We start from the raw sequence: 72,089 nt of genomic DNA, 5'->3' as shown, positions 1-72,089 counted from the left end.
GGACATCCTTCTTCAGGACCATCACAACGCCCCAGGCTGCATCATCTGCCACATGAGGAGCGATCAACACCCCTACTGCTAGGAGCCCACTGCAGAAGGAGAGACAGAGGTCAACTCAGCGACACTTGCACCGGTGCCAGCAGCAGGCATGTGAACCTCCGCCACCACTGTCGTAGTCGACACCGCAGCCCCAGGAGCCACCTCATCAACACCTGCAGACCCGCAAGTATCAAAGTCACCCACATCGGCACAGGCAGGAGAGGAACGCCGCGAGCGTTTGGGATCCAATCGTACGTCGTCAGAGCCGGAGGCAGAACCCGAAGCATGGGAAGCACAGGGAAGACGAACTTTCACACGGCGCAGGACGTCAGCAGCCGCAACGACATGGAGGACTGGTCCCAACACAGCAGGAAGCCTTGACTCTACAGCCTCGGCAAGCACAACCGGTGAAAGCGGCGGGGACGCAACGACAGGATCCGCAGGACAACACGGAGGAGCAGGTGCAGATGCAGAAGACGGAGAAGGAGACAGAGAGCAACTGGCAGATCCACAGCAGTAGTTTTAACACCCCCCCGCAGCAGTACACACAACCGAAGACTACACATCCACCACCGCACGAACCCCACCAGGAGCACAAGCCCCATCCGACACAGCGAGTGGAACAACAGCCATGGGCTCGTCCATAGGTACACCCACCGGGTCCTCATCCACAACCCGCGGCGGGAAATCATCGTCACGAAAAAGATATACCTGTGTAACGACATCCACCGAGCAGCCAGCAGCCAGGTGGCCTGACAACCAACAGCGGAAGCATGTGCGACGCTGTCGTACATAGTATACGCGAATATAATAGCCCATCAGTCTCACCAAAGATGGGCTGTCCACCCACAGCCGCATCCTCAGGGTGCGTATTCTAGTCCGGACATCCAGGAGTTTCCCGGAGGAAGTCATATTTAATCTCACACTCACGACAGCACTAAACTGCCCAAATACCTTCTCAGCAGCTCCTCTTGGAACTCAAGTGGCACACCATGAATACGGACGAAGGTGAGGGCACCATTTCAGTCGGAGATAACCACCGTACCAGTAGCGTTCGGCAGTTAAAACGACCGCGCCTCGCAGCGGCGTAAAAACACCCTGTAGTCGTCCGCGTTAGCAAACTTCACAACATCCTGATGAGAAGACACCAACCGCACGCCATATATCGCAGCCACATCCACACGCAGCATCTCACACATCACCAACTCTGTTGCAGGGTAGTCGGTCTTTCCAGTAAACTCCAGGCACACCGAATGAGCCCGCAAAATGGGGGGGAAGGGAGCTCCCCATCGCGCAGGCCACGTCAGCAAACCACCAGGGTCCACCAGGTACACCCGCCAAACAACCTCTGGCATTTTAACCTGTTGTAATGTTGAATGTAGTGAATAATTCATTGCGTGTCGGGAAGCGTGAGTCAAAACACACTGGACATATGGTCCGCTGCCAGTTTTACTCATGTGAAAGTCAGTTTTCAGTTAAGCTCACCTTATGTAAGCTGTGTTACCGATACCTTTCACCTGTGAGGGTATATTAAGTCAGTAGTCTTGTGTAACAGTCATGTTACTCTTAAGTCAAGTGTGCATTTGGCAGAAGACAGAGCTAGGCCAGGCCAGCCATCCCCAGCCTGTGTGGAGGCCTATGTTAGATCATATGTATTTAGTTAGTACGGCTTCATTTACTTAGATCTTGTCCCAGTAATAATCAGCAGATTTTTCTTAACCATTTCTAAGCAAATGAAGGTTAACTTTGAAGAGATAACTTAGTAAGGAAATTACTTGGCCTAGAGCGCTTGAAAACATTCCTCCGAAGGGTTGCATAAGGCAGAAGCGGGCTTTTTGGAGTCAGTTGTACTTTCGGAGCTACTGTGAGAGGATGGGCTGTTGATCTTTCTGTGGCCTTGGCCCTCATTAAGTTAAGTGTTTTGCCAGTTAGTTAGGATATAGGACTTTTTCAATATATTAATAAATAGTGAAGTATTTTGCCATTTAGTTAGAGTTCCCGGTTGAATGGGACATTCTTATTATTGTGTTTATCAGATAGATATCTTGTTGCACGAGACTCTGCCTCCATTCCTGAGCAGGTCCCGTGGTATTGTTTGAGTGTATGATTATGTTTAAGCTGATATTATATTACATGTCGAACTTGGGGATTATACTGGAGAAGTTTTGTTTAAGTCAGCGTTTTAATTAAACTTCCCGTTTTCTGTGTCAAGTACAGAGTTGAGAATATTCTGTGGGTAACTAACAAATTCTTGAACCTTTCCCGAACAAGTTCATTACATGAGCACGTCACACAATGTATACACTCAGTGCCATCACTTCTATATACACACTGCAGTAGGCCACTTCTCATTCCTCAATGTATATGCCAGAAGTTAGGAACTCAGTGTAACAGTGCTCAAAGATCTAGACAATCTTGGGACAATAGTGTGGAGGGAATCACATTCAAAGTGCCCGCCAGCGGGAATATCTCTCATGCTAGGTACTCCCGATTGGTGGATGGCAGCCCTGCTCAGTGACTGTGCGCATCTCCCCCCGAGCACGCCTGGAGGCAGAGAAGAACCGCACCTGTGAGCAGATACACCTGTTAGTGACACCTCCTGGACGGTGGTTATCCAGCACACGTATTGACCAGCTACCATTGGACCTCTCCCATCCTCGTCCCTGAGAAGCCATCGCATTTTTTCAGCCCGCCCCCCAGAAGACTTCAGCTCGAGGTGAGCAACTGTCTTCCCTGTTTTTACACACATTTCTATGCATGTCGGTTACCTCGTGGTCGGTCGTCCCATACCCTATGGGCGACCGCCTCCACACTGGCGCAGTGAGTAATCGGCCAACACGGTGATCAAGAGGACCTCGCCACGTTGTATGCATCATTATCCTTTTGAATTTGATTGAGACTTCGTATTCAACATCACAGTAACGACGTGTCGTCGGTCGCACCTTAGATTTTCTCCAGTTTGCTAGGACTTGATTTATGCTTTTCAGCTGCGTTGTCGGAGATATTGTGATCCTTGATTTCGGTATCTGTGCTGTATTCCCCATTTGTTGCATTTTTCTGTGATTTTATATTTTGTCATATCTGTGCTCCTGAACGCAGAGAAAAACTCCCATCCATCCATCAAGTTTCTCGACGTTAGATTCATTTTCAAATTTGTTTGCCCTATTTGCAGTATCAATTTTCTCCATTTTTGGCAATTTTCTCTATTTTTTTTGAATTTTCGCGAATATTCATTGTTCTCAAGACGACGCCATCACCCGGCTCAGCCGCGGCCATACTTGTTCCTACATGCTGCCGGCCCGCCCCACCTGTTAGCGTCCGACCCACCAGTTGGTGTCCGCCCCACCAGTTGGCGTTCCCACCTGCCACTAAGGTTGTATCCTGAGTTTTCTTTGCATTTGATATTTTTCTCGATATTCTACCTCAGAATTCCAAGTTTTCTTCAATTTTTGTTGTTTTATTAAGAAGAGAAGAGGTTACCAACTAACGGATTCAGCCCCGCCGTTCACGAGCGTATCCGGGCTCAGTGTTATTGTTTACTCACGGTCGTGGAGGACCGAGTGGCCTCAGCTATACAAAAGTGTTTGTTGCACCTCACTGTGCTGTATTATACATTGACTGCACGAACTTTCCTCATATATATATATATATATATATATATATATATATATATATATATATATATATATATATATATATATATACATATATATATATATATATATATATATACATATATATATATATATATATATATATATATATATATATATATATATATATATATATATATATATATATATATATATATATATATGACTCCAGGGAGACATATGTGTCAAGAAAGCTAGTGCTGGTGTACTTAGAACTGAGTAAAGGAAACCATATTTATACCCTGGATGCACCACTGAGTTTCTCCATTCACAAGAAATACATGTGTTGTTTATTTAATAGGTGCATGAACTTTGAGCTATATATTCATGGATAAATATAGATATGAGTGCATAAACCTAGTTTTAAGTGAAGTTAGTCAGGTTATCTTGAGATGATTTTGGGGCTTTAGTGTCCCCGCGGCCCGGTCCTCGACCAGGCCTTAACCCCCAGGAAGCAGCCCGTGACAGCTGACTAACTCCAAGGTACCTATTTACTGCCAGGTAACAGGAGCATCAGGGTGAAAGAAACTCTGCCCATTGTTTCTTAGATTCGCTTCTGCGAATAGCGAAGGTCGACGGCCTAGTGGAGGGGGATTTCAATTTTCATTGGGGTCTCGGCGTTTGCTCGCGCCTAGTCAATTGTTCATACATGGTCCCAAAGTGAGGAATGAGCTGCTTACTACACTGGTGTGTTAGCTAAGCAAGTCCTTTCTCAGGCGACCTAATTGAATATCACAACAGGAATAAAGGTTAAAGAATATAGAAAATTCTTAGAAATTTTCCGAGCTCAATTCCTTATACCAATTTCATTTATTCCCAATTATCTAAGTAAAAGTCTCACACTGTGAGTGGATGTTCTCTCTAAGTTTCATGTCATAAGCACTGTCAGACAGTGGATTTTCATGTTCACTCTGGTACTTGACTTGTGTCGGAAATTCCGACACTCCTAATCAATTGCTGTTATGATTAGGCAAATATTAACACTAGACAGCACCGCTCCTTTGCCAGGTAAGTCCACTACGGGCTCACCATAGCCCGTGCTACTTGCCCCGCTCCTGTGCCAGGTTAGTTACGGGCTCACTATAACCCGTGCTACTTGGACCTTGTTCCGAGTAGCTGGATCTATAACAACAACATTAACACTAACACTAAATAGCTTACCTGCCGAATAATGTAATTATTCGGCAGGTGAAGTCTAAGGGAAAAAGAGAAATTTCAACATATACCTTGGTGCAACACGAGGCATACCACGTCGCAATTAATTCGAAGCCTGACCCACGAGTTTCAACTTACATGGCGGAGGCATGTCCATTGCCTATTACCAGGCTACATTTAATATAACAGCTAATCTGTACCTTACATTAACTAACCATTGTAGATTAACCATTATTAACAAATTTGAGGCAATCGATTAATTTTGATTAGGTGATTATTAAATAACCCCCAAGATGTGAGGTAAGTTCCTAGCAGGACAACTATAGAATCATACAGTCCACTAAAGTATCATAATGTCCGCTTAAATTAGAAAATATCATTATTAAATAAATAAAAAATAATTTAATGAAATAAATATTTAATAAATCAGTAAATAAACAAATAATTAATAAATCAGTAAATAAATAAATAAATTTCTGCTGGGAGATTTTTCCCCACAACTTGTATGCGTTCGTTGCCCACTTCAGTATATGCTGTTGTGGGTCGACTTCCTATTCCAGTTACTGTTACTGTTTCTGTGTCTACAGAGCTAGATGTGTACTTCTTGCTCAGCTCCTTGCTCCGAACAATCTTGTAAGCTACAGTCGTGCCTTTAGGGAAGGCCTGACAAATACACTTACTCTTTGGTGCTAGTGGAGCTCGTCCACACTGTTGTTCACCCACGCTTTGATCCTGGAATGAACTTACGAAGGTTTTTCCACTTAGTGTAGCTACCTGAATACCGCCGTAGCCGCCACGAAGGCGCTAAGAAGGAAAACATTCGTAGCTAAGAAGAAAAACCTTCGTAAGTACCTTCCTGAATCCGGCCCCAGGCTTTTGCTTCCTTTTTTTCGTTGTTTAGTTAACACCGTCACATGCCCATCACTGTGTGTTGGGATGAGAGTGTCACTGGTCATGTTGGTGGAGAGCCCTGATGGTCCAGCAGGTACCTCCTCCATACTTGGTTCTTCAGGCCACATTCTTTGAAGTAATTTCGTCTGATTCCCGGTTTTATTTATTTATTTATATTTTATATATACAAGAGTTCTTACATTCTTGTAAAGCCACTAGCATGCATAGCTTTTCGAGCAGGTCCTTAATCTGAATTTTTCTCCGGAATATGAACTGCCAAATTGTTTAACACAATCAGGTACCCATTCATTGCTGGGTGAACAGAGGCCTCAGTTAAGGATTGGTGCCCTATCAATCCTCCCCGGTCAGGATACGAACCGTGCTCTATCAATCCTCCCCGGCCAGGATACGAACCGTGCTCTATCAATCCTCCCCTGCCAGGATACGAACCGTGCTCTATCAATCCTCCCAGGCCAGGATATGAACCCAGTCCAAAGCGCCAGGCGAGTGTTTTACCACTGCAGTAGGGGGGGGGGGGGTTGCAGTCAATGGTTAATACAATTTGATGATGATTTAGCATGACAAATGGTAGAACAGTCAGCATGACTTTTTACTGTCATCAGTGCGAACAGTCAGACAGACCTAGACCTAGATTTGCGAAGCTTCATGTATTTCTTTGCAAGTAAGTGTGCAGCAAATGTTTTTAAATATTGCCTAAAAACGTTTCTACGTCCAATTGAGAAAGATATACTTACGAAAATTTTAGCAACTTCACTTAAGTCTTGCTAGATGTCACTAGGGCTTTTCGTTTGGTCAATCAGAGAAGGTAACATTTTTCATCTTACAGCTGTAACCAATCATGACGCTGGCATATCAGAGCTTATCCGTGTTCACTTGCCACCTATTTACGTCGAATTTTCTCATAAAATCAGTATATTTTGAAGTAACACTGTTTTTTCAACTTCTACAGCCAGCACCGACATTGCAGTAAACAAATATGTTATATTTTTTGTTTACCTACGTTATTCTAAGAGATATTGTGTGGGTTTTCCTTGTCGCTCCCAAGATTTGAGAAGCGATGGTATTTATTTACATATATATTTACCTAAATATACCCAAAGACCACTAACTATCTAGTGGCCTCGACGAGGACAGAAAGCTTGTTAAAGGTCCCGCCAATTGTCCTAATTATATTTTTTAGCTAGATTTTGGCGGCATTTATGGCTTCAGCGGGAAGCGGTTCTATAGGTTTATAACCCCCTGGGCAAAAAAAAAAAAAAAAAAAATCTGTTTTCAGTCCTACTTGAGAGGACATAGTCTCCAACACTATATTTATCAGTGACTTCAGACCAAATGATATGAGGTACTTTGAGCTCTGTAATTACTTCATGCACTCAGGAATGCTGAGAGATATTATTGTGCTGTACCCAGATTTTGCTAGTGGGGGCTAATATTTATTATTACCAGTATTATTCTTATTAAATTATAAATGTTAATATTGGATCATTAAGATCTCATATTGATATATAATGCTAGTAAGGTTGACCAAACCACACACTTGAAGATGAAAAGACGACGACAATATTATTAATACTCTATTTTCTTTGAATCATTAAATTGTGCAGTATGTTCCAATTTTTAACTTCTTTGGATACACAGTAGAAATGATAGTTTTAAACAACTCATAAACATTTGTGGCATTATTTTTTTTTATTTAAATAACTGGATCAATATTTTTACAGCTGACAGGATTTGTTTTACTCACAGGTGCATTATCTGTTAAAAAAAATTAGGTTTATTGTTACACGCAATGCTGCTACATAGTCTTCCCAACTTGGTGCCTTCTTTTGATAATTACTTATTGTTACACAGCCAAATTGTGTAACAGGAAGAGGTTTTGGACCCCAGCACCCCCCCCTCTCTTTTTTAACAGGCCATAATAGTCCATATAGTTATAAATATAGGCCAAAGTATTCAATGACAAAAGTTTTTGCAGTTTTTACCCTTACATCATTTGTGAAGTTTTTATACCTAACATCATTTGTGCAGCATTTTTTTCTTTTATACCCTGATAGTATATCCAAATTATTTTATACCCATTTTTTGAGTTATACCCAGCATTCCTCAAATAAAATAAGCTGCTTCAGCTTATAAGGTAAATAAAATAAGCATTTCTCAAATAAGTAGCTGATCACCTCACTTCTACATAGCTTTCCCAGCTTGGTGCCTTCTTTTGATAATTACCTTCTTATTGTTACATACAGCCAATTTTTTTTTTTTTTTAGATATATACAAGAGTTATTACATTCTTGTACAGCCACTAGTACGCGTAGCGTTTCGGGCAGGTCCCTGGAATACGATCCCCGCCGCGAAGAATCGTTGTTACAACCAAGTACACATTTTACTGTTGCGTTAAACAGAGGCTACAGTTAAGGAATTGCGCCCAGTAAATCCTCCCCGGCCAGGATACGAACCCATGATATAGCGCTCGCGGAACGCCAGGCGAGTGTCTTACCACTACACCACGGAGACTGTAAATTGTGTAACAGGAAGAGGTCTTGAACTCCTGCTTCCCCCCTCTCTTTTTTAACAGGCCATGAAAGTCCATATAGTCAATTATAGGCCTAAGTATTCAATGACAAAAGTTTTTGAAGTTTTTACCCTTACCTAACATCATTTGTGCAGCATATTATTTTTTATGTCTCACCCAGATTTAATTTCAAAATAAAACCAAACAAAATAAATAAAAAATGGCTATGTATAGCTAAGGTACACTCCTAGTTATCCTTATTGCTAGGTGAACAGGGGCATTTGGTGATAGTAAATGCTCCCATCAGCCCAGGATCATCACCTTGTCTCATATTTCATGTTCACCAGTGTTTATTTACTTAATAATTCTAATATCAAAAAAGACATATTTACTACAAGTTTCATGCAGAGAATGCATATATAGCTAACACGAAGGACTCCTTCTTGGTGACTCACAAGCTAAAATGTTTGTTTATAATAAAATCGATCCTCCATGTTGTGTAGTAGAGAAAAATATAGTTATATCCAGTTTATGTAACGCTATGAGTGGTCGAGAGCGTCCTTAGCACGACGGAGCATACTTATGTAGATTTTCATACTTAAGCACATACTTGAATACCAACGTAGCTGCTACGAAGATGCTAAGAAGGAAAACGTGCGTAAGTACGTTCGTAACTGCTTCGTGAATCTGGCCCCTGCTCTGAGGGAAAGAGCGCTTTTAGCGGCTCCGAATAGAACTAACAGCTGAGGTTTGAATATGCCAGAGGAGAATAGTCCTTACAGTACAGTGTAATAAGGCCTTGGGCTGCCACCCAAAGTGACCACTGATCTCTAGGGTAAACATATGGTGAGGTGGGCCTGTGATTGGGTTGATCCACAACAGCCACACACACACACCGGTGTAACAGCTAGTGTGCTACAGTCAATTGTACAAATGCTTTGTGTTATAAATAAGGATAGGCTTCTGGAAGTCCTATAAAGTGCTCACTACACTGTTGCTATCTATAATCCCAGAGCTGCCTAAACATGCTGGCTCTGAGACTCTAGCTAAGCCTATTTAAGAGTTTTGCCACCTTCACACACAAGCTCCACATTTCCCTAAGAAACTCTATTAAGGCATTGCCGGCAAGGTTTACTTCGCTTGCTGGTGTGTGAGGGGACTCTATGGCGGGGGCACAGTGAGTGAGCATTATTGATAAGTGATCATATTCAGTGTCCGCGGATGCGGCCTGGCTAGTATACCAAGGAGTGCCTGACCTCATATCTGCTCTGTCCAGAGGCTGGGGAGAGATTGCATGGTGCTGTGTTTATGTCTCGAGCTGAATTTAATAAGACAGATTTGTAAACTTAGTTTAGGTTAACCCTCGAGTATTATTTCCAATATATCTGAGTTAGTAATATACGCTAGGGTGTAGGTGGTGGGTTGTCACTCAATAATGTTAAAGATATATGATTGGTTTAATGAATAATTTATTTGCACTGGTAGTTAGTGAAAAAGATGACAGCAGAGGGAGGGGAGCTGGACTTGCCTTCATTCCATAGTTATAAATGCCAGTGTATATATAAACTCATAAATTCATTTGCCTTTTAGGTTAAACCATTGTAGTAGAGTCAGGTACCCAAGAAGTGTTTTTCAGATATGCAGTGTCTCATTTAGCTAGGATTGTATATAATGTATGCTAGTAAAATTTAAGTATGCCACCGGTATATTTGTTTAATACCCAGGCTAAGTGGTTGGTGGTATTAATTATATTATTTATTTAATTAATAAGTTTTCTGGTGCATTAATGTCTTTTCGTTCCTGCAGATTGGAATTTGGATTTTGGCCGGCGCCGTAATCCACAACTTCTCAGTTTTTGGTATAAATCTTTAAATTTAATGAACTGTTAAACTATTGTTGGTAGTATTAATGTCTTTTTCTCAAATTTTTGGACAGCAGGAAGTCATAATTCTTTTTCAGTGCATACAAAATACCTTAGTCATAGTTTATGAGTGATTAGCAAGGCAGCCATCTTGTACGATGCTTGATGCGGTAATTTGAGCAGAGGCAGAGAGTGGAGTATGTGGTTCAACCATCTTTGTCGCTACCATGTGCCGTCTGTGTCATCATACTTTATGTTTATCTTGAGACAGCCAATCAGAAAAAAGCTGGCAGAAAAGTCTTCACTTCTATAGTCTAATTCCTGGACTAGGTCGATCAAGGAAGCCGGGGATCATGGAGGATCCACCTTGAAGCCTCACATGGGGCCTGGCAGCTGAGTGGGCAACTGTTACGGCCACTTGGGACCAGTAACTGGGTTCGTGATGTTATAACCTCTTTTAGTGTATCCGACTGTTACGATCCTGGGTTCTTAGTTGGAAACCAGAGGTCAATTTGAGTTCTAAGTAATTGTAGACATTAATTCATAGGATTGGATCATGTGAGAAGGATATTTAATTAACAATAACATTTACATTCATGGCTCCTTAAAACCTGGATATGCATTTGTTCCCGTGTTCCTTGCCAGACGTAAGACGAATCTTGTTACTCACAGAGCATTCAGACTCTGTTCTTGTTGATTATTAAATATTAGATAAAGCTAGATATCAGCTATTCTTAGAATTGTTAAAGTAACTAGTAATAAATGTCTGGGAATACTTGTGATGATTGCTACCGTACGATCGGTTGATTATCCACCGGCAACATCATTGTAGGCTGAGAGAGCTGCTTGCTGGGTCTTCTCTGTGGCTGCTGTGGTGGTGACTACACCTTTCCTGTGGGCTCTGTTCTCCTCCTCCTCCTCCTTTCTTCTCTCCCTATACCCTATGTCCAAGATAAGTACCTTTCTCCGATTTTACCATGCTACTAGTTAGGTGTATGTTTAAGAGTGTGTATTATTAGCTAGTGTTTTGGTATCTCTAAGTATACTCTAGGGGACTAGTGAACCCACGTCTGCTGAAGTCTGTGATACCTATGATACAAGTGCCAGTCAGGAAACAAGTCTTTACCCTAGTTGCAATTGTAAACCTTGCATCCTGCTTATGTGGACCACGGTGTTTAACGTAAGGTAGAGTGGTAAAGTGATTTATTGTAGTTTATATATGTGGGGGTTATTAAAGGGTTTAATAAATAAGGAATAAGCTAGGAATATCTTTTCATCCTGTTGAAGTGGAGTAGATGATCTACTTTATACGGCAGAAGTTAATCTAGCCAAGCAAGTATTCATTGTTGGGAATATTCTTCCCTGGGGGCCGGGGCCTATCTAATCTCCACTATTTTAGGAACTCCTTTGATTGCAACTATTGGCCCTCTCAGTACAACTGAGTGGGCTCAGTGAATTTCCTTCACGCCGACGACGTTTGTGAAGGAAATTCTACCTGCCTACTTACATCAGCTGGCAAGTGTACACGATCCCAATTTTACACGCTGTACCACAGAGTGGGCCTCTCGTGAAGGCCCATCACTTCTACCACCATCCTCAAAAGCCCACAAGTAATCCAGCTGGGATGGCTCCATTGTAGACCAAGTTGCTGCAGAGAGCCTGGGTGCTGCAACAACACAACACGACATTGCTCGCCTCACAGCAGTAGCAGCCCCACATGCAGGGGATTTCCTGTTAGAAACACCAATGTCGGCATCTGCTACACGTCTCACACAACAAGCCTTTCGAATTGCTGTCGCCCTCCGCCTTGCTGCTCCAATCCACAACAAATATAGATGAATTTGCGGCGAGATGGTGGCGGACAGGTACGACCACCATGGCCTACTCTGCTAAAGCACAGGGGGATGGCATTCGAGGCACAGTGAAATTAACGACATCAAGACGAGCCTCACTATAGCTGGATGCCCAGCTGAAAGAGAGCCTCGTTACTTAACACCCTATAACTCTGATGCTCTTATTGGTCACCCAGATACAGGGGTTCACTGCTATCACAGTGAACCCCTGTAAGAATGGCAAGCAGTTGGTATGGGACTACACGAGTATATCAACCCTAGCTAACACCTACATTTACTTCAGTGTTGCACAACCAGGTGGCGCTGCCACCCACAGGGAATCAGCCAAATCCCGTAAGTACAGAGAACTGGATCACCACTATAATTTTGTCCCAATTACTTCCGAGACACTCGGCGCCTGGGGTAAAAGTGCTACCAGTTTTTTAAGGAACTAGGTTCTAGGCTAATTGAAAATACAAAGGAACTTAGAGCTGCCAACTTCCTTTTCCAGCGCCTCAGCGTGGCGATACAGAGGGAAAATGCACACTGCATTCAGGGTTCCTGCCCGCCATCTGAGGAGCTGGAGGAACTCGACAACTTATGATAATCATCTCTGTACCCTATATGTAACTTGTTTTTTGTAAAAAAGTTTAAATAAAACAAATATATATGTGTATATACAAAAGAATGGGGGTGTTAGGAGAAGAAAATATTATTGTTCAGTGAGAATCCACAAGGTCTTCACTGAATACTCCTTATTTTCTTCTCCGAGGCTATACACACACATATATATATATATATATATATATATATATATATATATATATATATATATATATATATATATATTGCAACCCATCCTCCGAATTGACAGTACGATTTAATATTAAGTGTAATAAGTACACTTTCTAACTGTCATAACCAGTGCATAATTGCACTTACGGGGCTGTTACATTTACCCAACTCCCTCCCCCGATTTAATTCCCCTCGTTTTCTGTTAAGACACGCACAATTTTAGGATGAAATTTTCAATTTCAACTTGCAATAAACAAGTTTTAAATATCAAGAATTTTTTTTTCTGGTTTATTAAACAATATAGATTTTATACAAAATTTTAAAATATCCTGAGTTATTTTACAATTTATTGATATATTTTAGTTTTGTTTTATTAGTTTTATAAAACTGTAATATCAATATAGCTATAGGTTAAGTACTAATTGTAATTAAGAAGCAATAAAATTATTATCTTCAAAAACTAAGACGGTTAGGTGAGGTTGTGGTTTTCTATTCAGTTTTTTGGGTAAACTCAAATATTCGCAATATATTTGACAGTACGATTTAATACTAAGTGAAAATAAGTACAATTCCTAACTGATATGAATAGTACATAATTGCACTTATTTGTCTCCTTATATTTACCACCCCATTTTTGGAGGACGGGCTGATATATATATATATATGTGTGTGTATTTATGTATTTATTTATTGATATAGAAAACTAAAGAATTCATATCTTTTATTTATCTCAAACTTATACAGGTGCCTTGTGATCTTGTTAGGTTAATCGTTTTGAAAATGTGAAGTTTTGCCACAGGGAACATTTATTACCTTGCATTGTATAAGCAGTCATTGTAAATATAAATTTTAGTTAACAGTATCACCAAGGCAGAATATCACCGGTGTAGGAGATCATTAGGCCGTTGTGTTTCTCTGACAAACCTGTCAGGACTTGAAAGACTTTGCTGATACTTTCTTGAGCAGTCAAGGGTGCTGCAGATGTTCCCATGTCGGTCTGGACCCAGCCAGGGTGGACCGCCACAAACAATATGCCCTCTTTGTCATATTCCACCGATAGTGCCTTCGTTAACACGTTTATAGCTGCCTGGAAAAAAATAATTAACATTATGAATGACAAATACTTTTGTAATTTAAACAACATAATTATGGTTTAGATTTTTTAAGTTGTTTTAATTCATTAAATTAGATAAATTTATGCAGCAGATTGCAAATTAACCCTGAAGCAGATTGATGAAGAAAAGGACCTTCGAGTCAAAATGTCCCATTCAGTTAAAGTTGCACAACAGGTTGGAGCAACTGAAATGAAGCTAACCAAACCCTAGGAATAATCACGAGTACATTTGACTTTAAAGAAAAGTTGGTAGTGATTCAACTGAATAAGTTTTTTTTTTTTTGAGATATATAGAAGAGTTGTTACATTCTTGTACAGCCACTAGTACGCGTAGCGTTTCGGGCAGGTCCCTGGAATACGATCCCCGCTGCGAAGAATCGTTGTTACAACCAAGTACACATTTTACTGTTGAGTTAAACAGAGGCTACAGTTAAGGATTTGCGCCCAGTAAATCCTCCCCTGGCCAGGATACGAACCCATGACAAAGCGCTCGCGGAACGTCAGGCGAGTGTCTTACCACTACACCACGGAGACTGTTTATGGTGCGTCCCAACTTGGATTTTTGTATCCTAGCAGACCTAGGATGGAGACATCATCTTCAGAAGGACGTTCAGCGTTGAAGACGGCGCGACACCGGGCGACAAAAAATCATCCCCGAACTAAGTCAACTCTTGTACCAGGGATGATTGAGGGGCCACAGAGCTAACAACGCTGCAAACCGTGCATGACACGGCGGATCTCATCAAAACTTTCAAAATAGTGAACAATTTAAGTAATGTTGATCCGGAAACTTTCTTCTAAAGGTCAGATGACACACAAAAAATGAGCAACGGTGTCACGCTCAGTAAGCCACAATGTAGAACTAAAAACATAAGAACATAAGAACAAAGGTAACTGCAGAAGGCCTATTGGCCCATACGAGGCAGCTCCTATTCTATAACCACCCAATCCCACTCATATACTTGTCCAACCCGTGCTTGAAACAATCGAGGGACCCCACCTCCACAATGTTACGCGGCAATTGGTTCCACAAATCAACAACCCTGTTACTGAACCAGTATTTACCCAAGTCTTTCCTAAATCTAAACTTATCCAATTTATATCCATTGTTTCGTGTTCTGTCCTGTGTTGATACTTTTAATACCCTATTAATATCCCCCCGGTTATGTCCATTCATCCACTTGTAAACCTCTATCATGTCACCCCTAACTCTTCGCCTTTCCAGTGAATGCAACTTAAGCTTTGTTAATCTTTCTTCATATGAAAGATTTCTAATTTGGGGAATTAACTTAGTCATCCTACGCTGGACACGTTCAAGTGAATTTATATCCATTCTATAATATGGCGACCAAAACTGAACTGCATAATCTAAATGGGGCCTAACTAGAGCAAGATATAGCTTGAGAACCACACCAGGTGTCTTGTTACTAACGCTGCGATTAATAAATCCAAGTGTCCGATTTGCCTTATTACGAACATTTATGCATTGATCCTTTTGTTTTAAATTCTTACTAATCATAACTCCCAGATCCCTTTCGCAATCCGACTTCGCAATCACAACACCATCTAGCTCGTATCTTGTAACTCTATCATCATTACCTAACCTCAGAACTTTACATTTATCAGCATTAAACTGCATCTGCCAATCCTTTGACCATTTCAAAACCCTATCTAGATCAACTTGAAGTGATAGTGAGTCCTCCTCCGAATTAATTTCCCTACCGATTTTCGTATCATCGGCAAATTTGCAAATGTTGCTACTCAAACCTGAATCTAAATCATTTATATATATTATAAACAACAGAGGTCCCAGGACAGAGCCTTGAGGCACTCCACTTACAACATTTTCCCACTCTGACTTGATTCCATTTATACTAACTCTGTTTCCTTTGGTATAGCCATGCCCTAATCCAGCTTAATATAGCACCCCCAATACCATGAGACTATTTTTTTAATCAGTCTTTCATGTGGCACTGTATCAAAAGCTTTGCTAAAGTCAAGGTATACAACATCGCAATCCTTACCACTATCAACTGCCTCAACAATGCTAGAATAAAAAGATAACAAATTTGTTAAACATGAACGGCCATTTATAAAACCATGTTGCGACTCAATTATTAATTTATGTTTTTCAAGATGAAGACGAATTTTATTTGCTATTATAGATTCGAGTAACTTTCCCACAATAGACGTTAGGCTAATTGGTCGATAGTTAGACGCAAGTGATCTATCTCCTTTCTTAAAAACTGGTATCACATTAGCAACTTTCCAAAACTCTGGCACTCTGCCTGACTCTATTGATTTATTAAATATGGTTGACAGTGGGTCACAAAGCTCCTCTTTGCATTCTTTAAGCACCCTAGCAAACACTTCATCCGGCCCTGGGGATTTGTTTGGTTTGAGTTTTACTATTTGTTTAGAGTTTTACTATTTGTTTAAGAACATCCTCCCTGGTAACTGCTAAACTCGTCAACCTGTCCTCGTCCCCACCCACATAGACTTGTTCGGCTGAAGGCATATTGTTAAGTTCTTCTTTAGTAAATACAGATACAAAATATTTATTAAAAATACTACTCATCTCTTCATCACTATCTGTTATTTGACCTGTCTCAGTTTTTAATGGACCTATCCTTTCCCTAGTCTTAGTACGATATAACTGAAAAAACCCTTTAGGATTTGTCTTTGCTTGCCCTGCTATGCGAACTTCATAGTTTCTTTTTGCTTTCCTTATCTCTTTTTTAACATTTCTAACCAGTTGTACGAATTCCTGTTCTAAAGTGACCTCCCCATTTTTAATCCTTTTGTACCAAGCTCTCTTTTTACCTACAAGGTTCTTCAAATTCTTTGTTATCCACTTTGGGTCATTAGTATACGATCTATTCAATTTGTATGGTATACTACGTTCCTGTGCTTTGTTTAGAATATTCTTAAATAAGTTATATATTGAATCCACATCGAAATCCCCATTTAAGTCACCTATCGCTGGGTTCATGTCTCGCTCCAAGACCGGCCCACACCCCATACCCAAGCCTTTCCAATCAATTTGACCCAAAAAATTTCTTAGGCTATTAAAATCAGCTTTTCGAAAATCTGGCACTTTAACAGAATTTTCTCCTACTGGTCTATTCCATTCTATGCTAAATCTGATTTCTTTGTGATCACTGCTCCCTAGCTCACTCCCTATTTCGATGTCATTAATTTGCGTTTCCCTGTTAGTTAACACTAAATCTAAAATATTATTTTCCCGTGTTGGTTCCTTAATGTGTTGCGTAAGAAAGCAATCGTCAATTAATTCTAGAAAATCTTCTGCTTCACTATTCCCTGTTTTGTTCAACCAGTTTATTCCGCTAAAATTAAAGTCACCCATGACATAAATACTGTTAGATCTAGATGCTCTAGATATTTCATCCCATAGATGCTTTGCTTCCATTCTGTCTAAATTTGGTGGCCTATATATTACTCCTATTATAATATTATTAGCTTTTTCGTTTAATTCAATCCAAATAGTTTCTGAGTGTGGCTCTGTTTTGATTCCCTCTTTGAGACTACATTTCAAATTGTCCCTAACATATATGGCTACTCCACCTCCTCGTCTAATATATCTATCTGTGTGAAATAGTTTAAATCCATATATTTGATATTCAGCTAATAGTTCTCTATTTTCTACATTCATCCACGTTTCGGTAAGTGCAATAATATCTATTTTTTCTGTGCAGACAAGAGCATTTAATTCGTTAATTTTATTTCTTAGACTTCTGCTGTTAGTGTAATATACCCTAAGTGAATTGTTATTTTGCGGACCTTCTCTTTCCCTGATCGTTTTGCCAATTCCTTTCTCCCACAAACACATACTTTTATTACCTCCTTCCTCCAAATCAATTCCCATACCTCTATCTACTAACAGTTTAAACCCAAACAAACACCTCTAACCACTTCTTCCAACGAGTTCGCAACAGCAACAACCCCAGCTCTCGATAGATGCACCCCATCACGAGCATACATTTCATTTCTTCCATAGAAGTGTTCCCAGTTGTCTATGAAAGATATTGCATTTGATTTGCAATATCTTTCCAGCCGGCAATTGACACCAAGTGCCCTCGATATCCATTCATTTCCCACTCCCTTTCTTGGAAGAATGCCACATATGATCGGGATTCCTCCCTTGCTCCTAACTCTATGGCTGTTTTATACCTCTGAATCAGTTCCTCACTCCTGACTCGACCAACATCATTTCCTCCCACGCTAATGCAAATAATGGGATTGTTCCCATTACCAGCCATAATATCATTCATGTTGTTTATAATATCACCAATGCCAGCTCCGGGATAGCAAACCCTTAACCTGTTCCCCCTATCTCTAGCACAAAACGTTCTATCCAAATACCTTATCTGGGAATCTCCCACAACTAATGTTTGCTTAGGTACTTCCTTTACTTTCTGAGGGGCCTGCGCTTCCTTTCTCTTCGTTGCTTTCCCTTTTGCGCGATCCACAGTCTCTCCACAGCACTCGTCCTCCAAAACGTCAAATGAATTTGAAGTTGCTATGGCGTTTGAAGGCGGCTTTATCAAAGTCTTCTTAAGGCCCCTGTCTTTCGCAACTCTCCAAGACGAGGTCCCTTTACTGCTGGTCTCCTCCTTCGTTACTTCTCGTTGTTTTTTAAGCTGACGCACCTCCTCCCGCAGAGAGTCCAACTCTGTCCTCAGGGCTCACACTAGAGTCACCAGGTCCTTCACTACAACTTCCATATTGCTATGATAAAATAACAACACAAACAGAAGATGCTTTTTCACCAACGGGGAGGGAATTATCAGGAGAAAGCGCCTAGCCATTACGACTATATAGCACTTGGAAGGGATCAGGATATGGATTTAGGATGGGACGGGGGGTTGGGGGGGGAGGGGGGGGAAGGAATGGTGCACCATCACTTGGACGGTCGGGAATTGAACACCGACTTGCATGAAGCGAGACCATCACTCTATCGTTAAGCTCAAGCAGGTTGGAACCGCTGACCCGCCGAAGCCCTAAATGCTAAAACTGTTAAATTTTTCAACCTAACTGGAAAAATCATCAGGGCAAATGGGGGAACATTTGATGCGCCACCGGCTTCCTATCCTCGTCAACGCCACTAGAGTTTAGTGGCCCTCAGATAAATAAAATATAGGGAGAAACAGGAGTGATGTGCTTTACATGGCTGTGGGAGCAGATGGAGTAGAGAGCGGTGATAATCTACGCTAAGCAGCGGGAGTAGATGAAAGAAAGGGTTGGTAAATTAATGCTCTCCCGAGAAGTACATACAAAAGAGGAATGTTGATGTTTTTAAGTAAGCCACGGAAGAAGCAGTGGGAGCAAATGAAGGAAAATGAGGGGAAGGAGAGATAAAGGTAATGTGTTCTAAGCAGCGGAACAGTATGTAAGAGGAGGAGTGTGACATGTCTTACTAAGAAGAGGAAGTAGATGGAGAAGAGAGAAAGGGTGTTGAACTGTACCAAGCAGTGGGAGTTTATGGTGTAGAGAGAATGAAGATGTGCAGTTGTATTGCAGCAGATGACGCTGCTGCTATAGGCAGTTGGTATAGATGGAAAAAAGGGAAAGGACAAATGCTGAACTAGGCCGTATGAGCAGATGGAGGGAACTAAGGGTGATGTCCTGTACTAAGCAGTGGCAGCTGTAGATAGAGAAAAGGTAAGGAGAGGTAATGAGTTATACGAAGTGGGAGTAGATGAAGGAGAGGTGTTCCACTCCACTCCACAATGAATGTGGGGGGTGGCGTGGTACGGTAATAAGTTGTACGGTGGAGTGGTACAGTAAGTAAGTAAGTAAGTAATTATCAAAAGAAGGCACCAAACCGGGAAGGCTATGTAGCACCATCAAATGTGCAGAATAATCAGAGGGCGCTAAATATCACCAAGGATGCCAATACGGGAACAAAAACGCACAAGGCGAACGATATCAAAAGTATCCGAGTCACCAAGAATTCTATTGAGGGACAGGTGACCGCGAGGGGCGGTCGGAAAGCAAGACACACGCTCGTCCTGGAAGTCAGGACATTCAAGAAGGACTTGCACGACCGTAAGAGGGACAATGCAACTAGGACAATAAGGAGCAGGGCGGTGCTCCATCAAGTGACCATGGGTTAAGCGAGTATGGCCAATACGCAACCTCGCCAGAGCCGTTTCCCAACGCCGGTTACGGTGGTAGGAGGACGGCCACGAGGAAACACAACATTTAAGAGTACGTAGTTTGTTACCAGTAACAGACGATCAAGAAGCCTGCCAACGGGTAAGGACGGAGGAATGGATAACCGGGTAAAAGTCGGAATATGGAATACCTTTACGAGAGATGGGACAAGAGCGGACAGCTTCCTTGGCGGCAGCATCCGCATGCTCATTTAAAGACACACCAATATGGCTGGGAACCCAGCAAAACTCAACCGACTTAAATTTACTGTGAACAAGAAACAGCCAATGCTGGATCTCGACAACTACTGGATGAACCGGATTAAATGGACCCGAGAGCCATGAGGGCACTACGAGAGTCAACAACAACTACAAAGGAAAACTAACAACGAGAAAGCAGGAGACAAAGAGCATAGAGAATAGCATAAAGCTCCGCTGTAAAGAAGCTAGTCTCCGGAGGTAAGCGACACATAAGTGCGATCAGGAAAAACAACAGAGTAGCCAACACCGTCCGCAGACTTAGACCCATCGGTGAAGACAGAAACGGAGCGGGAGTGAGAAGAAAAGTGCTCAAGGAAAAGGCGTTTTAGAACCGAAGGAGGGGTAAAAGCTTTAGTGATACGGGGTCAAGGATGTACAAAACCGCGGAAGAGGGACTCTCCATGGAGGCAAAGAAGGAACAACACGAGGAGAAACATTAGAAATACGAACGGAAAGAGAGTCCTGTAGGCGAGATAACCAGACAGAAAGAGGGAGGTGGTGAAGAGGAACAGGAACCGCAGGAGGGGTAAAAGTTAAAGCACGACATAGGCGAGAGGAAGGATGTTGGAAGGACCGCGCAAGATAGCGAAGACAGTAGCGATTACGGCGGTCTTGGAGAGACAGGAAGCCAGTGTCAAAATACAAGCTAAGGACGGGAGTCGAACGAAAGGCACCAGAACTGAGGCGCAACCCAGTATGGTGCAAAGCATCAAGACGGCGAAGAGTAGAAGGAGAAGCAGACGAGTAAGTAGGGCAACCATAATCGAGCTTAGACAGGACGAGAGAGGAATGTAAAGCAAGGAGAGTGCGCCTATCTGACCCCCAAGAAGTATGGGACAAGACCCGAAGGAGGGTAAGGGCCTTAGAGCACTCAACACGGAGGTAAGAGATATGGGAAGACCAAGACAAACGAGTGTCAAGGAATAACCCCAAAAGCTTCGCGGAATCTTTGTACTCAAGGGGATGACCATAAAGTGACAAAGAGGGACGAAGAATGACCCGTTTCCGCGTAAAAGTCATGGCACAAGTCTTAGAAGTTGAGAACTTGAAGCCATGATCTGTGGCCTAAGATGACACGGCATCAATTGCAAGTTGAAGCCGGCGCTGAAGGAGAGGCTAATCATCACCCTGACAGCAAAGGGTAAGAGCATCGACATAGAGAGCGGAGAAGACACCTGAAGGAAGAGAGGAAAGAAGACCATTGAGGGCAACCAGAAAAAGAGTAGTGCTCAGAACACTACCCTGGGGCACACCTTCGTATTGCTGAAAAGAGGCAGAGAGAGCGGTACCAAGGCGCACCCGAAAGGAACGACGAGAGAGGAAGCTGCGGAGAAAGAGAGGGAGATGACCACGAAGGCCAAAAGAATGAAGTTGAGATAGAATATGATACCACCAAGTGGTGTCGTAAGCCTTTTCCAGGTCAAAAAGGACGGCAACAACGGAGGTCTTCGCAGCAAAAGCAGTACGAATTTAGACCTCCAAGTTCACCAGGACATCTGTCGTGCTGCGGCACTTGCGGAAACCAAATTGAGAAGGGGAGGAGGAGGTGATGGTGTTCCAGGAACCACATCAGACGAACGTTAACCATACGTTCAAAGAGTTTGCAGACACAACTTGTGAGGGCAATAGGGCGAAAGTCCTTAGAGGAAGTACCCAGAGACCCCGGTTTGCGAACAGGGAGGACAACGGCATCAAGCCAGTCCTCAGGGACTGACGACGACTCTCAGATCCGATTATACAGACTCAGTAAATACTGAGACGTGCATGGAGAGAGATGGCGAAGCATCTCATAATGAATACCATCGGGGCCCGCCGCCGTAGAACCACAGAGGGCCAGGGCAGTACGAAGTTCAGAGAGATGGGATCATTATAGGGAGCCTGAAGACGAGTGCAGAAATCTAAAGGACGAGACTCAAGGACAGGTTTACAAAGAAGGAAAGATTGGGGAAGATGAAGACCAGAGCTAACAGAAGAAAAGTGGGAACCCAGTACAGAAGCGACCTGCAACGGGTCCGCCACAAGAGTATCATGGAGGTGAAGGACCGGTGAAACATCGGGAACGAACTTACCCGCTATCTTGCGGATACGCTTCCAGATCTGGGGCAGAGGAGTTTCGGACGTAATTGTCGAGACATAAGATGCCCAACATTCACGTTTAGCCGTACGGATGGCCCTACGGGCCACCGCACTCGCTTTCCGAAAGAAAAAGAAAAGAATCGGTCGTCTACCTACGGCGGTGCCTCTTTCAGGCTGCACGCTTACAGCGGACAGCCCGAGCACAGTCCACATTCCACCAGGGAACGTACTTCCGTGGACCCCGAGAGGAAGAGCGAGAAATAGAGCGGAGGGCAGCGTTGAAGACAGTGTCATGAAAGAGGAGGAGAGCGCGAGAGAGAGGCAGAAGGGAGAGGTCAGAGAGAGCAGCACTGAGGGTAAATAGGGTCCAGTCCACCTTAGCAAACTGCCACCTAGGGAAAGAGAGGGAAGGGCGAAAAGAGAAAAAGGAAACAAGGATGGGGAAATGATCACTTCCATGGAGGTCATCAAGAACCTGCCACGTGAAATCTAAGTAAAGAGAAGAAGAGCAGAGAGAAAGATCAAGACAAGAAAGGGTGTGAGTCCGAGAGTACAAATGAGTGGGGTCACCAGAATTCAGAAGAGACAGGGAAGAAGAGAGGAGAAACGGCTCAAGAAGGCGACCCCGGGTATTCGTCAGAACATCACCCCAAAGAGAATGACGACAATTGAAGTCACCCAGCAGGAGCACAGGCTCCGGCAAGGAGTCTAGGTGGTGTTTCAAATCAGGAAGAGAAAGCGGGACACTCGGGGGGAGATAAATGGAACAAACTGTGTACTATTTCCCCACAAAGATACGAGCAGCAGAACAATGGAGAGGCGAAGGAAAAAGTAAAGGAACAAAGGAAACATCAGCACGAATCAAGAGAGCAGAAGAATTAAAAGCCCCAGCAACGGCTGTGGGGGGGGGGGGGAGAGAAAGAAATAGCCACGAAAACGATCAGGACGAGCACCAAGCATCGACTCCTGGAGACAGACACAAAGGGGCGAAAACCGCAAAATCAGAAGTTGGAGTTCGAGGAAATTGGCGTAATAACCTCGAACGTTCCATTGAAGAAGAGACATCGACGAGAAGAGAAAGGACAAAAACAGAGAACAAGGAAGAAACAAAGGCGAAAGAGTAACAGAGCACGTTAAAGAATATCAGGGTCGGGATCAAGGTCAGCAAAGTCAGGGTTAGGGGGCATGGGTAAACTGAGCAAAGACGGAGGGAAGGAGGCAGGAGAACAGACCAGAGGTGGGCGGGCGGGGTCCGGAGGAGGAAGAGGAGGAGACAACGGAGGGGAGCAGTCAAGGACAGCAGCAGGAAGAGGGGGTAAAAAGAGGGGAGCGCACCTCAGCAAGGGTAACAACCGAGAGGGAAGCGGGGGCTGAAGAAACCTCCATAGCAGGAACAGCTATGGAGGTTTTGGAGGCATTTCGCAACCACCGAAATGGGAAGGGAAGGAGCGAGAGAGGCAGAAGTAGGGGCCGATGAAGAAAGCGAAACCTTCTTACCCGCCGGGGAGGAGGAAGGAGAGGAGCCAGGCTTACGCTTCTGACTTAAAGAGACAGGTGTCCCAGCAACCACGTACTGGGCAAGGGATTCTAGCATCTCAACAGGAGAAGCTGAACGAGAGCACACATGACTGCCGTTTGGAGAATGATGGACATCAGCCCGCACCGACAGGCGGCGGGGAGAGTCAAGAGACGGATGGGAAGGAGGAACGGAGGGAGACGAGGAAGAAGACACAGGAGACAAGACAGACCGGGTAGAAAGAAGGGGAACCCCAGACAGAGGACCAGGAGGTGGATCCTTCGGGAGAGAACCCAAAGGAACAGAGGAGGGGGCAGTGGGCGTATCAGGGTCCAAGGCCCGGAAACGGTTGTGAGTCTGAGGAAGGTGGGAAGGACGAGGAGAGGAAGAGCACAACACGCGAGCATAAGAGACATTAGCATAAGGCGGGAGCCGGCGAACCTGGCGTCTCGCCTCAGGAAAAGATAAACGCTCCCGGTGCTTCAAGTTGAGGATGGCTGCCTCAAGCTTGTAATGGACACACGCAGGGGAGAAGGTAGGATGGGCCTCACCGCAGTTGAGGCAACGAGCCTGGGGAGAAGTGCACTCCGACTTAGAGTGACCTTCGCCACCACACAAAAGACAGAGAGAGACAGTCCCGGAGCAGCGGAGGGCACCATGCCCAAACCTCCAGCACTTGTTACAGAGCCGAGGAGAAGGAATGTACTCCTGGACAGAGCACCTGGCACCAGTAAGAATGACAGAGGGTGGAAGGGTCCTAACATCAAAGGTAATCTTCACAACCCGGAGGGGTTGACGGCGACTACCACGAGGGGGACGAGTAAACGTGTCCACCTGGAGAATAGAATAGCCCTGGGCAGCAAGCATATGTCGAATATCGTCGTGGCAGTCGCGCAGGTCCCAAACACCGGTCGCAACATGAGGCGGAAGCTGAATAGTGCCAACACTGACATTCAACTGAGCGTTCTTCGAGACCCGAACATGGGTCTCGCCAAGGCAGGATAAGGCAGCCAAGCGGGAAGCAGCAACGACACGTGTACCGAGACGAGTGGGGTTGAAAGTAACGGAGGCATCCACGGAATCAACGAGATGTCGATGGAGGGAGAAATCGTCAGGAGGCGCAGAATCAAGAGGGAGATCAAAATATTTGGCCCACAAAGCGGGACGAAACAAAGCTTGATAGGTAGCAGAACTGGAAGGAATCGAGCGAGGGCGGCCGTGACGAGGACGGCGGTGAGAACCCCCAGAGAGAGAGGGGTTAAAAGGTGCAGTAGTTACAACTAGAGATGGAGCCGCGCCAGGGGACGAGGTAGTCACCACTGGGGGTTTGGGGCTCGACCCAACCACAGAGGGAGGGGAGCCAGGGGAAGGAGTCAGAGGCCAAAGGAGGAGCAAGGTCGGGGCCCAATGCAGCGGAGGCTACAGAGCCCAGTCTTCCATCACGGACCAACTCGGGGGCTTGGTCGCCCACCCCACGAGCCTGAGAAGGTAAAGCAGAAACAGTCGAAACAGGGTTTATCATCATTACGAAAAGGAATATTCATTCACGAATGTGCCCCCACACCCACCATGGAGCCACAATTAGAGGCAGGACACCCAACAAGAAGCTATCGCCGATCATGCCAGGGCCTCCTAGGGGTGCGTCGTGAGTATACGCCCCACAAACGCCACCTTAAGAACCGACAGTCCGTCGAGATCGGGTTCAGTGACGAAAGGGGGATTGACAATAAAGGGTTCCCCTCGCTCTCGACGTCGGGTACTACAGTTCTACGGGTGCAATAGTATGCCTCCTCACGCGCCCGGGCGTCAAAATAGAAGAAGTCCAAGGGAAGAACCTGAACGAGCAAAAGGTCGGCAGGAAACGGCAAGCAGATAGGAGAAGAGGGGGGAGAAAAACGAAACAGAATTAAAAGGAAAAGGTGCTCAGCATAATTTGAGAGGACGGCAGCAGGAGCACAAGGCTAGAAAAGGACAGAGGACTGTCCCAAGGAGCATCACACTCCGGCAGCCGCCCACTAAGCCCCCCTCACGGCAACAACGAGCTGAGCGGGGAGGGGGGGGGGGTGGTACAGTAATAAACAGTGGAAAGAGATGCCTGAAACTGAAGATGATGTGTTTTACTATGCAGTGAGAGAAGATGGAGGAGGAAGGTGTGAAGCAATGTGCTCTATTATTTAAGTAGTTTAGGTAAAATAATGAGCGGACGTCCAGGACTAGGCTGTAGTAGATGGTGGATGAGCCAAAGTTGTAATGTGCTTAACTAAATAGTGGAAGTAGATGGAGAAAAAGTTGGGTGAAGTAGTTTACCGAGCCTTGGAAGCAGATGAGTGACAGGGAGGATGATGTACTTTGGCAAACATTGGCTGTTGGATGAGGAGACTGAGGGGTGATGTTATGAACAGTGAGAGTAATTGGAAGAGAAGAGGGTATGAAGTAGATGTAGAAAGGAAGGGGTGATTAACTATCCTAAGCAGTGGAAGTAAATGGAGGAGAGAGAGAGTTGTGCTCTACTAAGCACGAAGGGGCCTGACGGCTTAGTGGACAACGTTTGGGGTTCGTAATCCTAAGGGTCTGGGATCGATCTCCTGCGAAGGCGTAAACAAATGGGCAGAGTTTTGTTTCACCCTGATGTTTCTGTTCACCAAGCCGTAAATAGGTACCTGGGAGATAGACAGCTTCTACGGGCTGCTTCCTGGGGATTTAAATTTTGCCCCGAGGGGCGAGTTTATTGGGCAGCGCCACTCATCTTGTGAGTGAACATACCGCCATAGCAGAATGTACAACACTCCCCAATAGGAAGAAAACCCGCTGGGTTGTTCATCCTGTCACTTGTACCCAGACACAGCTGGGACTTGCTTAACTGTCTCAAGTGAACAGCTCCTCAAACAAGAAGATTAACATTTATCAACCCTTAAAAGCTTACGTTATCTTGCGGGTGCAAAATGGGGAAATCTTTTAAGAACAGTATCAATATTTGGCTTGTGTGTGAAAATAAAGATTAAGGACATGCCCGAAATGCTATGAGTGCCAGTGACTGTACAATAATATAAGAACCTAGTATATATAAAAATAAAAATAATAAAAAATAAGAGTAGATAATAAAGAACGAAGGATGATTAGCCTCACTAAGCAATGGGACTAAATTTATGAGACAGAGGGGGGTGCTGTCCGGTTGGAGGAGGTGGAGATGGTGGAGAAAGAGGGTGCTGCGCTGAACAGCATGAACAGATGAATGACGGGGGAGGGGTAGGTTACTAAACAGTGGGAGTAGGTGGAGAAGATATAAGAATGAAGAGTTATACTAAGCAGTTGGATTAAATGCAGGACAGGTAGGGATGATATACTATACCAAGCAATGAGAACAGTAATGAAGTTTTAAGGATATGAATTATAATAAGCAGTGAGAGTAAGTGGAGGAGAGATAGAGGTAATGTGTTCTAGGCAGAGGAACAGTATGAAACAGGAGGAGGAGCGTGCCATGCTTTACTAAGAAGAGGGAGTAGATGGAAATGAGAGAAGGGTGTTCAACTGCACCAAGCAGTGGGAGTTTATGGAGAAGAGAGAAGGAAGATGTGCAGTTGTAAGCAGTGCTAGTAGGTAGTAAAGATGATGGAGTCGTGTGCTCTACTGAGCGTTTAGAGTAGGTGGATAAGAGAACGGTCTTTCAGTTTCCTACAGTTGACGTCAAGTAGCACCATAGAGCCTCCGCAAGTTTCTCCACAAAGCCTCTGCACGTGGCACCGCAGAGCCTCTGCACGTGGCACCGCAGAGCCTCTGCATGTGGCACCGCAGAGCCTCTACAAGTGGCACCACAGAGCCTCCGCACGTGGCACCGCAGAGCCTCCGCACGTGGCACCGCAGAGCCTCTGCACGTGGCACAGCAGAGCCTCTGCACGTGGCACCGCAGAGCCTTCACAAGTGGCACAGCAGAGCCTCTGCACGTGGCACAGCAGAGCCTCTGCACGTGGCACCGCAGAGCCTCCGCACGTGGCACCGCAGAGCCTCCGCACGTGGCACCGCAGAGCCTCTGCACGTGGCACAGCAGAGCCTCTGCACGTGGCACCGCAGAGCCTCCACAAGTGGCACAGCAGAGCCTCTGCACGTGGCACCGCAGAGCCTCCGCACTTGGCACCGCAGAGCCTCCGCACGTGGCACCACAGAGCCTCCGCACGTGGCACCGCAGAGCCTCCGCACGTGGCACCGCAGAGCCTCTGCACGTGGCACAGCAGAGCCTCTGCACGTGGCACCGCAGAGCCTCCACAAGTGGCACCACAGAGCCTCCGCACGTGGCACCGCAGAGCCTCCGCACGTGGCACCGCAGAGCCTCTGCACGTGGCACCACAGAGCCTCTGCACGTGGCAACCGCAGAGCCTCCGCAAGTAGCACCACAGAGCCTCCGCAAGTAGCACCACAGAGCCTCCGCAAGTAGCACCACAGAGCCTCCGCAAGTAGCACCACAGAGCCTCCGCAAGTAGCACCACAGAGCCTCTGCACGTGGCACCACAGAGCCTCCGCAAGTGGCACCACAGAGCCTCCGCCAGTAGCACCACAGAGCCTCCCCAAATAGCACCACAGAGCCTCTGCACGTGGCACCGCAGAGCCACCGCAAGTGGCACCACAGAGCCTCCGCAAGTGGCACCACAGAGCCTCCGCAAGTGGCACCACAGAGCCTACGCACGTGGCACCACAGAGCCTCCGCAAGTGGCACCACAGAGCCTCCACAAGTGGCACCACAGAGCCTCCGCAAGTGGCACCACAGAGCCACCGCAAGTGGCACCACAGAGCCTCCACAAGTGGCACCACAGAGTCTCCGCAAGTGGCACCACAGAGCCTCCGCAAGTGGCACTACAGAGCCTCCGCACGTGGCACCACAGAGCCTCCGCACGTGGCACCACAGAGCCTCAACAAGTTTCACCACAGAGCCTCCGCAAGTGGCACCACAGAGCCTCCGCAAGTGGCACCACAGAGCCTCCGCAAGTGGCACTACAGAGCCTCCGCAAGTGGCACCACAGAGCCTCCACAAGTGGCACCACAGAGCCACCGCAAGTGGCACCACAGAGCCTCCACAAGTGGCACCACAGAGCCTCCGCACGTGGCACCACAGAGCCTCCACAAGTTTCACCACAGAGCCTCCGCAAGTGGCACCACAGAGCCTCCGCAAGTGGCACCACAGAGCCTCCGCAAGTGGCACCACAGAGCCACCGCAAGTGGCACCACAGAGCCTCCACAAGTGGCACCACAGAGTCTCCGCAAGTGGCACCACAGAGCCTCCGCAAGTGGCACTACAGAGCCTCCGCACGTGGCACCACAGAGCCTCCGCAAGTGGCACCACAGAGCCTCCGCAAGTGGCACCACAGAGCCTCCACAAGTGGCACCACAGAGCCTCTGCACGTGGCACCACAGAGCCACCGCAAGTTTCACCACAGAGCCTCCGCAAGTGCACTAAGTCAGAAAATCTGTCCTCGTGTATACACAGTGCGCGTAGTACTGGATTAACACCCAGCTTCTTATGTATCTCTTGATAGGCACCACAATATTAGCAGCATAATGATGCCACAAGGACCATCTTGTGTTTAGTCAAAGAGGACATAGAGCAAGCATAGGTTTTCAATTGTTAGAAGCCAACGACAAACGTCGGCCATCTTGGAAAGCTACTGACAGGAGTATTTTACCTCAGGTAATGGGGAGAGAGAGAGAGAGAGAGAGAGAGAGAGAGAGAGAGAGAGAGAGAGAGAGAGAGAGAGAGAGAGAGAGAGAGAGAGAGAGAGAGAGAGAGAGAGAGAGAGAGAGAGATTGAGGGTCAGGTCACCCTCACCGGTTGACCTCAGGGGTGACGTAGCCATGGCGTCACCACCCACGTCACCTCGGATGAACCTATACAACCCATGATGCTCGGTTACTTGTGTAAAGGAGGAAATGTATATGTTTATCTCTCAGAGTGTTTGGTAATGTTTATTGTTTGTCATGTGTGTCTATGCTTGTATTAACACGATGTACTGAACAGGGTGAGAATAGCTTGAGCTACCTCATCCCTTTGTGTTTATTTTACCTCAATAAACTTATTTCAATTTCAATTATGCTCAGATACTAGAGATAACAACCGGAACTGATTAGACCGTACTTGCCTCACCAAGCGAACTATTCATGCGCAGAACGTCAGTCATGGTAACCGTGTCCCATCAAGCTTATTGGACAATAAGTAGAAACACTCATTGTTCTTCGGCCGTCAAGTTATCTGCAGCTTCTTTATTCGACACATTTATCTCGTGAACGACCGGACTCCCGTATGCATCACTTTTTGGTTAAGTGGAGTGACTGGAAGAGCGCCCACGAGCATGGTCCAGACGCAACAGGAATGTGAGAAGTGTACCGCTGTGATAGTGTTGTCTGTTATCTCAATAGTGAGAGAAAAGTGTTCAACGAACATTATGGATAACCCAAAAGTGCCGCCACAGAGACGCTAATAGAGAAGGGCGATAATCGCTCTGATCAGCCAGACTTACCCGCCTTACGACCCACCTACGACAGAAGTAGGTTTGAGTGAAAGACAGACTCGCCGGTGAACAAGTGATCATGTGTGAGGTACCACGATTGTTCCACCTGTCACTGTCAATATATGTACACACACAACTCATTTAGAAATTTATATATATATATTTATATATATTATATATATATATATATATATATATATATATATAAACAATGAAACAATGAAATGGTATCATAACATATTTAGTATAGTGTGGATGGCTCTTACGTGCAACAGATGGCGCTTTTTTTTTTTTAATTTTTACCTGTCACAGGTGTGGCATTTATACTTATACTTATGAAATGAACGGTATGGTAAACAACACAGCTCAATTCCAACACAATGTCACACAAAATTATTCAATACAAATTAAAATAAAACGAAATCTGTGAAAATTATATTTATCAATGCAATCGGAAACACTGAAATGGAATTCGTAACATATATAGTATTGCAAGTGCATTGCTATTATGTGCAACAGATGGCACCGTTTTCGAAAAAAGGCATGTTTTATCTGTCACAGGTGTGTCATCTATATAGTAGGTATATAAAAACATGTGCATATTCGAATGGAACGTTGTATCAGAATTTCAAAGCAATCGGTGAAAAACTTTCGGAGATTACAGCATGTGTTCCTCTTACGTCCAACAGATTGCGCTGTTTTTCAAAAAAGTGTTTTTTTCCTGTCATAGGTGAGGCATGTATATAGTAGGTATAAAAAAGAAATACGTGCCTATTTGAATGCAACGTTGTGTCAAAATTTCAAAGCAATCGGTAAAGTGGTTTCCAAGATTTCCCTCGCATGAAAAACACATGAAAACAGTTTAAAGAAAAAATGTTTTTTCCCGTCACAGACGTGACATCTATATAATATGTATATAAAAACCCGCTCGGATGAGAATGGAACGTTGTGTGAAAATTTCAAAGCAATCGGTGAAGAACTTTCAGAGATTAACGATTTTGAACAAACGAACATTTCCAATTTTATATACTAGCAGTACCCGGCCACGCGTTGCTGTGGCACGGCAACACATGTGCATTGCTGAGCCACAGCAACCATCCCTGTCCCCCAGTACTCCCCACCATTTCCCCCCTCGCCCATCTTCTAGGCCTCCCAACCATTCCCCACTCCACCGTCCCCTCGTCCTCCCCACCATTCCCCACTCCACCATCCCCTCTTCCTTCCCACCATGCCCCACTTCCCTGTCTCTTTGTCCTCCCCACCATTCTCCTTTCCCCCATCCTCTCGTCCCCACCATCCCAAACTCCCCTGTCCCCTCGTCCTTTCATCCCCCTCCCTTGTCCCCTTGTCCTCCCCACCATCTCTCACTTCTGTCCCCTCGTCCTCCCCACCATTCCCCACTCCCTCGTCCGATGCCTTCTCATATGGTTTGATGTTCCCATCAGAAAATTGGGAACATCAAGTGATCTGATGTTCCCATCACTGAAATATAAGAAAAACAGGTAAAAAATTAAATGAAAATATGAAAAAAATAAAAAAATAAACTATACTCACGAAATGAACAGTATGTTAAACAACACAGCTCAATTCCAATGCAATTCACAGAAAATAATTAAATAAAAATAAAAAAAAATTAAAAATCTATGAAAATTCAATTTATCAATGCAATCAGAAGCATTGAAATGGAATTGTAACATTTAGTATAACATGTGTGTTGCGATTTCACGAGTAATCCATTGAAATGATTACTCGTGAAATCACCCCTCTCTGTGGGATATCTGGGACTTGACTCAATTATTCAATTATTTACTTATTTAATTTAATAACGAAGGACCACCCACTTTTGAGAAAAGAGGGAAACTAATAAAAGTGATCATTAGAATAACACTAGAGAACCAGTGTCTATGGATAATTATTAGAAAAGATAATCACTTGAAATAATGAATGGGCTGTATGATTAATTAACTAAAGTCAGAGCCTCAAACACCTACATTGGGGGGGGGGGGATTACTAGAACTTCATATACGTCTAGGAACTAGTGTGGTTCGTCACCAGTTCATTGCTGAGTATATAATATTATGATCCAAAATGTTATAGATTCAAATATGTAACTCAAATTGTAAATATTAATGATTATTAAATTACGGAGCAACCGTCTAAGCAAACACATGAATTTCCAATCATCATATCTGGTAATAATATTTAATATAATGATCCTACAAAATTTGTATAAGAATTAAATGGAGGAATTAAATGTGAACAAAGAGTCTTCGCTTTAAGACGATTTCTATGACATCGTTTTGTGATTCGTCCTCGTGATCTCAGGATCTCCACATAGAAGGAATTAGAGGTGAATAGCACGAATGAAGAAAACGACTCGATGACTCCTCACATATGAGCTGAAAATTAAAGAATATTAAGTAGCATTGGAATAGGCTACTTTTAATCTCAATATTCATGAAAATAGAAGAAATGCCGATGTGGTACTAACGTTGGATATGGGGTCGTCTCACTATGTAACGACAGACTACTCACAAATATACGATCTTAAATGATGCATCAAGAAAGAAACTATACTTAACGTGAGTGTAGGTACTACTGAAGTCTGCCGATATCGCGTCTGCCAGTCCCAAACTTTCATGGCGTTGTACACGTATTTGTGGGTTTTGGCTTTAATTATAGACGCGTTATTGGTTGGCTGAGCACTATGGAGTACGTGGAAGAATAATTATTCACTATTAGTTGTGTATCAGTGTAATTCTTGCTGATAACTCCCAATCGCCACGTGTCTCGCCACTCTTGACGCCAGGACCCTTCTCTCTCGTACGCTGTCCAGGCACGCTCGCTCTACAATGGCGTCGCCCCCTCCCTCAACCCGCGTCTCGCATTCACCACAGAAATTTTTAATCACAAATAATTCTTTTTCCTCGCGATTATGGATGTAATACGTTAATGAGGACGGAGTTGCAATTATAGGGACTTAAATATTAGCATATTCTCGTTTTATGGTGTTAAACGAGAAATGGAGAAGATTTTATTCTCCTCCATGACATTCGCGCGTGACAGAAAAACTATTACTTGATAACAATTGTAGCTAATAACTCTCAGTTTGAGATTATTGGGAGTTATATTATCCGTAAGTAATTATTACACGGAATACTGATGATTTTGGAGAACCACATTCAATTCTCTAACCCATTGGTAATAAATGTGTCTAACTAGACATTATCTTACGCAATATTGTCGCTCTATTTCATGAGAATTCTAGCATTAATATGCAGATGCAATGGTTAGTTTATTTTGACACTACTGTTAGTAAATTTAGTAACTACTGTAGTTAGTATATAATGATAATGATTTATTATAATACAATAGTAGTTTATTAGTGTTGGAAATTTCCAACACTCTCTCTCTCTTTCGCGCGCGCGCCTTCCCGGGTAACCTCCACAAGCCTGTGACGTCATCACTTGTTGACCAATTACAGTCCCTAGGCCCTCCCACGTTTTCCATAACCTGCTCTGATTGGTAGCGACATCTCTTGGCTCTCGTGACATCAGGTCTAGAATCCCAGCTTCTCGATACAAGGGGGACACTGTCATGTGAGGGAAATCTTCAAAACATCCTTACCAATTGCTTTGAAATTTTGACACAACGTTGCATTCAAATAGGCGCGTTTTTTATATATCTACTGTATACATGCCTCACCAGTGACTGGAAAAAACATGCTTTTTTGAAAAAACAGCGCCATCTGTTGGACGTAAGAGCAACACACGCTGTAATCTCAGAAAGTTTTTCACCGATTGCTTTGAACTTTTGACAACGTCGCATTCGAATAGGCGCGTCTTTTCATATACCTACTATAGAGATCCTACCCCTGTGACAGATAAAAACATGCGTTTTTGAAAAACAGCGCCATCTGTTGCACATAATAGCAACATGCACGCTATACTAAATATGTCACGAATTTCATTTCAAGGTTTCCGATTGCATTGATAAATTTTATTTTCATAGATGTCGATTTATTTTATTTTTTATCGAATTAATTTGTGTGACATTGTGTTGGAATTGAGCTGTGTTGTTTACCATACCGTTCATTTCGTAAGTATAAATATAGATGCAACACCTGTGACAGGCAAAACTATGCTTTTCTTGAAAAACAGCACCACCTGTTGCATGCAAGAGCAACACACATGTTATACTAAATATGTTACAATTCCATTTCAATGCTTCTGTTTGCATTGATAAATTGAATTTTCATAGATTTAATTTATTTTTATTTAATTATTTTCTGTGAATTGCATTGGAATTGAGCTGTGTTGTTTACCATATGCTCATATCATGAGTATAGTTTATTTTTTTATTTTTTCATATTTTCATTTAATTTTTTACCTGTTTTTCTTATATTTGAGTGATGGGAACATCAGATCACTTGATGTTCCCAATTTTCTGATGGGAACATCAAACCATATGAGAAGGCATCGGACGAGGGAGTGGGGAATGGTGGGGATGATGAGGGGACAGAAGTGAGAGATGGTGGGGAGGACAAGGGGACAAGGGAGGGGGGATGAAAGGACGAGGGGACAGGGGAGTTTGGGATGGTGGGGACGAGAGGATGAGGGAAAGGAGAATGGTGAGGAGAACAAAGAGACAGGGGAGTGGGGCATGGTGGGAAGGAAGAGGAGATGGTGGAGTGGGGAATGGTGGGGAGGACGAGGGGACGGTGGAGTGGGGAATGGTGGGGAGGACGAGGGGACGGTGGAGTGGGGAATGGTTAGGAGGCCTAGAAGACGGGTGAGGGGGGAACGGAGGGGAGTACTGGGGGACAGGGAAGGTTGCTGTGACTCAGCAGTGCACATGTGTTGCTGAGCCACAGCAACGCGTGGCCGGGTACTGCTAGTATATAAATAAAAATGGAAATGTTCGTTTGTTCAAAATCGCTAATCTCTGAAAGTTCTTCACCGATTGCTTTGAAATTTTGACACAACGTTGCATTCGAATAGGCGCGTATTTTGTTTATACCTACTATATACATGCCTCACCTATGACAGGAAAAAACATGCTTTTTTGAAAAACAGCGCAATCTGTTGGACGTAAGAGGAACACATGCTGTAATCTCCGAAAGTTTTTCACCGATTGCTTTGAAATTCTGATACAACGTTCCATTCGAATATGCACATGTTTTTGTATACCTACTATATAGATGACACACCTGTGACAGATAAAACATGCCTTTTTAGTTCGTCATGGGAACGGAAATATTCGAAAATAAGGAGTCATAGGTGGTAGCCATGTATTCTATAGTTATATGCTTCATATTAACTTATGCAGCATTGGTACTCCAAGTACTGTGTCTTCAAAGGTACTTTGATTCCTGAGGATGGGTTGGAATAACACAGTATATATGAGAAAGAGATGTGAAAACAAATTTAAATTCGCATGGGAAGCCGCTGAAAAGGAAGGGCATGAGAGGAGAATGTATGTGAGCGGGAAGTCTGGTGGGGAGTGTGAGGGGGAGATATGAAAGCGGAAAGATGCTGGCAGCACGCTCTAGGAGTAGAGCGGCAGGCAGCAGGCAAGCTGAAAGAGGGTGGGTTGAGGGTGAGTGACGGGAACACTACAGTAGGTGGGGTGAGCAGAGGGAGAGAATGTAGTTTGAATGTAGATTCGCTTACTTGCTTATAATGTACAAAGATGATGCGAGGAATTATATGTTTAACTGTCCGGAACTATAAAGACAAACTACGACTTGGAACGGGAGGCAGTGGTCATGAGCTGCAACTTGGTAACTATCTCATTTGTTCTTAATGTTTCTAAAAAGCTCTGTTTTAAATCTCGTGAAAATTGAGCTGTTAATAACCAAAATACAAGAGTAAACCAAGCCGAAGGACAGGAGATAAAACTCGATAACTCTGCTTTCTTTTCTTAATAAATATTTATATTTAATTTCATGGAAATTGAACTGTAAATAACGGAAAACCCCCCAGCAAAGATGGAGGACAGGAGCTGGAGCTCGGTTACTATCTCGTTTGTTCTTAAACATCTGAAATAATTTTATTTTTAATTTCATGGAATTTTAACTATTTGAAACGAAACTACAACTCTACATGTTTAAAAGCGGGTACAAGAACGTCGAATTACTGACGACACTGACAAATACATCACACACTCTTAATTAACGTATCCTTTGACAATGGACTCAATCCAACTTACACTTCAGTCTTAAAGCGATGACAGACGGCAACGACTTGTTTCGGTCCAACCAACGCAAAAGGTTCAAGTAGTACAGTCGGGTTCGTTGTCGACACACAATCAAGAATTCCGGATTCAAATCCTGAGCTGGACAGAAATGGTTGGGCACATTTCCTTTTGCCTAATGTTTCTGTTCATCTAGCAGTAAGTAGGTACTCAGCTTGACGTGGGGTTGCATCCTGGGCAGGGTCAGTAATTCGACCATGTTGGGGGGGAGGGGGGGGGACTCGATATAAGCCTAACGTGTATGAATACACTCTGGCTTCCTGTCCCCCAAAACAATGAATTATTATTATTATTAAAATCCACTCTTAAAATTGTTACAGCATTTTAGAGTCTGACAGGCGAGTGGACAGCGCTCGGGATTCTTAGTCCTGAGGAGGAAACAAATGGGCAGAGTTTCTTTCACCTTGATGGCCCTGTTCACCTAGCAGTAAATAGGTACCTGGGAGTTAGACAGCTGCTACAGGCTGTTTCCTAGGGGTGTGTAACAAATAGGAGGCCTGGTCGAGGACCGGGCCGCGGGGACGCTAAACCCCGAAATCATCTCTAGATAAGATAGCATACCAATGACATCTTTTGGTCCTACCCAGACCCAGAATCTACTAGTTATCTGGGTCCTACCCAGACCCAGAATATCGCCATGTTATCACTCTAAAACGAGTGATAACATAGCGATATTTTTTGCTCAAAGCAAAAACTCTTCACTATGTTGAAACGTCTACTGTTGAAAACTACCCACCTTGCTAATACTAGTTTCCTCGTTGAACCAACTCACTTTCCTGACACAACTCACCTTGCTGGCTCGGTAGCCATAGACATCAGGCATGCTAAGGTAGGCGCCCATGCTGGCGAGGAGGGCGGAGATGTTGACCACCGCCGCCCGCTGCACACTCAGAGGCTTCCCGGCGCGTCCACCAGCCTGACGCAGCAGCGGCAGCAGCGCCTGGGGGAGTGACCAAACTGTACTATGGTGAAGGTGTTGTGACTTTCTGCGGCTCGTGTTAAGAACGGAAACAATGCATGAAGAGATGATGATGACCCATACCACACATAAGATGATGGACCCTGTGGTCCTGGGTTCGATCCCAGGCGCCGGCGAGAAACAATGGGCAGAGTTTCTTTCACCCTATGCCCCTGTTACCTAGCAGTAAAATAGGTACCTGGGTGTTAGTCAGCTGTCACGGGCTGCTTCCTGGGGGTGGAGGCCTGGTCGAGTACCGGGCCGCGGGGACACTAAAGCCCCGAAATCATCTCAAGATAACCTCAAGATGGATAAACGACGACGTTTCGGTCCGTCGTGGACTATTATCACCTACTTGATAATGGTCCAGGACGGACCGAAACGTCGTTGTTTCTCAATCTTCTTTGTGTGGTTTGGTCATCATACCTTCAGGCACGTTATTGTGCCTCATCGTCTGTAATGCCTGAAACATCACGTGAAGATATTTAGGTAAATTTATTGACTGAATTATTTTCAACACTCATTATTTTCAGTAATATAACAGACATAAATCATAATACATGATAATAATACATAAATCACTATACAAAGTTATACTCATTTTGCCAAGTTCAGCATATTTGGAGGTGTAGTTCAACTTCTCCCTGTTTTAGTAGTTTAATAAAACCAGATGAAATTCCATTCAACCCGAAAATACTATAAACTAATATCCCAACAAATAAACATTTATATGGGGTAATTGAAGAAATAGAGCAGAAACTGAAGCAATGTTACGGCCACTATGGGTCGCAACCGGGTTCTTTGCTGGAGGAACCAAAGTACTAGTATCCGACCCCAAGTCGGTAGTGGCTTTCAAGGAGTATGCTTGGTAATGCAAGTAAAACACAAGGGGGGGGGGGGGGGGTTTAAAGGAATAGAACACTTCATCCTTTAACAATATATATTCACATATTATCACTTTCCCATCACCTTATATAGAATCATAAACGAAGTATTACTACACTGATATATACACATGTGTCGCTCTCATAGGACACTAAGCGCTCCTCGATGCTCATGCAATGCTGCCTTGTCAACATCCGTGTTTCCTCAACACACAGTACCGTCCTCAACCAGTACTGGGAAACACCAACGAGTCTACCCTAGCCACGGACCAGCCTATACACAGCCTCACTAGGTGCTCCTTGTGAACGCCCACAATCACTCTCCAGCCTGGTGCTGGCAGAGAACATCAGCCTCGCGCTGCTTGGCCGCTACACGAACCAATACAATGGTAGCGAACCCCTGGCAGGAGCTTCTTGCAACTAGCTGGTTACACTCCTCCGTAGCACTTCACTGTCGGTCGTTTCTTCCGCTAGCCAGTCCGGGATACGCCGGATTCTGTCACTGCCACTTCACAAGCAGACAGTAGATACTCCTCAATTCCTCTTCGGCGGCGGCTCACTGCTCACGTAAAGCAGAATGGAGTAGACATAATAGGCTGGCCTGGGTAGACTGACTGTCTACGTACCACAGCAGCCCTACGTCGCCTCTGTGGATACAGACACGTCATCAGTAAACTGGCCGGTACCTGTGAAACTAGGACATGCCACTTATGGACTCTTGACACTGACATACAACTCATATTCCAATAGATGGCGCTGATTTCGAGGCGTCACCTCACCAGAGGTCAGCTACAGCGACTCTTCAGGCTGGCCAAGGCAGGAATCTAGAGTCTCTTGCAGGTATCATACCGCCACCACCAGATGGCGTCGTCCATTTTGTGGGGGTTTCGGGAGCGGACTCACAGATGGCGTTGACGTCGCTGCTCCGTGCTCCGACGATGGAGTCGGGTTCGTAACAAGCAATAACACCAGAAGGAAGAAATTAAACTGGAACAGAAAGCCATACAAAAGATAGGGAAATAACTCAAAATATTTCTTTACATATGAGAAATCAAATCAAAATCCTCGATCAGTACCGGACCAATACTTCTGAGTGAAGTTTCATACAGAGTACGACAAAGAAATTGGTGAAATCGTAAAGGATCAGTATGACGGTAATTTAGAGGAGATACCAGAAACATTTAAATCAGAAGATATAGCTCTGCTTCATAAGTGAGAAAGCAAACCATGGCTAAAATTTATTGACCAGTTGCAGTAACATCATGCATAATAAAAGTTTTGAAAGGCTGATTAGGAGTCAGAACTCCAATTTTATGGAAAGCAGCGACCTTCACAAGAGAAAATCAGTAGGAGCCTTGAGGAGGATTCTAACCAGCTCCTAACCAATTCCTACTACTATCCCCTCTACTACACCTTACTTTGCTCCTCACCTCTCTCTTACCTATTTATTGCCTGTTTACTATTTGCCTATTCTACTTGCCCCGCTCCTGTGCCAGATAAGTTACGGGCTCACCATAGCCCGTGCTACTTGGAACTTGTTCCGAGTAGCTAAATCTATAACAACAACAACAACAATTTGCCTATTTACTTCCTTATCACAATCGACTTGAGAATGGTCCAGGACGGACCGAAACGTCGTCGCCCCTTCACCTTCTAGTGTGTGGTCTGGTCAACATCTAACCAGCTCACTTGGTACTCCCACACCAACACCCTACACCATTACACCACGACATGGTGAAGAGCATTGATACATCAAGTTATTGTGATATCATTGCATATTTGATGAAAAGGTTGTAGGTAGAAGTACTGGACCATAAGCCAGGGGGGACAATGCTTGAAACCGTGATTGGGCTTCAGTTGGAAGCCTAAAAAATCCTAAAGAATCCAGTGGCATCCCAAGTTGCATTGCATGTCGAGGTGTAGTTGTTTAGACTCTAAGAGTGTTTACGTGGGAGTACCAAGTGAGCACGTTCAATTCCTCCTCATGGCTCCCACTGATTTTCTCACTGATATATCACTTAATTTGATTTCATTGTTGAAGACCTTCACATACTGGGTCAAAATGGATTTATAGCGGCAAGATCATGCCTTTCAGAATTAATCAAATGCTATGACAAAATCATGGAAGTATTAGAAGAAAAACAAAGTGCAGTGTGGTATACACGGACTTTGCAAAGGCAGTTAATAAATGTTATCATGGAATGATAGCCAATAAAATGAGATCAACAGGAATAACAGATAAAATAGAGCTCTGGATATTCAAATTCCTGTCAAACAGAATTCCAAGAGTAGCAGTGACATTAATAAAATAAAGTCAAGGAACAGTGAAAACCTTTGCACCTCTGGGCACAGTCCTTGCACCCCAATCTATGCCTGGCAGTTAGATTGGTTAGAAATGCGGGGTCCAAGAGCTAATAGCTCCATTTTGCAGACACAAATAGTAAATATTAATTTTTCTCATTTTCATATCAAATATAAACAAAAATAAAAAACTTAGCTTCGTGTTATCGTTTGCAAATGACTCAAAAATCAGAATGAATATCACTTCTGTAGTGATACACTTCTGAATATCACATTACTAAACTCCAAGCCAATAATAATATCTTCGATTGGGCAACCGAAAACAACATGTTTAACAGTGAATTTCAGATACTTAAGAATGAAAAAAATTAAGAAAAATAAACGAAATTCAGAGTAAAAGACAATCAGATCTTCTCATAGTAGGAAAACAGCATGCAAAGGACCTGGAAATAATGATACCTGACGACCTAACATTTAGTGAAAATAACTAAGCAAATATTGAGTCAGCCGGGAAAATGATCAGATTGATCGTGAGAACATTTAAATCCAGGGATCCCATCACAATACTCATACTGTTAAAATCACTTATGCTGTCCTGCTTTGAGTACTGTTCGATACACACTTACCCCTTCAGAGCAGGAGAGACTGCTGCAATATAGAGAATACAGAAAACATACACGGCACACAAGGACTCTTGGAAAAACCGACATCATTTACTAACATTTAATACAATAGGCAGATAATGTGGCTGTTGTTTTGTAATAAACAAATTCACTCATAGAAGACGTGACACAGTGGAATTTTCCTCCGGTAGAAAACGAAGATAGCATTGCCACATGTCGCTATTAATTTCACCACCTAATAATGGGAATCATTCTTAATACATCAGTCCTTGGACTGTAAATATCATAAAAACATTTTCCTTGAATCAACTTAATTATCATTTCCAAAATCGAGTAAATGTGGGCCCTCTAACTACTTCTTGATGACATCTGGAGAACAAGGGATGCGGTCAGTGGGGAAGGGCCACAGGCAGTCGCCATTAATATCATACTAATCTCGCTGAGGCAAATCTATCTCCAATAATTTTCCTTGGACAACACTGTTATGGTAGTAAAGTGTGGACATTATCAACATGATCTACGTCTACTATAAGGGAAGTATTTTTTATTGCCAGTTGATCGACCATAGTGATGGTGATACCAGTTTGAGATCAGGAAAAGGGGAAGAAGTGAAAGGTCCCCACAAGCATAGTACATGTTCATTATAGAAGCAGAATGTTTAAATATTTAGGTGTTGTTGTTGCAAATGTTGTTGCAAGCACACTTATATAATATAACCCTACATCCTGGTGTGGGACTAAATACTAAATATTTATGATATATTTCCAGGTGAATAACCCTTACAGCAGTAATGACACATTATGTTGTGAGTGGAGCATTAGAAGAGAAAAAGGAAGAGAGCTGCAGAGGAGAAAATAGGAAAACTTCCAAAATTAACATCGTGGCTCAACACAGGTGCAACTACTGTTGGAAAGTTTCCGACACTAATACATCATTATTGTATTATAATACATCGTAATTGTATTAACCCATAGTAATTATTAACACTACTAATATGTAAAATTAATTCAATTAACGAGGGAGCCGGTCGGCCGAGCGGACAGCACGCTGGACTTGTGATCCTGTGGTCCCGGGTTCGATCCCGGGCGCCGGCGAGAAACAATGGGCAAAGTTTCTTTCACCCTATGCCCCTGTTACTTAGCAGTAAAATAGGTACCTGGGTGTAAGTCAGCTGTCACGGGCTGCTTCCTGGGGGGTGGAGGCCTGGTCGAGGACCGGGCCGCGGGGACACTAAAGCCCCGAAATCATCTCAAGATAACCTCAAGAAGACGTAAAATAAAAACACGTCAACCCTTCTCGTTCAATTTGTGCAATGTTAATTAGATCAATTGCCTTACGAGAAAAGGTATTATTCTCTAATATAATTATTGGAGATGATAGTTTAAATTGTACTCCTTCAGTTCCCCAAATAATGAATAGTAAACCGAAGTGGTTTAAGTCTGGGATCGCTATGAGCGTTTCTGTGCATGCGTGACCGGGCGTGGTGGTTAGCTTGAGATGATTTCGGGGCTTTAGTGTCCTCGCGGCCCGGTCCTCGACCAGGCCTCCACCCCCAGGAAGCAGCCCGTGACATCTGACTAACACCCAGGTACCTATTTTACTGCTAAGTAACAGGGGCATAGGGTGAAAGAAACTCTGCCCATTGTTTCTCGCCGGCGCCCGGGATCGAACCCGGGACCACAGGATCACAAGTCCAGCGTGCTGTCCGCTCGGCCGACCGTGGTACACACGCGTCTCCCCAGACGGCAGATATTTAACAAGATCACCTTGTCTACAGTGTTAAAACTGTTCAATTACGCGTCTACAAAGATAGTCACGGCCCGCAATCACACATCCACAGCAGTGCACGTCAAGGACTGGCAGGCGCGATATCGGCAGGCTTTATTGTTCCAACACGCCTACGTTAAGTATACATTTTGGTCTGATGCGTCACTCTAGAGTGTGTATTTGTGGGTAGCCTGTCGTTAGGTTGTGTGAAGACCACCAATACCAATGATGACTTACTGTAAATATGTAGCTCTTGTAATAGCACTTTCTCTGTAACTAGCTGACATTGTATCTATAAGGTGTGAAGGATTGAAGAAATTGTTTATGTAATAATCTAAGATGAGGTCTGATAAAGACCTTTTGTGCCCTCTGTAATGCTTTTGCGCTACCGCTCACAGGATGAGTATGGGGTGCACAATAAACTAGCCACCTTCGGCGGCAACAATCAAATCACCAATACCATGTTAGTTTCTTTCAGTTTTATTTCCAATTTCAGTGAATATTGGAATAATTTCTAGCCTAGTCAAATGCTACTCAAATTTCCCTGATTACAGCGTGTAGACGAGGATGAACCAAATATTTCTTCCTTCATCTACGATGTTCACCACTGGTGTTTCTTCCTTAATGGGACTTTGTGATCACGACGACGAGAAAAGGATTAGCGAAGTTAGCGAAACGAATTTAGTGAAGTCGTCTTACAGCTAAGACAAAATCTTGCTTTTTAGAAAATTTGACTAATGCCATTTTTAATTTCCATATATGTTTCTATATATGATGATCAAGAGGACTAATATAAAGCAATAATTTACTGCTCAGTACTCAATAAGTTTGCATTTATTATTCCTTAGGATTTAATAATCTTTCAAGATATTGATTATTTAATATTTCATGATCCTTTAGAATCTACATTATAATTAAGATTCTATTATTTTACTAACTCCATTAATGAATTGGTGACGAACCACTCTGGTTCTTAGATATATATGAACTTCTAGAAATACCCCCCCCCCATGTTGATATTTGAGGCTTTTAACTTTAATTAATTAATAATACAGTCCATTCATTCTCTTTAAGTGATTGTTAAATAATTTTAACATACATAGGCACTGGTTCTATAGTGTCAGTCTTATAATCCCTTTATTTGTTTTCCCTCTTTTCTCAAAAGTGGTTGGTCCTTCGATTATATTAATTTTCATAATTAAATAATTCCATACTTGAGTCAAAGCCCCAGATACCCAACAACTACAGCCACTCATACCATTCCTTTAGATATGGTATACACACCTGCATCCACTCCTGCAATGTCAGCCACTAATACGGTTCCTTCAGATATAGCAGCCACATCTACATCAATTCCTGCTGCCAATCATCCGGTTTCATCAGACATACCATCATTGCCTGTTGCTGCTGCAAGTGCCGTTTTACAAGAGAAACTAGCCGAATCCGTAACAGTAAAGGAGTTTACAATCCAAGAGACAGATCCTGGGCTATGGAACATTAATTAATTATACTAACACAATAGATTACTGGATTCATAGTGGAACTTCTCATCATGTCAGAATCCAACCCGTTCTCGCACTTTCTTACAGTCAATATTGACTTATTAAATAAGTGCATATGTGGCATACTAATTTATTGTGAATATTTTAGTTTACCTTGAAAAGCTTCATAGAAAACACCGACCTTACCTAACCTTCTTAGTATGTCAAGATAAGCATCTTTTTGCTTCGTAATTACACTTATTGCTTAACCTATACCTATAATAGGTTAAGTAATAATTGTAATTACGAAGCAATAAGATGCTTATCTTAACATACTAAAAAGGTTAGGTAAGGTCGGTGTTTTCTATGAAGCTTTTCAAGGTAAACTAAAATATTCACAATGAATTAGTATGTCACATATGCACGTATTTAATAAGTCAATATTGACTATACGAAAGTGCGAGAACGGGTTGCAGAATCATGATACCAACCTTTCAAACTCACGCAGAGTGTATAAAACAGATGGAGCAGAGAATTTGAAGGCGAGGTATTTATCAAACAATGTGTTCAAAGGTGAACTGTGGAATGAAGAGTATGTAAAATGTGAATGGCTACTTTATTCACTATCCCAAGGTCTTTGTATTGCTTTGTATGTCGCCTATTGTCCAAGAAAGAATCTCCCTTTGCTACATTGGGGTTCAATACAATGCAATGTTATAGTAGAACAGGAAAATGGAGAAGAACATTGAAAGTTCATGACAGCATATTTAATAAAGCATAAAGAAACTGGAAGTGTAGTTTCTTTATTAATCGTACAACATCGTTCAGAACAGGTATATTGGCATAAAAGTGTTGACACGTGTTGTTTCTGTAATTCGCTTTCTTGAGGTTTGCTATTTCATGGAGAAAATCAGATTATTGGCTCAGCAAAAAATGGCAACTATTTAGATATACTAGAGCTGCTGAGTGAATTTCTTTCTCTCTAGGAAGAACATCTCAAAATTTATGGAAATCCTGGAAAAGGGAATCTGTCATATTTATCTGCAAGTATTTGTGAGGAATTTATTGAATTAATGGGACAACAGAATCTGTTCAGTTTGTATTAGAAATATTGGATAGGGTAGGAGTTGCACAAGAATTTATTGATTGGATCCGTATGCTTTATAAAGAGTGTCGGAGCAGCGTCTGTATCAATGGAGTCTTAAGTAAACCTTTTTCAGTTGAACGATCTGTACGTCAGGGATGTCCCCTTTCAATGATTTTGTATGTTATATATCAGGAGCCACTGTACTTGGCAATAAAAAGCAATGACTTTATTGTTCCACCTCGTCTTCCTAATGCTATGACACTTCCTGTTGTTGGTTATGCAGACGATACAACTATTTTTGTGTCGACAGAAGACTCGGTGGTGAAAGTTCAGAATGAGTTAGACAACTTTGAAAGAGCGACAGGTGCTGTTAATAACAAGAACAAAACGTGTATGATGGGTCTTGGCAGTTGGTGTAATAAGGTTAACTGGACAGGTTCATGGTTCAAGGTGGTGGAGTCTATTAAAGCTCTTGGGATTTGCTGGTGTAAGACATATGAAACAACATTGGTTACGAATTGGCAAGTACTATGTGGGAATATAATAGTTGCAACGAATATGTTGTCAAATAGGAAATTGCTCCTGTTTCAAAAGGCTGTAATAATCAATTGCAAAATTTTGTCTAAAGTGTGGTATTTGTGTCACAGCTTTCCCATTGACAAGAAAAGTGCTATAGAGATTGACAAAACTATTTTTAGATATGTATGGTATGGTAGATACCAACCAATTAAACGAACTACCCTATGTAAAGGTAAGAAAAACGGTGGAATAGGAATACTGAATGTGTACCATAAGTCATTGGCAATCTTATGTGTTACCTTTAGAAAGGAGATAATGCAGAGGGATAGTGTAAATGCGCTAGGACATTACTATTGTAAATTACGTGTTAGCTATTTGATACATATGCCAGAGTATACTGACCTTGCCTTTATTTCACCGCACTTTTATTCATGTGCAATTGATGTTCTCAGGCAGATTTGTAATATTGAAGGTTTTTTAATGATGAACAGTAAACAAGTGTATGATGTTATACTGCCAAATATAGTTCCTAGAGTAGAGGAGGCATATCCACTCTTTAGCTGGCAAGTAATTTGGGCAAACCTTCATGTAAAATTTATTGCCCCAAAACAACGTGAGCTGTTGTATCGCTATATTCATGAGAGCCTTCCTACTAATGATAGGTTGTTGATGTTGGGCATTAAGGACAACAATAGATGTGACCAATGTACTGAAATTGAGAATAATATGCATATATTTTATTTCTGTAAGCAGAAAGTTGTTCTTGTAAACTGGATTAGAGACACTCTTAAAGCTTTATATGGACCAAGTATTAGAGTGGAGTTAATGAGGTTTTTAATGTTTCATATTGACATAAAATGCAAGAAAATTAGGAATACAATAATTATGTTACTTTCTGATTACATTTTTTGTGTGTGGATAGGCAGGCAGGAAGGTTACTCAGTAGACAAAATATTGAAATTCTTGCGAGGCAGGATCAGGTATAAGGGTTTACGGCTCATGATCGGTGATGATATGGAAAACTTGTTTACTGAGAATTATATAAAATATATATAAATGTAATAATTTCCCCTGTATTTTAATGTAAAGTTATTCTCCAATTTTTGTAAATCGTTTATATGTAAATAAGTATAACATTCAGGTTTTTTTTTTTTAAGATATTGTTCTGTACTACTGAAACACTTGTTCACTAAGAATTGTAATGTATAATTGCCTTGTAAAACTTATGTATATGTAATTTATATTGTATTTTCTTAAATAAAGATAAAAAAAAAATTCTTGAAGTCGTAAAGGAGTTACTGTATTATTCAATAAGTGTAGATTTTACTCCAGACATCTCACACACAGATCATCTGACATATACTGTCCGAAACATTAAGGCTGTGAGTGTGTAGAACGTTTCTTGATGTTCATCCCCATCTTTTCACATGGAGCAAAGGATCAATCAGACACTTTTGTGGATTTTCTTAATGAGAAAAAAATCCCACTATCAAACTGCCGTGGTCAGTCATACAATAATGCCTCAAATATGTCAAGACAATACACTGGACTGCAAGCACGGATTCATCAACTCAATGAGTTTGCCATATGACATCAGTTTGCCTCTGAACTGAACACACTGAACTCAGTTCATTGTGTTTGTGAACTTCACTCACAGCCTGAACTTGGTGGGAGTTAAAGTACCAGAGTGTTGTCTACAGATTGTCATATTTTGTTTTATTTTGTTCAGAATCTGTATAAACATTTTGCTGGTTCTACTCATCACTGGAATGTATTGACATCATCCTTAGGAAAAGATTTTGTGGTCAAGCGTTTGTCTGACACACGATGGTCAGCACATTTTGATGCTGTTCATGCTCTGTATGGTGGTATTGAGAAAATAAAACATGCACTGGATTCTCTATCAGCTGATAATGAACAGCAAGTGAATACAAGGCGAGAGGCAGAAGGATTGAGCAAAAAATTTTAAAACCTGGCAACAATCTTTCTCACAATTCTTTGGAATGGCATGCCAGAAAGAATGAACAAATTAAACAAGGTCCTGCAATCAAACGATGTGAACATCCTTGTTGCCACGAATTTTCTTGAGTCAATAAAAATCTATCTTCACGAAACTAGAGACAAATTTACTGAATATGAATTCAAAGCCAGGATCATGTGTCCAAATATAGATTAGAGTCGGCCGAGCGAACAGCACGCTGGACTTGTGATCCTGTGGTCCCGGGTTCGATCCCGGGCGCCGGCGAGAAACAATGGGCAGAGTTTCTTTCATCCTATGCCCCTGTTACCTAGCAGTAAAATAGGTACCTGGGTGTTAGTCAGCTGTCACGGGCTGCTTCCTGGGGGTGGAGGCCTGGTCGAGGACCGGGCCGCGGGGACACTAAAGCCCCGAAATCATCTCAAGATAACCTCAAGAATCTCAAGCACTACTTGGCTCTTGATGAATATTGTGTGACTCTCCCTGCACTGTACAGGAAAATAATTTCGGAGAATTTTAAATCTGTATTCCCGAATGTTGACTTTGCACACGAAGTGTTCATGTGCATGATGGTGACCAACTGTACAGGAGAACGTTCTTTTTCAAGACTGAAACTAATAGAAAAATTTGCTTCGTAGCTCAATAGGGCAGCATCTTTTGAACTGGCTTTCACTCCTGTGCATGGAAAATGACATCTTGAAGACCAGTGACTTGAAGCCAATAATAAAACAGTTCTCTGAAAAGAAATGCCGCAAATGCTTGTTATAATAAGAAATTCGTAGTAATTTCATACTTTTCCATCTAATCTGTGTAGCTTACTGAGTATTATTGTGCTTTTCAAGCCTTGTGTATTGTTCAAATGTTTATCATGTTGCTTAGTTGCTGCTATACAGCATGTTTGTAATGTTTTAACATTACAAACATCTTATCATGAGGTTATCTTGAGATGATTTCGGGGCTTTTTAGTGTCCCCGCGGCCCGGTCCTCGACCAGGCCTCCACCCCCCAGGAAGCAACCCGTGACAGCTGACTAACACCCAGGTATCTATTTTACTGCTAGGTAACAGGGGCATAGGGTGAAAGAAACTCTGGCCCATTGTTTCTCGCCGGCGCCTGGCATCTAACCCAGGACCACAGGATCACAAGTCCAGCGTGCTGTCCGCTCGGCCGACCGGCTCCCATGCTGTAAAGCATTGTTTATGACATTGATTATGTTGAAGTATCAATAAAATAAATATATGTTTAAAATGGTCGCCCATTTACTTCTAATTCCTGTGAGTGGTTGTCATAGGGGCCCCAGCACACTGGTTTGCCCAGGGGCCCACAATGCTGTTAAGACTGTCCGGCACTTTTCTTTTCTTCAGTAGGCACTTCCTTGGGTAATGAGATCTTCAGAATCAGAGATTGGGCTGCTCCACTATCTCTGAGAATTACTACTGACCTGCCACACTAGTCACTCGATTCATATCCTTTCGAAGTATATGGGTTATCTTGAGGTTATCTTGAGATGATTTCGGGGCTTTTTAGTGTCCCCGCGGCCCGGTCCTCGACCAGGCCTCCACCCCCAGGAAGCAGCCCGTGACAGCTGACTAACACCCAGGTACCTATTTACTGCTAGGTAACAGGGGCATAGGGTGAAAGAAACTCTGCCCTTTGTTTCTCGCCGGCGCCTAGGATCGAACCCAGGACCACAGGATCACAAGTCCAGCGTGCTGTCCGCTCGGCCGACCGGCTCCCTGGGGCAAACAATCGTGGTTTCTCCCACCTGCCTGTCCATAGGGAGCGGGGTTTCCACTGGTGGTGTCACACAACTCCCCAACATAATTTCCCTATGCAGGTCGTTACCTGCCCTGCTCTTTCACTTAGCAGACACTTTTCCTGTCTTCCCACGCACTATGTCCAACACACTATGTCTCTCCTTGGACTTGTTCGTCGTGGACTACCTGGGGTTTTCATCACGGTATCATGTGGGACGCGGATCTCTGCTCCTGCTTATACTTGATAAAAGGTTTTGAGAAGGTCTTTAAAACATACCTTACCGAGTCTATGGGTTAAAAATATATTCTTCAGTCATGGTGGCTGCAGCACCAGCATCATGGTGGCTGCAGCACCAGCATCATGGTGGCTGCAGCACCAGCATCATGGTGGCTGCAGCACCAGCATCATGGTGGCTGCAGCACCAGCATCATGGTGGCTGCAGCACCAGCATCATGGTGGCTGCAGCACCAGCATCATGGTGGCTGCAGCACCAGCATCATGGTGGCTGCAGCACCAGCATCATGGTGGCTGCAGCACCAGCATCATGGTGGCTGCAGCACCAGCATCATGGTGGCTGCAGCACCAGCATCATGGTGGCTGCAGCACCAGCATCATGGTGGCTGCAGCACCAGCATCATGGTGGCTGCAGCACCAGCATCATGGTGGCTGCAGCACCAGCATCATGGTGGCTGCAGCACCAGCATCATGGTGGCTGCAGCACCAGCATCATGGTGGCTGCAGCACCAGCATCATGGTGGCTGCAGCACCAGCATCATGGTGGCTGCAGCACCAGCATCATGGTGGCTGCAGCACCAGCATCATGGTGGCTGCAGCACCAGCATCATGGTGGCTGCAGCACCAGCATCATGGTGGCTACTTGCTGTTCTTCCAAGTACCTTTTCAGATCACCTGATAGGCACTCCTTGAAGTATTCCAACAGGATAAGTTGTTGCAGCTGCTCCTTAGTCTCAACCTTCCGTGACGCGTAACAATCGAAAAATAATCGTTCTTTAATGCAAGCGAACTCCATAAAAGTGAGCTTAGCTATTTTCTTAAAGTTACAAAAATTCTAACTATATGCTTCAGGCACCAACTGGTAAGCCATCATCACTACCTTCTTGATAGCGTCATAGTCACTCGAGTCACTTACTGACAGTGTGGAGTACGCTGTTTGGGCTTTCCCAGTCAGCACTGATTGAAACATAATAGCCCAAAAGTCCCTCGGCCAGTCCAATGAGGCAGCTACCCTCTTGAGGGCAGCAAAGAACTTTAAACACCTCCTTCTCATTGAATTTAGGCACCATTTTTTTTTTATTCCGCACTAAGTCAAAACTACTTGATTCCCTTCTCCCACCTAATATTAGCACTTCCAATTCGTGTTGTCTTTCGTTCTCTCCTGTCTTGTCTTTCTCTCTCCCATTCTTGTCTTTTTCTCTCCCTGTCTACTCTTTCTCTCTCTCTCTCTTTCCTGTTCTATTTTTTAAAATTCAATTTCATGTTTTTTTTTTCAATTTCTTTCTCTTTCCTTTCTCTCCTTTCTTCTCTTTCTAATTCTGACCTTTTCCATGCGATTTCACGATTTATTTCTAATTCTCGAATTTTTACTGTCAATAGGCTCACATTTAGTTCACCTGGGTCACTCTCCCCACACTTTCCTGGGCATACTTGTCAGTAGAATCCAGAGCTAGTGTTGATAAGCGGCTACCACCTAGAATTAAAAGTGAGAGAAGGTGGTTCAAGACTAGAGGTCCTGTCGGAAGTGTGTAGACATTTAAAAACCACACGGTAAACAGGGAAGTGTAGTCCATAACAAAGTAGCGAGTGTCACTCGCTACTTTGTTATGGTTACACTTGCCACCCAAGATTACACTCACCACCCAAGGTTACACTCGCCACCCAAGGTTACACTCGCCACCCAAGATTAGACTCGCCACCCAAGATTAGACTCGCCACCCAAGATTAGACTCGCCACCCAAGATTACACTCGCCACCCAAGATTACACTCGCCACCCAAGATTACACTCGCCACCCAAGATTACACTCGCCACCCAAGGTTACACTCGCCACCCAAGATTACACTCGCCACCCAAGATTACACTCGCCACCCAAGATTACACTCGCCACCAAAAACTGAGATTCACTCCTTGGTCACATCATCAATTGCACTTGAGACTAACCCCATCCCCCACAACTTTTTTCTTATCTTTTATCAGTTTATACAACAAATCACACATTCTAGGCATTCTTATACAAGTTTTTGCTTCCTTTATCCACACGTTATTTCTCCAACTCTGTTGCTCCGAGATCACAACCAACTCCATTCTCGTGCTCCTTGACCAACTGCGTTTCCCTCAACATATCAACTTTTAGTATTATAACTCTTGAATCTATATGAGACACAGTTCTCCTTGTCACGTGGGGGTGGGCGGTCCGGGGCTCTGCTAACACTCGGCTGCTAGGGGCTCAAAGGCCCAAATACTCAGCCCCTCCGACTCCCTGGATTCACCGGAGTCTCCTTGATCACACAAGAGAGGACCAACAATGCCCACCTCCGCAGGTCTTTGCTTCCACCACAAAGGGGTGCCACTGATTCACCCTGGAAGCCCTTCAGTCAAACACGGGGAAACTGCTGTTAACAGTTCCGGCCTAGACCCGGGGGGGAGTGAAGGAAGACTCAGGCTTACCTATAACCATAACCTCCCTGAGTCTTGCCTGCCAGACAAAAAAGGGTTGCAGGAACTCCTTTCCCGCCTGTCTTCTCTATCTTCCTCTTAGCAAGGTCGCCAGCTGGGTTATTATATCTGCGCCCCAGCAACGCAGTTCAGTGGGTGTATTATATATTGTTTGTAGCCAGAAATGTACGCTCATAGAGAAATATCATAAATGGAGGCACACTCAAACACAGTAATAAAATGTGTGGATTTACTGATGCAAATTACATGAACACACACACACAATCACAAGTAATACATGAATATGGAATATGGATAATGAGTCTGGAGATCGTCAGCCTCTTCTTCCACGACCTCCAACACTCCTTCAACTGGGCAGAAAGACAGGAGTCTCACACTCTCACAGGAGGGCCTCTTCACCACGTCGGCACCTCTTCTTCACTGTCCTGCCATCCATACACACTGTCCTCTCTGACAGTCCTGGACACAAGCTGCCTTGCAGCCTATTCTTCTATTAAAGTAATCAAGTCTTGCTGCCACATACACAAGCAAATATTGTGGCCTAACTAGCCTACTCATACAAGGGGTAATGGGAGGGAAAATGATCTACCTTACATTCCTGGCTCACGACGCCTGTCCCTCGATGGTGTGAGGTTCCCACGCTTCCTTGGGTCGATCCTTGACGATCCAGGACGTTCCACAGGTCCTCAGGTGTCGTGAAGCCTTCGCGTCGTCGCCGTTCCAATCCCTGAGATTCAGCTGCCCCAATCCTGGTTCATCGATGGGCGCTGAGCTAATCACTATTTTTCCCCACACTCGCCTCTCCCACAAGGCGTTGCTCCTTGTCCTAGGCACGGTGTCGTCCTTCCAAGATTCTCAGTGGATGTGACCCCAGTCACAGCTAGGCCTGCCCGCCCATCTTCCAGACCTCAACGTCCAGCCAGCGGCGCCGCCCAGCGTCGTCGCCGACTATTTTCCAAGTTTAGCCTTCTCTGCTCACTGAACTTGGTTCCTCTTTTGCTTCCCAGAAGCGCAGGGTCTCCAATAACTATGATGGGCTGCGATGACCAGCTCAATCCACTGAACAAGGCTTGCAGAGCCTCCAATCCTTGAGAGCGCGTCCTGTCGCTTCCAAAGTCAGAACAACTCTCACGTTGGCGCCGCCCGGGGCACTCAGTGACGTCATGGCGGGCCCTGATTTGTCGCCCGCGACCTACGTCGGCCAATCCGCGATCGGCTTGTGTCCCTTCCAAAAGGTCATATCCGCCGTAGGGGATACTGTTTCATTTTATAACAGGGCGCCAATTTTCCTTTATTTACAACTTATAATATAACTTCCTTCCCTTAACTGGCAGCCGGTCTGGTCGCCACATATATCATTAGACTCCCTGAACCTCAGAGAATCAGTAGGGAGAGCTGATATGACTCTTTAAGCAGGCAAACGAAAGAAATAGGAGAGGGCACCGTAACATACCCCTCCCCTTAAAATAAGAGTCATATCGGAAGAGCAGCACGCAAGAGGGCAATCTATACTCTTGCTCCCTCCGTTCCTGAAGTGTCACTCCTCCAGTTGGTGACGTGGCTCGTACCACCTTGCCAGTCATTTGCCTCATTGTATCTCCACCTCGCATAGTACCGGGTGTGATGGGTGTTCCCTGAACACCTACAAGAAATCCCCTCTCCGTGGCTACGGGTGTACTCCCACGGCTCGTTACCACTGTAAGATTCAGTGCATGCAGCGCCTCCACCGCGTCGTGCACTCCGAGATAGTCTTGCATTTCCACTGCGTCCTACAGGTACTCCATGTTTCCTCTCATGATCTCCTCTTCGCCAATCTTCTCTCTTCTCGGTTCCTCTTCTCCCGTAGGTGCGTTGTCTCCTCACAGTGGCACTTGTAACCTGTACTCCATCCAGCAGCTTCCTCTCTTCCACACTAGGCTTTTGCGATGGCCCAATGCCCCTCTGGTTAGGCTGGCGCCTACCCTGGGTGTACCTATTCCCTGCTTTCTTCGTATTGCCTTTCCTATACCACTCGCTCCTTCGTTCCCGGCGAACATCTTCACTCCTCCATGAGATTCTCTTCCCTGCAGACGTCTTCTTCGGTTCGTGGTTGGGCTCATCCACCTCCCTGTGGCTCACCTCACCACGGTGGTTCATCTTGCACCTACCACTATTCATCTGGCCGGCATAGGGTGCCTTGCGTCGTGGCTCCTCCACTCTGCCCCTCACTGCCGTTCGCTCATCCACTGAGCTTACCTTATTCACGTTTCTGTATGGAGGGAGTGCGGTCTGCAGCCTCTTCACCGCCCCAGGCGTTTGTACAGCTGCTCCTCGCCACTTCTCCACACGCATCATCAGGCTTAGTCGGAGGTCCCCGTCGGGGTTTTCCACAACCTCCGACGACCTCTCTGCACTCTCGCCCTCGTTGTCGTCGTCTCTGGCGACGTTTCCCCTGGCGAAGTCGGCTTCCTCACTACCATCTGGAACGACCGATACCTCACCCGGCAGGGTTGTACCGCTGCTTGCAACATAGGCACTCCTGGCCCAATCGGGTTGTATCCTGCCTCCTCCGAGGTCATTTCCCAGCACCATCTGTACATGCTCTAGGGGTAATTTAGGGGCTACAGCTACTATAGCTTTCTCGACTCCGCAGTCGGCAATCAGCTGTACTTCGTGAAGTGGCAACCTGTATTCCTCCCCCACACTGCGTATCCTCACCACTCCCACAGGTGAATCATTAAATTCCTTGGGGAGAATACTCCTGGTCACCATACTTATGTCAGCACCCGTATCTCGAAGCACGGCAACCTCCACTGGGTCTGATTTTCCAAACTTCACGTTGGCCCCGAAAACGAAGGGATGTTCACCCAACTTCATTTCCCAACCATTCACGTTGGGTCCACTATAATATGGGGTGTGAACAAACACTCTCTCCTCTTCCAACATTAATCCTACATTCCTTTGGTGCTCCTCACACTCGCGGGCATAATGTCCTCTCACACCACAGTTGTAGCATCGGCCACCTCCCCTGGGCGGCCACTCGCTAATCACTCTGGCGGTACCACTTGCAGACGTCCCCTGGGTCCTCCTTGGACTCCCTGTCGTCGTATCCGGGACTGCAGCACTCGCTCCCGAGTTAGGTCCACTGCCCACAGCTTGGGGCTTCCTCCCCGCGTCTCTTGAGCTCTTGAACCGCGTCACTTCATCGGGCACACTACTCATGGGAGAGTCCCCACTCGTCCTCGCTCCTCCTGAACTCCTAAAGTTCCCTCCCGACCTGGGGTAAGGCGAGTGTCTGGGCGGCTCCTCCCTCCTGATATGTAGTGCCTCCTCCAGCATGTCGGCTCGATCCGCTGCAGCCTTCAGGTCCTTAATACCTGCTTCTCTCAACCTTACTCGCAACTCAGGATGGAGCACTGACATAAACTTCTCCATCACTATCAGTCGTTTGATATCATCCACCGACTCCGCTTCCTCCGCCTTCAACCATCGTAGGAATTTCCGTTCCATATCCCTGGCGGTCTCGGCGTAAGTCTTTCCCGACGCTCTTGTACACTCTCTGAACCGCTTCCGGTACATCTCCGGAGTCAGCCGGAATGAATGGAGAACCGCATTCTTAATCGCGTCATAACTAGTACACTCCTCTAGGTCCAGCATGTTATAGGCTTCCCGGGCCTCACCAGTCAACCTGCCCTGGACCAGAGCAGCCCAATCATCTTCCGGCCACTCCTTCAGAGTTGCTATCCGTTCAAAGTGTTCGAAGAACGCCTCAGCTTCTTGTGGTTCGAACGTAGGTAAGTCACGTTCCCTTACCTTGAGGTCATCCCGCCGTGCAGGTAGTGAGGGCAGACCACGCTCAACGCGACGCAATTCGACTTCTTTCTTTGCACTTATCTCCTTGTTACGGACCCGGATTCAGCGTCCGAGCCTGGAGCAGTGACAAACACGCCATCTGTGGGTCAGCTCCCGAAACCCCCGCCAAACGAACGACGACACCTAGTGAGGACAGCGTGTACTGGCCTCGAGGACCAGTTTCCAGTCTGGTTCAGCACTCAACACCGCCGCTCCTGACCTCTGGTAAGGTGGTGCTCCGACGACAGCGCCATCTATGGACTGGATGCGTCAGGTGTTAGTATCTGAGCCTGTGAGTGTGGTGTATTAGTGTCCATTATTGATGACGTGTCTGCTTACAGAGCCGACCTGGGACCACTGTGTTGAAGGTGAAGTCAGTCTACCCGAGGCAGCCAGTCTCCATACAGTGAAGTTTGCTGCAGCTGTTGCGACGTCGTCCCCCCGGAAGAACACTGTGGTGTGTTAAGCCTGCCAGTGGAGTGGCAGTGGAAGGATTTACCCGGGACCGACGGTTGGAGACGATAATCCACTGGGGTATTGAGGACAGGAGGGTGATTGGTGATATCACACGAGACTCCTGTCTAGGGCGTACCCCTTTTATCGTTCCTGGAGTGGCCGTACCAGCCTTGGTGGCTCAGTACCTGCCAGCAGACCTGCTGGACGTGTGGTTGACGGCCTCCACGACGGTGCCCCAAGTGGACCTGTGTTGTGGCTGACCTGTGGCCAGGGTAGACTCGGCGTTCTCAGAGGACACGTCTTGAGGCCACGAAGAAAGCACCGCGGACTCAGCACCTAGCTTCAAGGATCCATAGTCTCCAGCAGAAGACTACAGTGTTGATCCCCTTTGTAAAGTGTTAATACCCCTCCCCCTTGTGTACGTTTTACTTTTATATATTTAAATGGTGACGGTTATATTATATTATATTAAGTTCTTACCTTTCTTTCCCTACTCCCTTTAAGTTACTTGCGTCACGGATCGCATCCCTTGATAGCCTCTACTGGCTTGGGGCCGGATATATATCTTCCTCTAACTACATCAGAGTAAGAACCCCGTTGCGTCCCGAGAGGGCCGTAACACTCCTCCAGTCGCAGTTGTCTCTCTCCTTCTTCCCGCTGCAGCCGAGCTTCTCGCTCCTCTCGCTGCAGCTCAGCCGCACGTTCCTCTCGCTGCAGCTCAGCCGCACGTTCCTCTCGCTGCATTTGCGCTTCTCTCTCCTCTCGTCGCAGCTGGGCTTCCAGTTGCATCTTCATTATTTCCAGTTGCAGGCTCCTCTTACTACAGCTGGACCTTCCACTGCTCCCATGTTCACTGTGAATTCTCTCCACACTGGTAGGCGCTTGGGGAGGCCCTAGTCGGGACGGTTCACCTTGCGACGGCTCTCCTCGGGACGGCTCCTCTTGAGATGGCTCCTCTCCCGTCGCTTCCTCTCGAGCTGTGAGCCGTGCCATGATCTCTATCCTTCGCTCCGCTACCTTAGTCGTCCTCAACCTGATCCCAAAGTGGTTTGCCACTTGTTGGAGCTGGGCCTTGGTAAACTCTTCCAAAATTCTCTCGTCCCTTGTGTCAATAAATTTCTTTACTTTGTCCTCCTCCATCTCTATATCATTGAGCATACACGACAGCACAGACAAGTTAGTAGGCACTAATTTCACCGTTTCAGTCCCTTAGCCGGTTGAGTAACAGTACCACCGAATTCACTGGCCACACTGTATTAGTACCCTGGCAACACTTGTCTTGAAATTTGGTCCACACTTCCTGGCGAAGTTCCCAGTTCTTGGCTACTGGGGTTCGAATCCTGGCAAGGTCGCCAGTTCTCTTGTCACGTGGGGGTGGGCGGTCCGGGGCTCTGCTAACACTCGGCTGCTAGGGGCTCAAAGGCCCAAATACTCAGCCCCTCCGACTCCCTGGATTCACCGGAGTCTCCTTGGTCACACAAGAGAGGACCAACAATGCCCACCTCCGCAGGTCTTTGCTTCCACCACAAAGGGGTGCCACTGATTCACCCTGGAAGCCCTTCAGTCAAACACGGGGAAACTGCTGTTAACAGTTCCGGCCTAGACCCGTGGGGGAGTGAAGGAAGACTCAGGCTTACCTATAACCATAACCTCCCTGAGTCTTGCCTGCCAGACAAAAAAGGGTTGCAGGAACTCCTTTCCCGCCTGTCTTCTCTATCTTCCTCTTAGCAAGGTCGCCAGCTGGGTTATTATATCTGCGCCCCAGCAACGCAGTTCAGTGGGTGTATTATATATTGTTTGTAGCCAGAAATGTATGCTCATAGAGAAATATCATAAATGGAGGCACACTCAAACACAGTAATAAAATGTGTGGATTTACTGATGCAAATTACATGAACACACACACACAATCACAAGTAATACATGAATATGGAATATGGATAATGAGTCTGGAGATCGTCAGCCTCTTCTTCCACGACCTCCAACACTCCTTCAACTGGGCAGAAAGACAGGAGTCTCACACTCTCACAGGAGGGCCTCTTCACCACGTCGGCACCTCTTCTTCACTGTCCTGCCATCCATACACACTGTCCTCTCTGACAGTCCTGGACACAAGCTGCCTTGCAGCCTATTCTACTATTAAAGTAATCAAGTCTTGCTGCCACATACACAAGCAAATATTGTGGCCTAACTAGCCTACTCATACAAGGGGTAATGGGAGGGAAAATGATCTACCTTACATTCCTGGCTCACGACGCCTGTCCCTCGATGGTGTGAGGTTCCCACGCTTCCTTGGGTCGATCCTTGACGATCCAGGACGTTCCACAGGTCCTCAGGTGTCGTGAAGCCTTCGCGTCGTCGCCGTTCCAATCCCTGAGATTCAGCTGCCCCAATCCTGGTTCATCGATGGGCGCTGAGCTAATCACTATTTTTCCCCACACTCGCCTCTCCCACAAGGCGTTGCTCCTTGTCCTAGGCACGGTGTCGTCCTTCCAAGATTCTCAGTGGATGTGACCCCAGTCACAGCTAGGCCTGCCCGCCCATCTTCCAGACCTCAACGTCCAGCCAGCGGCGCCGCCCAGCGTCGTCGCCGACTATTTTCCAAGTTTAGCCTTCTCTGCTCACTGAACTTGGTTCCTCTTTTGCTTCCCAGAAGCGCAGGGTCTCCAATAACTATGATGGGCTGCGATGACCAGCTCAATCCACTGAACAAGGCTTGCAGAGCCTCCAATCCTTGAGAGCAGACCGAGGCGCGTCCTGTCGCTTCCAAAGTCAGAACAACTCTCACGTTGGCGCCGCCCGGGGCACTCGGTGACGTCATGGCGGGCCCTGATTTGTCGCCCGCGACCTACGTCGGCCAATCCGCGATCGGCTTGTGTCCCTTCCAAAAGGTCATATCCGCCGTAGGGGATACTGTTTCATTTTATAACAGGGCGCCAATTTTCCTTTATTTACAACTTATAATATAACTTCCTTCCCTTAACTGGCAGCCGGTCTGGTCGCCACATATATCATTAGACTCCCTGAACCTCAGAGAATCAGTAGGGAGAGCTGATATGACTCTTTAAGCCGGCAAACGAAAGAAATAGGAGAGGGCACCGTAACATCCTATACCATCAAATCTAATGTTAGAGTGAAAAATCCTGTGATCAGACTAACCTCCAGATATTCCATTGACTGATTTTCTTGACTTAAACATAGTGTAACAAGATCATGTCACTCACCCTGTAACATGTAAGCTTTAATACATTCGTTTTGTCACGTTTTCTTAAACCTGATGCCTTGGTTCACCTAGTAGTAAATAGGTATCTCGTGGTTAGAAGACAGTTTTGAGTAGCATCCTTGGGAAGATCAAGCATGGCCAAAGCGAACTGCCATAAGCCAATTAAGCTTCCTGTTCAAGGCAGTTGTACAGACTTTTTCTTGCTGTATCATTCATTTTATAATGTCTTGTTATTAAACGTATCTGATTTTGTAAATTACCCAAGAAACAAGGCTTTTTCTCAGTCACTGCAACCATTTTTACCTTTTCAAATTGTAAGATCAAGCACTTTGAACTGCAACATGAGTAATCATTTATTGCAGTCACTTCCACGGTTAACAAGTATACATTTTCATTATTCCTACTTTCTTTCCCAAATTATGTAATATTTACCTTATTTCATCCATCATTTTGATCTTCGTTTTATATATATCTATTACATCAAACTCTTCTCCCATAGGTACCACACAGCCAAACTATTTCATTTTCGTTTTCTGGGGCATGACTCCGTGTGATCTCCAGGTCCCAGACCACATTTTATCCATTATGGGAAGAATTTAGAAAGATGGGTCATCAGCTTAGTTGGTTCAGTGTTGGCTTTAAGGCCTATCGAGCTCAGAAGGGTTATTAAAATCACAAATTTAACTTACAGAACAACCCAGTCAGTATGTTTTATTCCTGAATTAAACTAAATGCTCAGTGTGTATGCACTGAGCTGACGAATACACCCGTCGGTACACGGGGGGGAGTATTCGTCACATACTCCTATATTCGGTACACATACTCCTGTGTCCCCAGCTCAATCTCCCCCACACTTGCACTACAGTTTAAGCGAGAATAATTGCAGTATTTAGTGATGGGTGGCGAGATCTCACGTCCCTATGACTATTGTGATAATATCAACATATTAAAAGTAATACTCAATTATTGAAGCAATATAATAAAAACGTCTCCAAGGTTCAAGTTCAATATGAAACTAGGAAAGGTTTCATCTATATTAGGATGGTTCCGTTACCTTTATGAGCATGAGTGGCGCTGTGGTGTTCGTCTCCAGGATGTTGTTGACCATCTGCGGCTCCAGTTGCTCCAGGGGAACACCAAACACCTGTGAGGAGCATGTGTCTATGATGGCAGCATTGTTGATGAGCACATTGAGACCTCCGGCTCCTACAGCCTCCTGCACCTGGGCCACCAACCCCGGCAGACTCTCGTAATCCACCACATCTGTGTGCCAATTATTGATGAAAAGAAACATTGTTATGAGGATCAATGTATATATATATATATATATATATATATATATATATATATATATATATATATATATATATATATATATATATATATGTGTGTGTGTGTGTATATCGCGAAAGTAAACACGTGATTAAAAATGTGACAATGTCAGACCACGGAGGAAAAATGAAACAGGAATTTCCTTAAGTACTTTCGTATATTAATACATCTTCAGAAGGAGTGATTTTACAGATCGAGTGATGGGTATAAATAGGCAGGAGAGAGTGGTGAAGTAAGGTGAGGTACAATACGTGGACAGCGCAGACGGCCCATTGGCCCATCAGATGCAGCCAATTGGCCCATCTGATGTCGCACAATGGCCCATCTGATACAGCACACATACACAGGCACAATACATAGATAATTATAGCAATAAAATGGTAAATATATACAATGAATTAGTGAGACAAATGCGTTCCAATGATCCTACTTAAATCGCCCTTTAACTGATCTATTAAAAATATATATCTTCACCGTGGCTTGGTGAACGAAGAGTTGGCCGAGCTAAGTAGAAATTAAAATTTGAAAACATGACATTCCAAAATCAAAGAAAATAATGAATAAAAGAGTTCCAGATGCATGATTGTTGAGGCGGAGCTAGGAGTTATTCTCTTGTGCACTATTATTGTACAACAAGTACTATTAGGTATGCATCCAGCAGCAGTAGGATCGAGAACAGCAGCACATGAGGCTGACTGGTCGAAACTGTTTTAACTTGACTCTGAGCGGTGGGGAAACTTGCATGGGGGATTTATGGTCACATGGTGCATGTAATCTGGAGAGATATAATCACTCGATGCAAGTTATACCAATGTTATAGCTTGCACCGAAATATATTATAAAGCGTGTGGTGAGGTGAGCTATGTGAGCCGCGGTCACACTCGGTTCACTGCTACACCAGTCTCCAGTCACAGGCTCATACTGGCCACCGTGTTTCCCGGTTATCTTGAGATGATTTCGGGGCTTTTAGTGTCCCCGCGGCCCGGTCCTCGACCAGGCCTCCACCCCCAGGAAGCAGCCCGTGACAGCTGACTAACACCCAGGTACCTATTTTACTGCTTGGTAACAGGGGCATAGGGTGAAAGAAACTTCTGCCCATTGTTTCTCGCCGGCTCCTGGGATCGAACCCAGGACCACAGGATCACAAGTCCAGCGTGCTGTCCGCTCGGCCGACCGGCTCCTTAGGTCACCTCACCGGTGGGTGAGGTGACCACACGGGCTTATTGGGGACACGATATTAACAACCTTGTTTCTACATTATGGTGGTTCCGGGGATCTATATACTCTTTGCTTTGTGACCAGGCTTCTCGTTTGATGTTTATAGTTGTTATTATTATTATTACAGTTGTTAGAAGCCACTATCATCAGTCTGACGTATGAATCACAGCCCGGTTGATCAGGTATCTTTTGGAGGTGTTTATAAAATAATTTTTTGATCACCATGAAACATCAGCTAGTTATGCTCTTATATATTTTACCTGATTTACCACAGGGTCACTAACCCTAGTGGCCTCAATGAAGACAGGAAGCCGGCGGCTTATCGAAGGTCCCTCATTTCCCTTGATAATCTTGTCCAAGTAGCTTTTAAAAACAAAATACAGTTTTAACATTTACCTGCTTCGGCGGGTATGCAGTTCCATTGGTTCATAACCCTTAGGGTGAAAAAGTGTTTTCTGTTCTCTTTATGTTTAGATGGAGAGTGGTGAAATGTCTTGGGCCTGTGATGTTGAGAGACTTGTCTCTTTACGTAACTCCTGTACTTAGCCTTTCACCGGAGCTATTTTGCATTTCCTGCCATACCTCCTGGGTGAGCGGAGCTGAGGGCGTCCTATGGCTGGCTGGTGTGATGTATAGAGAGATGATGAAAACAGGAATGTAGGGAGGTTGTAAACAGACAGGCATGTAGGGAAGCCAGGTTGGCAAGATAGACAGGCAGACAGGAGGGCATCAAGGCACACAGATAGGTAGGTGAGTGTGAATTGAACGATGTTAAATTATTGCATGAGAAGTAACCAAAGAAGACATTTATCTCACCAAACTTGATTATCTTGAGGCAGCTATGGTCCCTGGCCAAGCCTTGCAGTTCCTGTGGAGGTCACAGTAATAGACATTACCAACAATATCACTGTAATACCTTTTTTCAGAGACAAGATGCCTTTCTGCTATCATGTAATTACATTCATATAAATTGTTAGAGTAGATTGTAAAAAAAAACAAAAGCAAGCCTAGAGCTTACTTGTCTAATATAATATCCATGTAAACACAGTAAATATATATTGAAACCATTATTCTTTATTACTTATATCAACCCAACCAGACGAAGATGAAGATCTCAGTCTCCGTGAAGGCAGTCTCCGTGGTGTAGTGGTAAGACACTCGCCTGGCGTTCCGCGAACGCTATGTCATGGGTTCGTATCCTGGCCGGGGCGCAATTCCTTAACTGTAGCCTCTGTTTAACGCAACAGTAAAATGTGTACTTGGATGAAAAAATGATTCTTCGCGGCAGGGGATCGTATTCCAGGGACCATAGGATTAAGGACTTGCCCGAAACGCTACGCGTACTAGTGGCTCTACAACCATGTAACAACTCTTGTATATATCTCAAAAAAAAAAAAAAAAAAAAAAGAATCTGCATCTCGTTTGGCAGCCTGATTCGGAGAGTGAGTCAGAAGCTAGTGAACCTGAAGCAAACTCTCATACCAACCCATCACCCCACCAGCTCCTTATTTCCTCCTCATTCTGATGTTTTCAATGTCTTCAACAACTTATAATTGCGTTATATACGCAATTCGTATAGCATCCCAAATCATGTTCAAGGAAATCCTGCCCTTTATTTAAATAGGTATCATGATTATTTTGTGGGGCAATTAGAATCATTGTTTTATAAATTTCATACAATTTCCCACTTGCCATATTAATTTACCTTGATATTTATATTTATTTATATTTATTTTGTGCTTTATAATGAAAATTATATATACTATATTAGTTTGGCAAGGAAAGGCAAGGAATATATAACACCTAAAGTCCTTTTGTTCATGCTAGGGAGACCAGCATCAAGTTCTTATCAAGGATTTCAATCAATATGTCCGCATCATGCACCGACATATAAACAGAGCGCCAAATAATCAATTGTTTTCTCATTCTTGCTTAATTCATTTACCACCTAATTCTATTCAAGACCATACAGCAACCTGTCCTCAGGGAGGAGATCTGCTCACAGGAATGGATTGGGGACGAATATATAATTTCTGCTATTATCTACTCAATTTATTGTTAGGTTATGTTAAGGTTACTTTAGGTTAAGGATTGGTTAGGTTAGATTAGGTTGGGTTTCATTATGTTTGGTTACGGTAATACGATGTTTATTGACAATAATGTGAAATATGGAATTCGAAATTTCAGTGTGCTGTCGAGTTCCGTTTAGAGAAAACCAAATTCTTGAAAGAAAATGTTTTCATTGTTCATTATATGCTGAAAATACTTTTTTATATTTTAAAACAATGATTTATATTACATTAAAATTATAACTTGTGAATATTCTGTTGATGACAAAGGCTCATTTGCCAGCTTACATGTAGATTATTACTGGAATCGTAATATGCTTTCAGATATTTTTACTTTCATAAACTAACTTCCATCACAGATATTTAGATAACTATCTAGGTGGTTTGAAAACAGATGGGATGTGGTTTCTTATGGTAATGGTTTTGGTCTGAGGACGAGCTACGTAAGGAGTCATGTGAGGTGAAAGAAATATTGGAATTTGACCCCACAGATCAATAAGATCACGTTCACAAATTATGGGCGAGCCTTTAGATCCCCTCATTCTGCTCATTATTTTGAATGTTACTTGGACCCTTCCAATCCTCAAGGTATGGTCGAGGTGAGACAACAGGGAATGAAAGATTGTAGAGAAATCTCTGTATTTGGGGACTGAACCCATCGATCATTTCATAAATACATTGGAGAGCTCATGAAAAAATGAATCTACCTTTCCAAAATATAAAATTTTCATTACTCGTGAGCCTGGCTTGCTATCGCCAGACAACTTGTGAATTTTATTATATGAATTAAAAACAAGTAAGCAAATTTTCTGCCATGATTACATAACATATTTAGATAAATTGAATGAAACTACTCTTCCCCCTCACCCAGCAGGTTATAAAAGTTTGAAGCATGAGAGTGTAAATCAAAAAAGATTATGAACAAGCTAAGGAAAACTTTAGATTGGTGGAATGTAAGGTTATCAAGGAGTATTTAAAGGTATATTTGATAGTTGAAAGATGAAAGTTTTGTGAGATGTTTTTACTGTTTGATGTAAAACTATTCTTGAGCTTCACAAGTTGGCTTTACACATTATGTGTCATTATCAAGTTTCACATGTGATGCTTTCAACCTGAAATGTTAAGTAGTATGGGATGTCATCTCTGATTCCCAACTGTATGATTTATTACACATAAATTTAAGAGTTGGATTTACCTCGGCCGTAAGACAACAGTGTTGAGAATGGACATACAGGTGCTGTTCCAAATAGTCATTGTATTTAGTCATTTTACAAGTACATTTTGTATTTAGATTTTAATAGTATAGATGCCACTTGCATAACAGAAATGCTTTCCGAAGGTAAAATTAGGCAATTACAGCTGTGGAACATTATAATTTGCTCGAACAAGAATTGGAGAATATTGCTTGTAAAGGAGATGAGGGATATTGAATTGTGTGTGATACTAAACATGTGAAACTTGAGGTAACATGATGAATGGATAACTTGCATTTAACCCTTCTGCATACAAATATTTCCATCAATCTGGTTTCTGATAACAGCACAGAGCTTTTAAATATTGAACATAGAAAACTTCATGAGAAAATAATAAATTGATTACATCCCATCTACCCCAAAAAGATTTCTTAGTGAGTTGGATTTATTCCAGCTGCTCATCGAACTAGGATTAGAAGCCTCAAGTGTAAATGCAGTTTATGAATTTAGGGAAAATAGGTATCTCAAAGATTTTGTTTAAACGAACATCTTGTCAAATACAGCTTGTCCCATCACGTCGAAGGCTTTCAAAGACGTCAGTAGTGATATTCACAGCAAATCTTTGATGAACGCGAGTACATATCGAGATAAACAATATTTAGTCAAATCTCATCTTGGGATTATAATCTCAAACATGCTCGTAGTCCCATCTTCAAATACAGTGTGTTACTGAGCAAAGACAGCCATTTGTACTGTAAAGAAAGAATTCCTTAAGTCGATACCTCAACTTACATGGGGTAAGTTGTAAATACCATATATTGCAAATAGCTTAACAGATCCTATATTATTTTTGGTATAACACTGTTAAAGCTCATTATGGTGAGAAAGCTATATTGCGGTATATAGACACGGATAGAGAACTTCATTTCGAAGGACATCTCATAGAACTGACCTGTCATGATGCTTTTGAAGAATGGAATAAACTGCCTTTCTGCTAGCATAGTTATTTCAATAATATGCTACTGCAATGAGTCATTTAAAGGTCAACTAGGATTACTGAAATCAGTATTTGGAGCTAAATTCATCAAAGAATGCATCGCTCTAAGTTGTAAAATGTATTCAATCCTTATGCAGACGATCAGGTTTAAATCTGTTGTAAGGGCATTCTCTCCTACCACCAATCCAAACTAACACATGCATCTTTTAAAAATGCCAAAGATTTAAACATTGGGGAATAATTTGAGTCTAGATCCACTTGGAATGTTCGAGGGCAAATGTGCACGTGTTTAACCGTCAAATGAGGATTATCTGTGTTTAACGATAAACAGTATACATAAAGCCCTACACAATCCCTGGATACTGGATATCTTGATATTCCCCATGCAATAAATAACTAAGAGGGGGAGAAAGATGTTATAAATCCATATATTTGATTCTAACATTTATCATGATAAACATATATGTCCATTATTTCTTTCCTCAGTTATTTAAAATTATACATTATATCCATTTGTTTTCTAATATATATGTTTGAGTTAAATGTAGCATGCTGTAGTGTGCCTGTATGTAATATTTTGCTAATGCTATTGCATGTTCATTCCTGTGGGGGGAAGACCGTGGTGTCTCATGGGGGGATGACCGTATTTGGGATGTTCCAGTAATGCGTGCAGTGTATCAACCTAGTGTCACTGATTCACACCTGTAATTATTCCAGTTTCTTTGTTGTACTAAATTTCATAATTACACCTTAGCAGTGTTATATGCATATTAGTATAGTTATGAACGACCAATCGTATTGGCGTATGCCTTTCCATTGGAGACTTTCAGCGCCGTGGAGAGGGGGGACCTGCTGCCTGGGTGACAGCTTCTCCTCCGAATCAACCTACCCTGGCTTTGCGCCCTGGTGAGGCCACTCCAGACCGACAACCAGAGCGCAACTCCATAGTCTCCTGAGACTGATGGATGCCTACTACAACTACTACTACTACTAGTATAGTTATAATTTTATTCTTAAGTATTTCTCTCAGATAGAAGAGTATCTAGAGATTTCATGTGGTTCTTAGTTGGTAACCTGTAGATTCCATGCCATGCATGCACACCAGTCGAGTGGGTGAAGCTGGCTGGGTTGGTCATGTTATAAGTTTTTGTTACTTGTTTATTGTTTAGAAACATAGCTAATTGGCTGGTTAGACCATTAATTGCATACCCATATATTTATTTAAGTTTTAAAATTGTGATCAGTGCTTATATATAATGATATTGTGTTATTTCAATCTGGAGCAATAATATTTCTGGCTGCCTGTATTTCATTTATATGTTTGTATGTTTCTATGTTACCCTTACTTAAAGTATATTGCTTTGCTGATTAAGCAGTTGACTTATTTACCCTACACAGTTGTAGTAGGCCGCATTATTATATATTATACTACTGCAAAAGCAGAGGAACCATACCAAGTGGTCAAGGGCCAAAACAAAGGCACCTGCCGTACGACCTTCAAGACGTGAGTTTTGTGCTCACGTCTTGCAGGTGCTAAGTATTTAACAAGTATTTAACTTGTTAACCATATTTAACAAGTATGGCAAAAGAGATTAACTTTAACCACTAATCTATGTACAAAAATGTCCCCCCCCCCTATCCTGTGTTGCACAAAATATCAAGAATGTTTTGTTCCGTGTACCGTAATGGTCAACCAAATGTTCCCCTTAACCAGGTAATCTATGTTGCACTAAAAAAATTGTGAATGTTATTCTCCATGCAAAATGATGTTATACAAATTATGTTTTTTGCTCTATGTATGATATGCTCTATGCAAAATGATGTTAGGCTCCTTATATGTTATGCTCTATGCAAAATTATGTTATGCTCAATGTATGCTGTATGTAAAATGTACGATGTATGTAAGTAAGTAATTATCAAAAGAAGGCACCAAACCGGGAAGGCTATGTAGCACCATCAAAGACGCAAAATAATCAGAGGGCGCTAAATATCACCAAGGATGCCAATACGAGAACAAAAACGCATAAGGCGAACGATATCAAAAGTATCCGAGTCACCAAGAATTCTATCGAGGGACAGGTGACCGCGAGGGGCGGTCGGAAAGCAAGACATACGCTTGTCCTGGAAGTTAGGACATTCAAGAAGGACATGCACGACCGTAAGAGGGACAATGCAACTAGGACAATAAGGAGCAGGGCGGCGCTCCATCAAGTGACCATGGGTTAAGCGAGTATGGCCAATACGTAACCTCGCCAGAGCTGTTTCCCACCGCCGGTTACGGTGGAAGGAGGACTGCCACGAGGAAACACAACATTTAAGAGTACGTAGCTTGTTACCAGTAACAGACAACCAAGAAGCCTGCCAACGGGTAAGGATTGAGGAATAGATAACCGGGTAAAAGTCGGAATACGGAATGCCCTTACGAGAGATGGGACAAGAGCGGACAGCTTCCTTGGCGGCAGCATCCGCACGCTCATTTAAAGACACCAATATGGCTGGGAACCCAACAAAACTCAACCGACTTAAATTTACTGTGAACGAGAAACAGCCAATGCTGGATCTCGACAACCACTGGATGAACTGGATTAAAGGACCGTACGATGTATGTAAAATTATGCTCATTGCAGGGTTTATGCAAAATTATATTATGCTCTATGCTTATCAAGTACTATGTTCAATGCAAATAATGTACTCGATATGTTGTGTATAAATATACACTCATAAAAATGTTTACTTTGGTGTTTCATAAAGCCCTCCCCCCCCCCTCATGGATACCAATTATTACACTATTCCACTATTATCCCATCACTAGTCATGGATAGTTCTCTAATCATAGAAGAACAATTCGATATTTGTAATGAACCCGGCAGAATTATCATAACAGGATATTCTAATGGAGGTTCATCTTACTTGTGTACTAACTCGTGGTGCAAAAATATTATCCTGAATTCTCAACTATCACTATATGTAGAGGTAGTTATCGAGCATTGTTTATATATCCATTAATCAACAGGTCAATAATAGCTCATCCTAAAATTATTAGCCCTTTAAATGAATGCACAGCGATAAAATAGGGGATGAATCCCCCTATTATAATAATTATTGATGACTTGTTCGTCGAATCAGCTAATTCGAAAATTGGTATATTTACTAAAGGGCAACAGCACAATATTTCAGCTATATTAATAATTTAATATATTTTTGTCTCTAAATATGTCGCTTTAAATGTCTCCCATTTCATACTAGTAAAATCCAGACATTTAGCGCTGGATAACCTAACCTTGCGATGATTTCAGGCTCAATGTCCCCCCGGCCCGGTCCCCGATCAGGCCTATTGGTTGCTAGACTGGTCAACCAGGCTGTTGGACGCGGCTGCTCGCAGCCTGACGTATAAATCACAGCCTGGTTAATCAGGTATCCTTAGGAGGTGTTCATCAAGTTCTCTCTTGAACACTGTGAGGGGGTCGGCCAGTTATGCCCCTTATGTGTAGTGGAAGCGTGTTGAACAGTCTCGGGCCTATGATGTTGAAAGAGTTCTTTGTCAGTACCTATTGCACCTCTGCTTTTCAACGGGGGTATTCTGCACATCCTGCCATACCGTCTGGTCTCATGTGATGTTATTTCTGTGTGCAGGTTTGGGACCAGCCCCTCTACTATTTTCCACGTGTAAATTATTATGTATCTTTCCCGCCTGCGCTTTATAGAATACAGATTTAGGCATATCAGTCGGACCCAATAGTTTAAATGTTTTACTGAGTGGATTCTAGCAGTAAAGGATCTCTGCTTGCTCACCAGGTCAGCAATTTCTCCAGCTTTGAAAGGGGCGGTCATTGTGGAATACTATTCCACTCTTAAAGAGCACTAGTGTCTTAAAAAGTATAATCATTGATATAGCATCTCTAGTTCGAAAGGATCTTGTTATCTAACCAGTCATTTTTCTTGCAGTTGTGACGGCTACTCTGTTGTGTTTTTTAAAGGTAAGGTCTTCCGACATGAGTACAACCAAATTTTTTACATTGCTTTTTCATTCTATGATATGATTTAACTGCATTTTATACATAGTTTCCGTTTTTATATTAAAAAAAATTCCGTAGCGCAAGAGCTGGAATTTATTTTCATTAAATACTGTATTATTTTCTATTATTATAAAATCCCACAGACTCAGACACATATTAACACATATCTCTCAGGCAGCTATCCAAACTCTCTTCTCCTTTCACCAATCAGCCCGGCAGATGTTGTGTCCATCATACACTCTCTAAAAACCAAGGCAGGGAACACCAGTGAAATTCCATCCATTGTGTACAAGAGAGCCTCCCATGCCCTTGCCCCACCCATAGCACTACTGTTCAACAAATCTATAGAGTGTCACACCTTCCCTGATATCCTCAAAAAAGCAAGAGTAACGCCAGTCCATAAAGGAGGCAATCCGGCGGACATAAGCAATTATAGACCAATATCAAATCTACCCATTCTATCAAAAATATTTGAAAAAATTATTTACAAACACCTCTATTCCTACCTCGTAAAATTCGACATACTCAGCCCCTGCAAGTTTGGCTTCCGGTCCCAAAAGAGTACCAATGATGCAATCATTAGTCTCCTTGACATTATCTACTCAGCCCTTGACAAAAATGAGTTTCCGATTGGACTCTTCATTGACTAAGAAAAGCCTTTGATACTGTTAATCACAACTACCTCTTACTTAAACTCCAGCATTATGGAATCCGAGGCCTTGACCTTGACTACATCCGATCCTATCTTAGTGACAGACACCAATATGTAACCATCAATGATACAACTTCTTCCACTCTACCAATTACCGTTGGAGTGCCACAGGGCAGCATCTTAGGACCTCTTCTATTTCTTATATATATAAACGATCTGCCTAATGTCTCTAATATTCTCAAACCTATATTGTTTGCTGACGATACTACCCTTATCTACTCGAACCTCAACCCACATACACTAAATAATGTTGTGAATAATGAATTAAAAAAAGTCCACTTATGGATGTCAACGAACAAACTAACATTAAACATCGAAAAGACTTACTACATCTTATTTGGAAGCA

The 72,089-nt window shown here is 43.6% G+C and overlaps 1 protein-coding gene across 1 annotated transcript; it reads right to left on the bottom strand.

Moving 5' to 3' along the window:
- Positions 1 to 13,460: 13,460 nt before the first annotated feature.
- On the bottom strand, positions 13,461 to 63,696 carry LOC138367443 (C-signal-like). Its single transcript, XM_069329100.1, has 4 exons — positions 63,573 to 63,696; positions 61,261 to 61,469; positions 37,439 to 37,588; positions 13,461 to 13,843 (listed from the first exon to the last, which is right to left on the bottom strand). Exons 2-4 carry the CDS (start codon positions 61,312 to 61,314, stop codon positions 13,619 to 13,621), a joined length of 429 nt encoding a protein of 142 aa, XP_069185201.1. The 5' UTR covers positions 61,315 to 61,469; positions 63,573 to 63,696; the 3' UTR covers positions 13,461 to 13,618.
- Between the last annotated feature and the right edge of the window lie 8,393 nt (positions 63,697 to 72,089).

The sequence above is a fragment of the Procambarus clarkii genome, chromosome 3 (assembly GCF_040958095.1).
Source record: "Procambarus clarkii isolate CNS0578487 chromosome 3, FALCON_Pclarkii_2.0, whole genome shotgun sequence".
In the NCBI taxonomy this organism is placed as follows: Eukaryota; Metazoa; Arthropoda; class Malacostraca; order Decapoda; family Cambaridae; genus Procambarus; species Procambarus clarkii.
The sequence above is the reverse complement of the archived record's forward strand: the minus strand, read 5'-3'. Positions and strand labels throughout refer to the sequence as shown.

Excerpts from the sequence above, each read along its gene's own strand:
- LOC138367443 (XM_069329100.1), bottom strand. The coding sequence starts at position 61,314 with ATGGTCAACAACATCCTGGAGACGAACACCACAGCGCCACTCATGCTC. Across the intron at positions 37,589-61,260 it reads CGCCACTCATGCTCATAAAG|GCGCTGCTGCCGCTGCTGCG; the intron begins GTAACGGAACCA and ends TCACTCCCCCAG. Across the intron at positions 13,844-37,438 it reads ATGGCTACCGAGCCAGCAAG|GCAGCTATAAACGTGTTAAC; the intron begins GTGAGTTGTGTC and ends ATTTTTTTCCAG.